The following is a 70,418-nucleotide window of genomic DNA, read 5'->3' as shown; positions in this document are numbered from 1 at the left end:
TGAATGGACTTTGGTCAGTCACTGTTTGAGACCGTCAACTGACATGTGTCTGTTTTCACTTGGTTCACCGGTGTTGTCACGCTGGCAGGAACGCCGCAGGCACACTTTCAATGGGTGACTCGTTTCACTCATGACTAAACCTCTTTCTCTACTACTACCGCATTCTCCATTCACCAAGTGAGAGTTACCAATCTACTGCCCAAACCCATGTGTTCTCACTGTCTCCATACTTCATCCACAGGGTCACATCTATTAATGGGTTCTGGAACTAGAGTAATTCATCAAGCCATTCTCAGTAGCTAAAGAGTACGAGCCAACCGCAAAGATTGATACAGCACCATGGATCAGCTGCTTGTACCAGAGTATGTTTTAAGTGTAAAGTATGCATTTACATTTACAATTAGTCATTTAGCAGACGCCCTTAACCAGAGCGACAGTAAGTACAGAAGTAGAGGGACATTCCCCCGAGGCAAGTAGGCTGAAGTCCCTAGCCCAAGGACACAACGTCATTAAGCACGTCCGGGAATCGAACCGGCAACCTTCTGATTACTAGCCCGATTCTCTAACCGCTCAGCTGTCATGCCCTGTCATGCCAGCAGGCCTTGTTCAATCACAATGCAAGTCAGGTGGCTGAGCGGTTAGGTTAAATGTAAATGTAAGTAAGGATTTGCAATGAAGGTAAGGATTTACCCTGTAGACATAGCTGAGTAGTGCCTTTGGGTTTCACATGACCTCTTGGTTATAGTTTACATTTACATTTAGTCATTTAGCAGACGCTCTTATCCAGAGCGACTTACAGTAAGTACAGGGACATTCCCCCAAGGCAAGTAGGGTGAAGTGCCTTGCCCAAGGACACAACATCAGTTTGCATGACCGGGAATCGAACTGGCAACCTTCGGATTACTAGCCCTATTCCCTCACTGCTCAGCCACCTGACTTCCCGTTTATAGTTTATATAAAGTCGACTCCATAGCTCTCTTCCTCTTCTGAAACTCCTTATGACACATCAACTGTCGTCACTGCGAGCACTGATAGCTCTGTGTGAGCTAACATATTTCCATGCGGTACGGTCTTCCAGTGTAATAATCTGCGCAGAGGATCATCAGTAACTAAGGAGACCATCGTGTTCCCCTCACAACACTTCCTCCTTGTCAGCCAATCAAAGCATGTCCATCAGTTTTCACAGCGAGTGACTGGCAGGAAGCTGACCAAACAAGGAGATAGAGGACCAGTGTTGACTAACACTGTAGGTGGAAGGAAGAGTTGATGTGGAAAGAAAGAGGTGAAGAGAGAGAGAGAGAGAACAGTGACACGAAGCAGAACGACCCATTAATCATTTATTATCTTCCCAGTACTGTTAATGAGGTGATGGCTCTTAAATAATTAGCATTGTGACTGAAGCATATTTCCATAGTCGTAGCCTCAGGATAAGGAAGACATTGGGGACGAGCAGGGAAGGCAATGTGGGGCGCATGGGGAGGAAGGGGGGAGGAAGGGGGGAGGAAGGCGGGGGTGCAAAAAAGAGCATCCCCCTCTCCAGACACAATAACCACACTTAGAACATGGCAGAGACAGAGAGAGATAACGGACTGAGATAGAGAAAGGAGAATGCAGAGATCAGGTATACATCAAAGTAGGAACGGGGAGAGAGAGAGAGAGAGAGAGAGAGAGAGAGAGAGAGAGAGAGAGAGAGAGAGAGAGAGAGAGAGAGAGAGAACAGTCGATTTGCGAGAGGTGTTTGTGTATATGGAGTGTGGGCGGTTAAGTTGTTCACCCTGCGTGTTATTCCTGTGTCTTATTTCACAGAGGCAGGCCAAGAAGGCTTTTGGAGGCTTTTTGACACAAGTCAATGGGGTGCCTGTAGTTAGCTAGCACACCAGCAGCCCAGGCCTCCATTCATCTTGCACAAAACACACAAAAGAGCAGACCATGAGCCACATTCTTGACATCCAACCTCCTCACCCTCCACCCCCACCAGCTAGCACCCCTCCCCCAACAGCTCTCACCAGGGCTGGCTGAGGCTGCTGCAGCTCGCTGAAACTGTCTGTCTGTCTGGGCCTGACTGGCTGGCTGGCTGGGGTGTGTTTGGTGGAAGGGGGCAGGGATGTTTTCTCTCCAGTCAGCTAATTGACTCACAGATGTCAGAATGAGCCAAGGGGGGGGGGGGGGGGCAAAGCACCCACCGACACCCACCCTCTCTCTCTCTCTCTCTCTCTCTCTCTCTTAATCCACCCCAACTCTTTTTTTGTTGTTTTTTGTCTCTTTCTTGAATCTCTCTCTCTCTCTCACTCACTATCCTTCTCTCGCTCACTCCCTTTCTCTCTTTCTCCCTCCTCCCTCCCCCCTCTCTCTTTTGACAGACTGTAAACAGATCTGGTGTGTCTGTGTGACGGGGGGCGACTGCTCGCGTCTCCAAAATAAATCTTGGGGTGTAAATATGACGGGGAGCCACGCAGTCTGTTAAGCAGCCTCCTGTGGAACAGGCACCCAAACCTAAACACAAACACCAACAATTCACCTCGTGGTTCTAGGCATAGAAAGATTGCCTACAAAGACAGTTTCTCTCCTTCTGACACTGCGTCGTGAGCTTGTATTTCGTACCACAGAAACAGTCTGCAGGCAATTCTGATGCTTTACAACCCAGTTTATGACCTACATTCTTTTTGTCAATTTTTTTGGGGTATCCCACGTTTTCTCTCGGAAATTCTACAATGTGACATGTACACATTGCAGGATTTCTGGGAATCCAAATATCTCCTCCAGTAGTGCTGACTGTCGTCCTCTCACAGAGTGTCTTTACTGGGCTGTTAAACAGCTGAGCCTAGCCTGTCAGGGCTATTGCCTCTTGTGCTGCCCAAATAAGAAAGAATAATTGGTCAACATTGTCTCCACATGTGAAAGGAAGATTCGAACAACGTTTGCCTTTATGCTGGAGAGCTTACAGGAAATGTAAGATTGTATAAATGTTGTGGGTTGATGTTGTTAAAAGATATTCACAAAGAAGCTAAAATGCACTGAAGATGGCAATCTGTAGCGTGGCCATTTATTCTCTTGTCTTCTCACACACACACACACACACACACACACACACACCCACACACACCCACACACACACACACACACACACACACACACACACACACACACACACACACACACACACACACACACACACACACACACCATGGTCCTCTTATGGGTGACACATAACCAGTGTCCTAAAAACTAACAAAAAAACACCCATGGAACCTGAGAAGCAGGAAACAGGCCGAACCTCCTTCCTGTCTGGGAAGTCTCTTGGCTGGTGCCACAGCCTGTCCTGATGGGATCCCTTTCTCCAGCGCAGGCTGGTGAAGCGAGAGTGGACGCCGTCAGGCGGACAGCTGCCCACCTCGTCCTAGGCTGGGTTGTCCACTTCCTGTTATTCCACCCACCCACACTCTGTTGTCGCTCTGGCCAGGAAGCAGTGGGAGAGATTCACATGGAAAAGCCGCTGTTTATTAAATTGGCAAGAGTGTCGGGGTAGTGGTGTGAGCGTGCGTGTGTGTGTGTAAGAAATACACAGGACGGCAACAGAAAGAGAGAGATAGAAGAGAGAGAGCTGTAGCATGAGGCGAAGGGCACAGGCTCATCCAAGACCACGTCACTGTTTGAAAATAAGGATGGATCAAAACGACCGATTGAAAAGAAAGGTGGTCGACTAAAGATGACAGCGGTGTTCCCGCCATCGATGGCGGTTGATGACCTCATTCCAACAAACCCATCAGCACTCTGGGTCGAGTGCTCCTCTCTAAACACAGCGTGTGTGACTGTTGGTGGATAGTGGAACACAGAAGCTGGCTAGAGTCTCAAGGAAGGGCTCAGATAAAGTTTTGTGTACGTGTGTATGTGTGTGTGTGTGTGTGTGTGTGGGGGTCAAGATAATGTGCTTAGTGGCCTGGGAGCACACAGTCTCTCTCCCTCCTCTGTTCTCCCTTTCTCCTCTCTCTCTCTCTGTCTGTTATCTACCGCCTCTGTTGTGACCTACGCCCTGCTGCACTAGTAAACCAGGGAAAGAATCGGGGGAACAAGCCCAGTCTGTCAGTCCCACTCAGATTGTTTCTGTTGTTTTCTCCAGAGATGCACCTATGAAACAAGGTTTACCAATGAAACAAGAGATGGTCAATTCATTGGAATGCGGAAACTCGTTCACCATCAACCTGCTTGAGAAATGTTCCATTTCGTATCTTTAGAGGAAGTACATTCCTTAATTACCCAAACCTTTTCTTTGAAATCCTCAGAAAGAATGACTTGAGATATCGCCTGCATTTCTCTACTCGGAGACATGAATAAAGGAACAGGGCTGTGGAGATGGCTGTTTCATATGTGCTCATATGGAACTCGGTGAGACAAAGACATCATCATTTGACTAGCGAGCTAATGGAGCGAAGCCCAGTTCCTTTCCATTCCCAACCGTGCGGACGATGATAACATTCTCATTGAGATTGGATGACACATGCACACACACAACCTGAGAGGACGCCTTTCTAGATCCAGGAGATACGATACTTCAGAATCTTGTGGTACGCAACTTCACAATCGAAATATGTCACATGCACAGTAAATCACTTTCACAGGAATCATGACCGAAGTCACACCAGAATATTCCGGGCAAGAAACCGGCCATAAACCACTTCTCCCATCATTCTCGTGTGCACCGTTTATCTGACAAGGGAATGAGATAGCCATGTCCACTTTCTGGATCTCTTTTGTGGCCTAGCAGTTTTATCTTCAGAGCAAGGAATTGATTTTCTCGCTAAAAGAGCTCCGCAACAAAAAAAAAGGCACATAATCCACCATCTGCCTCCTCCCCGGAACATTCTTCAGTGTCTAGTGATCTATGTAGTATGAGGTCCAAGAAAAAAACACACTCTCTGTATCCTCCTGAGATAAGTTGGTCTGGTACCTCGAGAAGGCGACACACGCCCGCTTTCTTCACCTTCCCTCCGTCTTTTGTCCCAGTGGAGTCGTGTGTTGATCTGTCAAGGCCTGTGCATACTCTCCACCTTGAAGGAAGAGCAATCAATAGGTTTCAAGTGCTAAATTGTCTGTTTCTATCGATCCAGCTGAATCTACATCTATGTAATTCAATATAGCTAATAACAACCAATTATGGTTTCCCCAGGTTCCAAATCCCAGAGTTGGGGTCCCTGCATGACCGGAGGAGCATTTCTCCTTAAAGATCCCCAACACAAAAATCTATATATCGAGTGTATTTTTGTGCACATGTTTTTTCTTCCTTGGTCGACCTTCACGCTGTTGTCCCCAAATGGGTTGAAGATTTAGCGGAACGCGGTCTGAACTCCACGTGAAGAGAAAAGAAAAGAAAAGAAAAAACCTGTTCCTCCATCCCAAACAAACACATGTTTGTAAACCCTCAGACAAATGGCAGTCTGTTCGTCCCGCGTGGCTCTCCTCCTCGGTCGTGTCCTGCCTTCGTCTGAAGATCGAGGGAGTCAGATGGCTGAGCGGTGAGGGAGTCGGGCTAGTAATCCGAAAGTTGCCAGTTCGATTCCCGGTCATGCCAACTGACGTTGTGTCCTTGGGCAAGGCACTTCACCCTACTTGCCTCGGGGGAATGTCCCTGTACTTACTGTAAGTCGCTCTGGATAAGAGCGTCTGCTAAATGACTAAATGTAAATGTAAATGTAAGATGTTTCTAGTCAGGTTGAATCAATATGTCGGAGCCCTGAATGCATTCCATTCAATCTAGCACAGCCTGACCTTTTCTATTCTGTTAATGCATTTGCATGTTAAGCCACGAGTACACATGCAGCTTAAAGATCCTTGTCAATGGGATCTCCAGTCAGACTTGGGTCTTAGTGCTTTTTATCCACGATAATGCCCTACCTCTACGCAACAAAGACACTTCAACTCGTATCCCGTGGCACCTGATCATATTTCACACATACAGTTTACACATCAAGGCAAAAAACATCCGTTAAGAGCCCACAGGAAAGAAGCACCATAAAAAGAGAGATTGAGACTAGGGCTCCTAAATTTATGTTCCCTGTCAGCTGACAAGATGGTGATTTCCATATCAATATTTGAGGAGTGGTGCATAATTTATGGGTTCACTGACACAATGACTGTGTGGCGGAGTGCTGGCGTGCCACTGCTCTCTCCTGTGGCTCAATGGGTTCAAGTGGGAGAGCACCTAACTAATGTTGGTGTGTGTGTGTCGGAGGGCCGGTGGGTGGGGCCGGGGTCGGCCTGTGTGTGTGTGTGTGCCCTCGTGAGTGCGTGTGCGTGCGCTCATTTGTGTGTGCTTGCGTGCGTGTAGCGTGCACTTGTTTGTGCGTGCTTGCATGTGTGTGTGTGTGTGTGTGTACGGGTGCTTTTTTGTGTGTATATGCATGTGTGTGTGTGTTTGTGTATCAGGGTGCTACACCAGCTTCTGTCCTCTGTCTTCCAATGCTCCCCCCGTCGCACAAGCCGGAGACTCCCCTGTCTTTCAGTCGGGCTTATCTCCCTGTCGCTCATTCTTCGCAGAGGGCTGTGTGCTTGGTAGGAAGAGACATCTGCTTTGTGAGAGAATGCCCTAATTATTCATGACCATTTCTCCATTCAGGATTGAGTCTGCATGGCATATGTGCCTGTTCACACAGGCGAGCTGCAGCCATACTTGTTAATGACTGTTTGATTGTTGTTTTGTACTTTGAACCCTGAATAGATCACAACAGTAGGTTGATAACATGACCTCGCGCTGGGCTCCGTTGCCCAGGTGGAGAGAGACTCGAATGCTGGAAAAATGATCTTTTTTTTATTGTCGAGGAGAAAGGGAGAGGGAAGGAAATGAAGATCAATCTCCTCGGACATCTTTTCCTCTCTCCTTTGTTCTCCATCTTTTCTGATTTGTTTACTTGCTTCATCCGGACGGTTCTCATTGTGATTTTGTGTTCTTTTTTTCATCATGGTCATCTTGACAAACCATCCTCCTCCCCTCCTCCCCCTCCTCCTCCGCGTTCCCCGGTTGCGACAACCCCGGTCACCACGGCAGCAGTCGCCACGTAAATCTGCCAGGCGCGTCACCGTCGTCTGTTCCCAGCTGTGTGCTTCCCGCCAAACAAAAGGAATCAGGCTTTTTTTGTCGTCGCCGACGCTTGTCGTCGGGCGGAGGTAGGGAGCTGTGGCGGCGGTGGACTCTGTTATCCAGCTCCATGACCACATCGGCCTTCTGAAAAGGCCAGCTCAGCACTTTGTATCGATGGGGGAGACGCTCTCTGCGAGAGGGGGGTGGGGTGTGGGGGGGGGGAGGGGAGATGTGTGTGGGGGGGGGTGCTTGGAGTCATGAGTTATCCTCTCAGAGCAGTGGAGCCAGACACAGTACACACAAAGGAGACATGTCACAGACACACACGACATGTAAAGACACACTTACCCCTTCCTCCCCCACCCCAATCCCCCACCCTCCAAGCCAGGTATACTGAGGGGGCTGTGTGTTTGTGTGCGTGCGTGTGTGTGTGTGTGAGAAGACCTTCGGAGGCTGAGCCGGCTCGCTCTCGTTTGCATCTGCAGATGAGGCTCAAGCCGACTGGCCCCTGTCACCTTGGCAACAGGCCATCGCGCTGCTGCACCACCCGACCCTAATGAATTAGTGGGAGAGTCTCTCTTCGTCTGCCTGAGAATGAGTGAGTGAGTGTGTGTGTGTTAGCCGCCTGTCTGTCTGTCTAGTTTCCTATCCTCCACTGTGCTAACAGAGTTAGGATCCGTGCCTCGCTACGCGTCGGCCTGCTTGTTTGCCAGCTTGCCTGACGAGCTCTCTTGGTTTTCTCAATGAAACTGTGTCAAAGGGGGATTTGGCAGCGGCAATGTGTGGCGCTCATGAAATATAAATGGCGGGTCCCACCCATGCCAAGTGACGACAGGATGCTGCTCCCTGGCTTGGTCCCTTTAGGCGCCTTCATAATGAGCTGTGATCAATAACGTAACAAAGAGACAAGTCTCAGGGAGAAGGAGCCACGTTAAGGAGATCTCCCGCTTTCTAACAAGTTGGGTTCAGCCGTGTTTCTTTTTCTCCTCCTCCTTTCCCTTTGTCCCACCAAATCTCTCCCCCGAGAACGGGCTGAATCTGCGGCGAATCTGCGTTCGGCGTGACGTCATCGGCTCAAAGGTGGAACTCGACGGCGAGGACGTGAATCAGCTGTTTCCGGCGCTCTCACGTTCCACGCTGTGTCGCTCCCGTTGTAACCGCGCCTTCTCTCAACAGAAACTGTAGCCTTTCGCATTTTGAGGTGTCTGTTACACGTTCTGTGGGTTTGTCTTTGAGAAGCACAAAAGAGCATGTGCTGAGTAGCATGTCTTGCGGCGATCTCTCTTTTTTCTCTTTTTTTCTCTCTCTTTTTTTCTCTCTCTCTCTCTCCAGCTCTCTCCTCCCCTTCTCTGTTGTTCTGTACTCCCCGGCTTGACTCTCCCACTCTCCCCTCCCCCTATCACAACATGCCACACATTTCCTGTTTACCCTTAAAAACAACTGGAGAAGGAGAGTGGTGGGTTGCCTGGTCTGGTCCAGCTCCTACTCTCACTCTCAGTCCAGATCGACTCCACCAAAACTGGCACCGATTCAACTCTCCTCTTAGACTGCTGTACCTCTGGACCCAGGTTGAAGCCTGATTGGCTATTAAGCTTTAATCCGATCAGTTGCCTCTGTCATAAGGGGGTGAGACAACAGGAAAATATCAATGTGACCCTCAATGGTGTTCATGTAACATGGAGCCCAGAGTACCCTTTGACCCCTGGTCATGACATTTCCCCCAACACGCACACACACACTGGCCCGGAGCTGTGTAACCCGAATCATGTTGGGTGTTAATCAGCGACGCTGATGAATGTCTACTTTGTTTGGCACGGCAGCGGCGGCCATCCAGACCCTGCAACTGAGACCAGATGTACTGAAGAAAAGGCGGGGGGGGTGGGGGGGGTGGGGGGTGAAGGTCTGTTGCTCTTGAGCCACGGCAAACATGCCCCCCCCCCCCCTTGTTTTTTCTTGATTTACTCAAAACCTGGGGGGGAATGGGCGCGTATTTTCACTTCCTGTACGCACGGCACCACATTGTCTTGTTTGCCTCTCATATGCCACCGTTTTTCTGACCTATTCGATTGAAAACGACCAAACGCTTTGTTGCCGCTTGTTTAGGCAAACAAGCCTAGAACCAATACAGACACTGGGCTGGAAGGTGAATCGTCCAAGTGTTGTTCCTGTTTCCCTTTCATGGTCACTTCCTGTCTCTCTGCCTGGCAGTGGGGGGGCTCATTTAGAACCTGCAGTCCTGTAAGTAATGAGATGAATTGATAGCGTTCGCCTCTGCAGAGGACTCTTATATCGTTTTGGGGGGCGCAGCTGCGTGTGGCATGTTCTGAATGTGTCCACTTGACAGAAAGACGGAAAAGAAGCATGGCCGATCACTCCTTTGTGCTCAAAGGCAATTATGGTGGAGTAAATTGAAGGCTTGAGTTTCATCATGATTTCATAGCATGGCCAAAGAGTCCCTGGAAATAGGGCGGGATGATCACTCTGACAAGGGCTGCGTGTGCGTGTGTGCGTTCGTATGTTGTGTTGGGAAGCGGGAGAGATGTACAACACTGAAGGTCAGTCGTCCTCACGCGTAGGGACTCCCAGAGCGCCACAATTCTGCTGACATCCGCCCTCTTTGTTCCCCGTAATTGGCTAAAAGAGCGAGCAACTATATTTACACATCCCCCAAAGAACATTAATTACAGAGGGAGAAAATGAGCGAGAGAGAGAGAGAGAGAGAGAGAGAGAGAGAGAGAGAGAGAGAAAGAGAGAGAGAGAGCGAGAGAGAGAGAGAGAGAGAGAGAGAGAGAGAGAGAGAGAGAGAGAGAGAGAGAGAGAGAGAGAGAGAGAGAGAGAGAGAGAGAGAATGTTCTCCGTCTCTTCCATACATGTTGTGTACACATATCGAGGCTTGTTAAAAAATGACGCGTCTCGTGCCATGTGTACTGTTCCGAAGGCTCGAAACCAAACATAGAATTTAATGCCACACAGAGATGTTAGGACACAAGCTTGTCTGCGGAACATGTCACATTTAGAGGAGCAGTATGCTACTGTAACAGGCACTGTGGCACAATGCATTCCTGTCCATTCGCGCAGACCCCCCCCCCCCACCCTAACACAAGGTCAAAGGTGACAGGCCCTGCCGTTGGTCAGGTGGAGAGCCTGATGGCCCCTCCCACCGGCCAGACGAACAACACGTTTGTTGTTTGTTTTCCAGTCTAGGAAGAAAGAAAAAAAATATTTTGGCCAAGAACAAGCAAAGGCTTTACCTTTTCCTGTTTCATAGACATGTATCCGTGTTGTTCTTGAACAGTGGATTTAGGAGGGGTGCCCTGAATTGTCACTCTCCCATCCTGGGTTTGAATGAGCCGTGTTGTTGGCAGGAAGTGTTCCATTTCCAGAGAAGGGAATGGCTGTCATGGACCTTGTTAATCACTTCCTGTTATTGTTCCTCACAAGAAGTGGATGGGTTCGGCTGTTGCTGGTAAGCAATGCCAAGACTTTCCATTCACCTTGGCGTTTGTGTGCACACGTGCACAAACATACATGTGCGTGAAGGCGAAACACGTTGAGCCTCACATGTGCACACGTGGCTGAAGGAAATCACGTTTGCCGCGAAGAGGCTGACGAGGAAGGTCGAGGTGGCACAAGCTCCTGGTCAGCTCCTGACCGGAGAAACACGACAGAGGCAACCGAACGAGGAAGCAAAGAGGCATGACGAAAAGCCGAGGAAGTGTGAAGAGAAACAGCTTGAATTCCCACGTGAGCGCTGAGACTGAGGGAAACCCAACACTGAACGCATCAGGCACAACACTGGAGGTCTTACAAATCAAACAGATTGGTTAGATTGATCCCTATTGATTGCCACACGCCGTAAAAAAAACCCTAGATGTGACTTGCAAGGACAAGAGGTGGGTGGGATCTATCTAGGTTTGGTGGGCACGCGTCTCAATGGGGATTGTCACTCGTGTCTGTGAACAGGATTTATGATTGTTTACAATTGGCCGGTCACTCTACCTCTCTGAGGTGAGGATCCCAGGTGTCGCCTAATGGATCTTTTGTGATCAATTGAATAGATGGAATGAATACCTGACATTTCACTCCAGGCCATCTTTTTTCTTTTCTTTTTTTTGTTGAGCAAAGCAGATTTTTTCGAGAATTTGTAGGTGTGACCTGGGGCTGAATGCATCATTCAGCTGATGAGATCCCAACTTGTGAACAGTGTCATCAGATTGTATGATTTTTTTACAAGACCTACTTAGAATCAACTTGTTTTTCTATCAGTCCCGCCCAGTTAACAAGCAACATCGCTGAGACATTTGTGACATTCCCCTCAGGTCTTACTGAGGTACTCAGTGTCACAGCCTGTTGTTGACGTTCTAGGTACATTCATAACATTCCTCTAAGGTCTTTCACAGGTACCGAATGTCGCCTTTTCCGGACATTATAGGTACATTACAGGTGCATTCATACCGTGGGAATGGGGAATGTTCAGAATTTTACCTTCTAAAAACAGGCTGTAACCGTCATCGTGGCACTTCATTTCAGGTCATCCTCATAACAGGTCATAACATTACTTAGAGTACCAACATCTGATCGTGTGTGCGTTCAGGAAACTCCTATGTTGTTACTAAGTAACATCATGAGGACATTCAGAGGCCCCCACATTCTAGGTCCTGAGGAGACTTGGGACGTAACTCTCGTCAGCTGACACCACAGGTACACAACCACGACTTTGTGGACACTAAAATAACATTGACGTCAAGCCCTGGAACAAACTACTGAGGAAGGAGTTTAACCAATTCAACTCGGTCACTCTAGCAAACCTAGTTACTGTCCTGTCAGTTCCTACAAACTGTTAGACCTAGTTTCTATCAGACCAAGTACACACAGACTGGTTAATGTCAGACCTAGTTACTAGTTACCATCAGAGATAGTTACTACTCACCCAGCACAGGGCTTCACAGTCTTAAGGTATGAGTGGAAGGAAATGTTGATGCAACTTGAAGCAACTATCACAACACACCATATTAGGACATGTTGTTTTCCTACTGATTAGGTTATCAATTGAAGCTCACAGTCTTGGATCCTATGACGTCGGCCTGCAGGATAATTGTCTGCTTCAAGCGAAGCTCTTGTTTGTTTTGTTTGATTGTTTGCTTGGGCCAATCATCAGCAGAATCATGCCAGGGACTATGAATAGATATCCATCCCACTGTTCTCACAGGTCCTATTCATTTTAATATGAAACCAGTTTTCCCTCCTAACTCAAACAAAACAGACGGAAGACTGAGGGAGGGAATTGGGAGAAGAGTGGGGGATGGTGGGGGCAGTTCCTGTTTTGGGGGCGAGGGAGGAGGAGGAGGGGGGGGGGGTTGGCAGGGATTGGCTGATGTAATTGAGATAGAATGAGATGGGTATCTGTGGCAGGGTCAAGCTGAATAAACACAGGGAGGGCATTGTGGACAGGACAGTGGAGTGTGTGAAGGAGAAAGAGGCAAGCTGTGTGTGTGTGTGTGTGTGTGCGTGCGTGCGTACATGTATAAAGAAGATAGAGGCAAGCTGTGTGCGTGCGTGTGTGCGTGTGTGTGTGTGTGTGTGCGTGCGTGTGTGTGTGTGTGAGTGAGGGTCCCTGGTTCAGGAGGGGGAGGGTGGTCGCAGCTTCAAGCTGTGTGACTGGTGGTCTCCCAGGAGCACTGGCCTGTGCTTGTCCTGTATGAAAAAGACCTCTCTTTGGCACACATCCCTGAGGGCGGCATGTGCACAAAACACCATCACACACACGCCATCTCTTTGTGCCCCCCCACATACACACATACACACACACAAACACACTATCTCCAGTGTATTTTCCGCAGTCAGTCTCAAAAATAAGTCACACTTAGTCATATATAAAGCTCCTACAAACCATTTAAAACCATCATCAAATCGTTTATTGAAAGAATGAAAGCACAATTCAAGGACCAAGCGATGGTGACTGCGGAACAATAGACACAGCTGTAGATGAAGTAACAGAGAAAGGGATTAAACATATGGGCTTGTCAGAGGGAAGGTCTGGCTGAGGATTTCTGGGTCGGCATTGTGGGGGGGACGGGGGACGGGGATGGGGGGGATGGGGGACGGGGGGGATGGGGGACGGACCAACTGCCAGAGCCTGACAGTGCAAAAAATAACATAAAACAAAACATGCACACTACGCTGAAACATGCCCGCGCACACACACACACACACATACACACTCCAGCAGTAAGATAAGAGGAACACAATGTTTAGGGAAGAGGAAATACAAACAGTGCATAGGAGGTTCTGAAGCAATTAATGTGAAGTCTTTGCAGCTGAAATGATTGTCCTTGCGAGGGCCCTGGGGACAAACGGTATTTCCGGGCTTTTGCAGACGCCTGACAAGAGGACTACTTGTGCGACGTGTGAGGAAGGAACACTGGTAGGTGATTACGTCAGGTTGTAAGGTGGTTTTCTTTCTTCCTTCTGCTTCCTTGTTTTCGGAGGACATTGCATGCATCCCGACGACACGCATCCTCCTTTCCAAAACACATACATGTGCACAGAGACACACATAAGCAAACGAACCGACACACATGCACGTCGCGCACCGACACGGACACGCGCGCACTTTTCACGAAAGGCAGAGGGGCACGTGTGCATGGCCTGCGAGCATGTCCTGGCTCGTCCTCACAGGAGCCGGCTCTGCTGAGACGCTCTGCTGAGGCAGAGGAGTGAATGAGGTCTGCTGAGGCAGAGGAGTGAATGAGGTCTGCTGAGGCAGAGGAGTGAATGAGGTCTTTTGAGGTTTGGCTGCCCAGAGGCAGGCCTCCATTGTTGAGGACAGCTGGGCCTCCTGTTCCTGCTCCGCTCTCTGGGGGCGATGGGCACCCAATACGTGGATATTGGGTTTCTACCACCCACTCCTGCACCCCCGCACCACGCACCCTACCCCCCTCCACACACACACACACACAGTACATCACAGCACTGACTGACTGAGACTACTTCTGGCTGACTTCTTCACCCAGTGCTGGCCTATTGTGTATAGTGATATATCAATGCTAATTGTTTAGCAATGTTTTCTTCAGAACACTGGGCACATAAGAATGCACGTTCACCCCAGCCAAGCTGGATGCTTCAGTGCTCTTTCTCTCACGACACAGTCGCAAGCTCATTCCGATCTCCATATCCTCTCCTTTTCCCCTGCCCTCCCCCATCACCCCTCCCTTCTCTCTTTTCCCACACTCCCCTCCCTCCCTTCCCAGCCTGCCTGCCGGCCCGACGGAGGGAGCTCTCTGATAGGTCGAGAGAGAGATAGAGAGACGTTCTCCCGAGCGCGCACAGAAAGTCTTCATGTGGCTGCAAAGTAGAATGGAACAAAGCTCACAAACTGGGGGTATTAAGAGGCTATTTCTGGCCACGCACGGCTGCTTCTCCAGGCACAGGCTCCAAATATAGATCACGGCGCAAATGACAGCAATGAAACAAGTCCCCCCCAGCCCCCCCCCCTTCCCCCCCCCCCTTCCCCCCCCCCTTCCCCCCCGTCTCTGCCTGGCTCAAATCCACTTCCATATGTAATGGCTGACATGCATCAGGAGAAGCTGCATATGCCACCTGGGGCCGATCCTCTTCTTTTTTTTTCTGCAGCGTTTCTCCACTCTCCCATCCTCTCTCCTCCTCTCCTCTTAACGCTCTCCGCCTCGCCTCGCCTCTCCTCTCCTCGGGAAGGATGACGGCTGAGGTCGTTCCCTCCTCCTCGCCGCAGCGGGTCAGGTGTGCGCTGCGCACGCGGTTCTCGCCGCCGTGCAGAGACACAGGGAGCGAGCGGAGAGGATGTGCTGTGCGTTTCCACCGGGACGTGGAACACAAATCCAGGAAAAGCGCGGTTGGGCGAGTGTGACCCCGGCCGCCACACCCCAGCTGGTATCCTGTGGTTCAGGACACAATGCAGCGAGAGGAAGTGACACATCCCTTTAGCCCGCCATGTCAGCGCCACTCAGTCACAAATAGCGAGCCGCGTGCCTGTTGACAGACACAGTAGGAGGGCATCTTGGTTCACCTCAGCTCCACCTCGTCCGGATCTCACACGCTTTGACAGTTGCGTCAGCGTAGGATTGGTACATGCACACGAACCGTGAAGATGGTTTTCGCTCTGAACTCCACAAGGACTCTTAAAGGGCGTTAATCTTGGCCTGTTTATGGAACAGCTGTGAACACCAAACGCAGAGCACCACACGACGACACGCGGGACGCTGGCAGTGACGGAAGTGGCGCCTTTGTTCCTGCACCGCACGCTGCCCGGGAGGGATCAAACGCACAATACCGCCGTGCCAAACACCTCTGTCCCTCCCTCTGTCTGTCCCTCTGTCCCTCCCTCTGTCCCTCCCTCTGTCCCTCCCTCTGTCCCTCCCTCTGTCGCTCCCTCTGTCCCTCCCTCTGTCCCTCCCTCTGTCTGTCCCTCTGTCCCTCCCTCTGTCCCTCCCTCTGTCCCTCCCTCTGTCTGTCCCTCTGTCCCTCCCTCTGTCCCTCCCTCTGTCTGTCCCTCTGTCCCTCCCTCTGTCCCTCCCTCTGTCGCTCCCTCTGTCCCTCCCTCTGTCCCTCTGTCCCTCCCTCTGTCCCTCTGTCCCTCCCTCTGTCCCTCCCTCTGTCGCTCCCTCTGTCCCTCCCTCTGTCCCTCCCTCTGTCCCTCCCTCTGTCCCTCTGTCCCTCCCTCTGTCCCTCTGTCCCTCCCTCTGTCCCTCCCTCTGTCCCTCCCTCTGTCGCTGTACCCATGTGCTTGATGGACCCCCCTCCCCTCCCCCCCCCCCCCCGCCCCAGTCCCTTCCATACACACACGTGCACACACACCTCTCTCCTGTATGGAGCTGTGAACGGGGGCACCGCTGCTGTGGGTCTGTGTGAAGCAGCTGGTCACTGGGAGGAAGAACTTAACCACCCCCCCCCCCACGTCTGCCCCCCCCCCCCCGCACTCCTTTACTCCATCGCTCCTTTTGTGGATCAGCTGTCTCCCTCTCAGCTTTGTCATTCCAAATTGGGACTCTCACGTCCCCCTGTCTCGAGACGTTTTCACATGCTAATGCTCGCGCCCCCGCGACGCTCCTCTCTGGGGGCTGTATGGGGCGCTAGGGAAGCCCCTACCCCTAAAATACCCCCCGCAACCCCCCAGGGGGCCTGAGGTTACAAAGCCGGCCCACCGCTGACTGGAGTGTGCCACACAGTCTGGAACAACAACAAAAAATCTGTCATCGTCAGAGATCAAACGAACCCCCCACGAATATGATTCTTTTCTGCCCGAATGTCAGTGTCATTGATGACGAAACAATTACAAGCCCCAAAATCCTGAATTGGAGAAACACCGCTGTCTTAGAACAGCTGAGGACAGAATGCTACAGCTCCAGATGTTCATCCATCTAGCTTCAGAAGGACCATCGGAACATTCCAGGAGATGCATGAAACCTAGGGCAGGACCAGACACCAGCGGCCCAAACAAACTGGTCTGGACCAAGTCTGTCTGCCACATGTGTCCAAGGCAGTTAAAACACTCCACAGCTCTCTGTCCTTGCACTCAACATTCCCTACGCCGCTGCTACATCACAGCACGCACACACACACACAACACACACACACACAAGTGTAAAAAGAATCCAGAAAATGTGTACTCCAAATGTCCCCCCCCCCCCCAAACAACAAACACTGCTGCTTAAACCCAAACATTCCTTTGTGTGGCTTCAAAAATGCAGGATCTCACAAAACCAACACAACAATGTGGATCATATTCTGAGGGGCGAAATACAAACCCCGGCAGTTGCGCCATTCCGTAGCACAGGAAGTGAAATCCGTTCGATATATTGTGGCCTGAGGGTGGAGGTAGATAATTGCTCCCACTCCTCGCTGGGCTCTGTCTCCAGCCTGGAACACAGCGATGGGACAGGACAGAGGGCGTGTAATCACAGGATTTAGCTGAACCTCGTCTCGTGGTCCACCGCTTACGGAGAGACCCTGGCAGAGCTTGTGCACGCAAGGGCACTCTGGGCTGCCCTACTTCTTCTGTCTTTGTTGACATGTTTTTTTTTGTTCTCATGTGTTTTTTCGATGCCGCAGAAAGTGTTGTGTAATGGCAGAGTTGATCTCGGGAAAGACTTGTGTGTGTGTGTGTGTGTGTGTGTCTACGTGATCCTTAGTGGGGTCGCGTAAACATTACTCTTGATTCCAAACCAATTAATAATGAGTTACGAGAGCGAGTGAGAGTGAGAGACCACAGAATGAAAGGGAGAGAGAAAAAGAGAGGGAATAAAGTCAATCTCAGCAGATATTGACATCAGCCGCCATCTGCGGAACACTGCAGGGTATAGACACCTTCACCCTGACGATGGTTGCAATCTGGCGCTCTGTTGTCCTGGTGACATGTGCTTCTGGGTGACTGAAAGATAAGTGCTCCCACCAACAGAATGGGCATTAGTTTTCACCAAAACATACACAAAAACACACACCCCCCCACACACACAGATGGCTACGTAAAACCTATTATCACTGTCCAACCAGTCTCAAGTTGATGTGGATTTCACAGTTAAATACTCATGATATGCAGTGTTCTGTGATTAAAACATAGATACCCAAGTTAGGATGGGTTCTCAGCCCTGTCATAGACTGAGATGTCAAAACAATATCTGTTTGCATAAGCACTGCCTGATGTGTACTTAAATACATCATCTAGAAAATCACTTTTCTATTTCTCCTACTTTCTCTAACTTTTTTTCTTATTATTTAGGACAGGGAACAGGCAGGTTTGTTCACTAGTGTGTAACTATGACAATATCATTTCAGTTGAATTGAGCCCTGCAGCCACATCTGTCGCCAATTGTTTACTGCCACCTCGGTAACCCTGGCAACGCACGTCTGTGTCGATGTGTTGTTTACTTGAGGGGGGACAAGGCAGGCAGACAAAGAGATAGACATACAGACAGACAGACAGACAGATAGAAAGACAGACAGACAGACAGACAGACAGACAGACAGACAGACAGACAGATAGATAGATAGATAAACAGACAGAGACATACAGACAGAGACAAACAAACAGACAGACAGACAGGTAAGTACTATGGTGATGACTGGGAAGGTCAAATAAATCTGCTAGAAGACCAACAGATTGAAGCTGCGTGTGTGTGAGCTGTTCATTTGAGGGAGCGATGATAGAGGGAAAGAGAGAGAGTGAGTGAGGACATGGAGAGGGAAATTCAGGTCAGTGGGGATTAGGCCTGCATACTGGGCTTGGCAGCTTGGATCCCCTGCCAGCCCCTACCAAAGGAAAGAGAAAGAGGAACATGATCAATAATCATTTTCTTTTGGAAGTTCTCTGAAAAGAAAGAGACCGAAGGTTTGGAGCGTTTTATCTCAACATAATGTGGTTGTTGCTTTTGAGGACAATACAAAGACATAAGGTTAAGGCTACAAGCAATAGAATACTTCACAGATGCATTGACAGTCAAACAAACAAGTCTGAGGTAACCTTCAGTTGCTACCTGTGCGCTCAACTGTGTTTCTTTTAGAAAACTAAACACATGGAAATGTCCCTTCCCCGAGTATGTGTGTCGTGACTGCAGAATTGACAAAGAACATAAAAATTCCACTGACAACTCCATTCCACACATATACACACACACACACACATACACACACTCACACACTCCGGCAAACCTTGCGGTGAATGTGAAATCAGAATAGCTCTCTGAAATTCCACCAACACCTCCCACCCCCTACACACTCACTCCCAAATGCATGCAATTAATGTGCAACCGCCTCAGTCTTCCCCTTCTCTCATGCCCTATCTCCCTTACAAATAGCAGAGGCTTGCATTCTCTGTTCCTGGGTTGTTGTTTGTTTGTACATGTCTGGTGTGAGCAACATGCTCCCTCATGTTAGAGACAATTACCCTACGTAAGTGCTGAGCACCAAGGACAGGTAACACTCGTGCATTCCAGGGCAGTGTAGGTGAAAGGAGAGGAGAGAGTGAGACAGAGAGAGAGCGAGGGGGGGAGAGATTTATTAAGGGAAAGAGAGAGAGAGAGAGAGAGAGAGAGGAACAAAGAAGCAGGCGTCAAAATATGAGTTAGAGTCGAGACTCCCAAGTGCTTTTGTCTTCTTCAATTATGGAATACACAGGATCTGCCCTGGTGCTGGTGTGCTCGGGATCATTGCTTCACGTTACTGTATACAAGCACAGCTTAAGATTCTTTCAGGGTGAAGACACAGGGATGTGAGATAAGTGGGCATTGTTTAAGGATGAGAGGAGAGATGAGAGAGAGAGAGAGGCAGGAGACTGGGGAGAGGGACAGGAAACTGGTCCTGCTGATCAATAGCTTTTTGTCTCTGTGCGCCATAGACAACAATTGGCATATTCAATCCTCTTTCCTGGAATGTGTCCCGAATCCTGCCTCATCTTGTCCCACGCCAGACCCCTTTTGGATCTCTGTCTCAGTAATAGCCACCGTTCCCTGTTCCATCGACCCTGTCTGGTCCAGCGTCAGACACAAGACCCAGACCGCATTGGTTCTGCTTGGCTCCCGCTCCTGCATTCCCCGGATACAGCGCATGTGACCCCCCCCCCCCCCCAAGTGTTGCATCTCTGCCGTCAAGTCTCCCATTGTCCCGCTCCCCTTCTCATGAAACACTTCTCATGGAGAGCGGAGCGGGCTTCAGAGCATGCTACGACGCTGGAGAGACAGATCCACCATTGATAAGGCCACGGAAATAGAACGTCGCCTTTGTAGCGCGACTGTAGCTCCTTTGTGGGGTGTAATTCACTGGAGGAGTGCTCATGAGGTTTCACGGTCGGGGCTGCGCGGGAGAAGCAGCATGACTGTTAGGCTGATGATGCCGGTCACAAACATGGCACACAACGAAGGTGGCGGAATTGGAGCATTGTGGGTAAATAACGCAATGAAATTGTGATTGGATTGAAATGGACGTACGGCGGGGGTGGGCATGGTGAAGGTGTTGGGGGTGGTGTGTGTGTGTATCGCCTTGACGATGTTATTATTGAGAAAGAATATCCTCAAATGGATTCAGGAGGAGAAAAAAAAAGGCCTGAAAGTAATTTCGGAGAAATGTGGTCAGCTGATATTGCAAATGGGTTCTAGAGTGTGGGGATGGACCAGTAGAACTCGATGGCCTTTCCAAGTGCTTCACCAGCAGTTCACACCTCTCTGTGTTGTTGAGGAAGTCTCCTGCCCCAATGAGCCAGCAGGAATACATTGTAAAGCTTCCTCTAGCACTCAAAGTGGACACAAGGGAAAGTGTCTGAGTACCAGTAATCTGTAAGCAAACGGTGTTCAGAAGGACATCTGACTGGAGTGACGTGTTCTATGACCATGAAAACCTTCAGCCACATGGCTCCGCTGAACAGACCTTCGCAAACATCTACATCTTTCATCCACATTGCTGTTAAAAATGATTTTGCAGGAAAAAAAACAGGGTAAATTGTCACCTGCTCGTGCAATGTTTTTCTTTTAATGAATTCCATCTGTGGGGATATGCTTGTCAATATTGGCCTTTTCATTTAATGCAAACCTGACATTAAAAATACACATGATCTGTCAAATTCAATAGAATATCAAACGATTCACCTAATATATCCCAGAAGATATGTCCTCTGTTGTTTGCACATACACACACACACCAGTAAACAAGCCACCGGCTTTGATAAATGTAACCCCGTGATCTGTCTTTCAATCCTTCCATTGAACAGTCATGTCAACCAGGAGGAGGAGCTGCTGAAAGATTGTGGGGAGCATGTGTTTTAAATTAATCAATCCTTTCTCATTTCCCCTCTCCTCTAAGCAGACAGACTCGTGGAGGGGGGTCTGCACTCTGGCAGGGAAAAAAACACACTGTCATCTGTTTTTATTGAGGTGGCAGAAGCCCAATCCTTGGCTGTCTGTGTTGGCTGGGAGGCCCACTGAGGAGAAGGAGGGGGAGGAGAAGGAGGGGGGAGGAAAAGGAGGGGGAAGGAGGGGGAGGAGAAGGGAGAGGTTACATGCTATGAGCTGAGCAAGAACAACAGCAGAGAGGAGTCTGGGATACATGGCTACCGTGTACACATGCAGTCAACAGATGACTATGCAGCAGAGGCTCTTTGGGCATTAGTCCACTATCTCTCTCTCGCTCTCTCTCTCTCTTGCACACTCACACACTCTTCCTCTCCCCCTCTCTCTGTCCTTCATTTCAGTCCCCATGTTATCTATTTATCTCTCCCCAACAGCCTCACTTGTTTTCATGGCACATTATTTTTTCTTTCCTTATTAGATCAGTTCCAAGTAGAGGGAGGACTCTTATACAATGCAGACACTCAGGCAACGCCCTCCAACTGACATTTGTTTTCCCAGTAAACTGTGGCTTGGCTTGGGAGGACACTGTGGTTGGATATTTAGACCCCCCCCCCCTCTCTCTCTCTCTCTCGCTCTCTCTCTCTCTCTCTCTGACACACACACACACACACACATCCTCTATGTAAACAAAGTGCTAACTTGGTTTTAACATGCTAATCTGGGTAGGTCTCGCGAGAAGCTGGAGTCGACTGTAGTCATTTCCAAGAGGTGGAAAGGTTTCACAATGTTTGTTTACAATTTCACCTGACCCTGTTGGTGTGTTGTATTTGTGGCATGGAAAGAATAGGTGACTGGAGTCTGTTCTCACGCTGAGCTATTAAGACTTTTTTCATCCTATGATATTGTACCACTGACATGGAACAATATCTCCAACCCTGGACCTTTTCCATGTTTATCTACTCCGCCAAGCAGAAGAGGCTAATGACATCAATTACTATGGAGCCTATGACTCTCTCTCTCTCTCTCTCTCTCTCTAAGCTAAATGGTTAAGTGCAGGATTGTTGCCTGAACAGCCATCTGTGTTCCCTTCCATCAATCTCACACATTCTTAAACTAGCCGAAGAGAGTATGGGCTAGCTAGCTATCATTCATAAATAATGTGGATGGGGACTGAGGGATCCTGGGTAATGTTTCTTTGTCTACCCATGTTCATGGTCTGATGCAGCCACTTTACTCGGTGAGATACAGACACACACACACACACGCACACACACGCACACACACACACAGTCCCCATGCATGGCTGTGAGAGGGTGAGGTGCCTGACCCTTGACCCTAAGCCTGCTGTTTGACTTTAGCGGAGACACTTTACAACCACAGGCAGCTAGAGGTCTGGAAGGTATGGAAGTACCCACTAGTATAATTTCATGAAGTAGGCTATATGGCACTGATCCTGCGTCACAAGGCCGTCTTCAATTTATTCTTAGCTTGCAATCTTGTTTCTTATAATGTTTTAAGGGCATTTTTTAATTATGCTCCTACTGGAAATTTTTGCCTGAAACTATTTGGACCAAAGTTTAATCTAGATTCTCCAAAGTTAACAAGAAGTAAATTATTAACAAAGATAGCTTGCCTTATTTGACAAAGCAATCACCATAACATGTATTAAATGTGTCTTGTAAAATGTTAAACACCTTACTGTATGTGGTTTGAAATCAATACATTTGCAGTTGAGAATAACCAATTCATATTTATTGCTGCCAAAGATATTAACTCAATTGAACAACTCTCTAGCGGAATTCAAGGTGGATAAAATATTAATAATATAAGAATATTGTCAGTACTGTGGGAAGTGTCCAAAGACATAAAGGAGAGACAGTGTTCTGCTTAATATGAGACTGTGCTCAGTTGTAGTGTGTAATTGAAGGGGGCAGCTTATGGAAAACGAGGTGGCAGGGATGAGGGCTTTATTAGATGAAGATCATGGAAGAAGAAAAAAAGAGAATTCGAATTAAAAACCGACGCAGGGAGATGAAGGTAATATGGAAAGATAAAATGGAATGAGAAAATGTGGTTGGGGAGGAGGGGCGCATCTCACAGTGATGTCGTATTAATGTCTTAATAAAGGTTGTTTACCATGTGCAGCATGAGCCCTATTGTTGGTCTGTATTGTATACCGAGGAAAAGACGTACGCGTTGAAATTGTTTACAGACAAAATGCCACAATGTTTCAGAATGAGTGATTTGTTTCTGTCTTTCAAAATCTAATGGCTTCATTGAGAATGTCAAATTAATTTGATACATGGACCATCTGGCTGTTGCTGACTTGGCAGAAACAATCAAAAGGTGAACCCATGTGCCACCTAGTGGTCCATCAAAACAATACTGAAGATTTATGTCAGACAGATGCATAAAACGATCCGTACACACTATAGTTTTCAACATCTTAATATCTTAATACTGCAAAATATTACAATCCACTTTAGCGTAATGGAATCCAAACAACCGCAGTGCCTGAATATAAAGTGAACGTCAAAGACATGTAAATAGCATAACCGCATGTAACGTCACACCCAGAACGACAACGTTGTTCACCAGCGTGACATGCGCAGTATTTTGCTCTGTAGTTTACACGTCATCTGAATAGACTACATACGCAGTTCAAAGTGGACCGCAGTCAATCTTTTTCAGTGAGGATCTACCATTTCATGCATGATGCCGTTTTGTTGCACGACCAGTAAGGTCTACCTCTAGTCAGCTTGTCCTACACGTGTTTCGGTAGCTGCCACAGTATACCACAATCATAACGTGCGCATGAGGGTATAGCTGCAATTGCATAAAGTAAGTTCTAAAGTGACGCTTTTGGATGTTGAAATAGCCATACCTATCTGAAGATTTCATTGTTTGTTTCAAACCGTGAGTTTTTGAGATAGAACTTAAGCACGCCATGATTAGCCATTCAAGCTAGCAAACTAGCTGCCCATACTCTTCTGGGAAGCTCAACTACTGCACCGTCCTAATGTTGCTTCGAAATGTAAAGAAATGTTGTGATATCAGAAATAGTTCAGGTTATGAATGCTGCTGTGACGGCTAGTTGTCAGTCTAGCAATATATCCCAAATAGAAGTTGTGCTGTGTTGCTTTTGATTGCTATCTAGCTAACGTGTTATCCATGGCATTCAGTTACTGCGTATCACAACAGCTAAGTGCCTAGCTACGTATCTGAATTTTCTCGCTTGTTTTTTTTCCGAGTTATAAGTATCTTAGTGCTAGGATACTCTTCAATTGACCTTGACGTCGCGAAGTTCAATTCGCGGTTATTAATCTGGGACAACAGTTCCCGCCATGTATGTCATTTCCGTCATTTCCGTGCAATAAAAACAAATGGTTAAAAATACCAAATTTGTGTTATTTAGGCCACTACATTAGCTTCTGCAGCGCCTACGATACTTATCTAAATATATGGCAATAGTAATAGATTAATTATACAATAACTGATACTAAAATGGATTTCCTATTGCAGCAGTCTAGACTGTAGAATACGGTCTTCAAATCGAGTCAGAGGTAGAACGATGTGCCAGATAAAAATGCAACACCTGTTACTGAACCAGCATAACATGTTTTGTGCTACTTCACCCCCAACCCCATCCTCCGTCTAGGACTCATATCAAGTATGAAGTACATCTTGGTCACTGGAGGTGTCATATCCGGCATCGGAAAGGGTATTATTGCCAGCAGTGTGGGTACAATCCTGAAGTCGTGTGGCTTGCATGTTACAGCCATAAAGATCGATCCTTACATCAACATAGATGCAGGGACCTTCTCTCCTTATGAACACGGTAAGGGATTTAAACTTTGCGTGAAGCACAATATTTTCACAACATCCCAAAACAACATACAAACAGCACAACGTACAATTGCACCCAAATGTAGCTAATATATCTGTTCTGTAAGATGTGACCAACTGTCTCCGTTTTAGGGGAGGTATTTGTGCTTGACGATGGAGGGGAGGTTGACCTGGATCTGGGGAACTATGAGCGGTTCTTGGACATCCGGCTGACTAAGGACAACAACCTGACCACTGGGAAGATCTACCAGTCTGTCATCAACAAGGAGAGACGGGGGGATTACCTGGGCAAGACTGTGCAGGGTGAGAGAGGGGGTTCTGTCGGACTTGACCCCACTAGGGGGACGGTGGAAGCAAGCAATACATTGGAAAGTATTCGTTTCGGTCTTTTTGTTGTTGTTTACATTTGTACTGTCCGACCCCCTTCTCTTCCAGTGGTGCCTCACATCACAGATGCCATCCAGGAGTGGGTGATGAAACAGGCCACAGTGTCCGTCGATGACGACGGGGTGGAGCCACAAGTCTGCGTCATAGAGGTAGGAGTCGCCACGGTTACCTGGCTCTCTGTTTCAAAACGTACCACAAGAACCGGAGACTTTTCATTCACTTCACGGTCATGCCTTTGTATTTTTTGGGGTCTGGTGTCGGCAGCTTGGGGGTACGGTGGGGGACATCGAGAGCATGCCCTTCATCGAGGCTTTCAGACAGTTCCAGTTCAAGGTCAAGAAGGAGAACTTCTGTAACATCCACGTCAGTCTGGTTCCACAGGTAGGTGTCATCTCTCACACGCGTATTAGTTTGTTTTTCTATACGAACACTTGATTCAAACGAATGGGTCGTTATCAAGCTCAGCAGAAGCCTGATGACAACTCATTCATTTGAATCAGGTGTGTTGGAAGAAAGAAGCATCTAAAACAGCCATCTCAAACTGCCAGCCCGCGGGCCACTTCCGGCCCCCCTCCCTACGGCATGCTACACGAGGCCGAAAATATAATAGAAAACTATAATATAATTTAAAATTCTATTTCATTTGTACTAATAGTTTTATATGCGACGTATACTACTAGTAAAAATAATTATATTTTGCGGGCCTTCAGTTTGAGATCCCTGATCTAAACCGTGCTGGGCAGGGGGTCCCTGAGGACGAGGGTTGAGAAAGGTTGTCGTGTAGCAATCAACACTTTGTTACAGTGGTACACATCTGCACCTTAACTTTGGATATTCAACTTACGAGTCTGTGCTCTGGTGTGTGTTGGTGCGGCCCCTGCAGCCCTGTGCCACAGGGGAGCAGAAGACCAAGCCCACTCAGAACAGCGTGCGGGAGCTGAGAGGCCTGGGCCTGTCTCCCGACCTGGTGAGGCTCACCACCAACATTCACATGATTAACTCCTCCTTTTGTTTAATAGTCCACCCGGTTGATGGTGTATTCCTCGAATGGCTTTTCGAGGGATGCAGAGTCACCCTGGTGTTTCCTCCTGAGGCAGTTGTGTGTTCTCATCTCCATCTTGACGTGTATTCAGATCATGTGTCGCTGTGCCACACCACTGGACAACGCCGTCAAAGAGAAAATCTCCATGTTCTGTCACGTGGAGCCGACCCAGGTAAAAACGCGACCTCCGTGTAACAAAATACCCTTCTCTCTCGACGGCTGGCCTGTACGAACCTGACCTGTGCCTCCTGCCCCCCGAGTGAAAGTATATTCCAGAACGAAACGTTTCCCCATCTTCTCCCCCAGGTCATCTGTGTCCATGACGTGTCGTCCATCTACAGAGTGCCCCTGCTGCTGGAGGACCAGGGCGTGGTGGGCTTCTTCTACAAGCGTCTGGACCTGCCCATCGAGATGAGGGCTCGGAAGATGCTGACCAAGTGGAAGGAGATGTCTGACAGGTGAGCCTCTGTTTCACCACCCCATGGAATCCTGGGAGTTGCATGTTGTCGGTTTTCATCATATGGGAGTCAGGTGGCTGAGCGGTTAGGGAGTCAGGCTACTTATCAGAAAGTTGCCGGTTCGATTTCCGGCTGTGAAAAAATGACGTTGCGTCCTTGGGCAAGGCACTTCACCCTACTTGCCTCAGGGGAATGTCCCTGTACATACTGTAAGTCGCTCTGGATAAGAACGTCTGCTAAATGTATATCGCTACTCTTAAATCAGTACCGCTTGTGGTATTGCCTCCCAAACCAAAGATTTTAAACCAGTGCACCGAGGACACCTATAGGGACCCATGTTGGAATGCCAACAATGTTGCCAGAGCGTTGTACTTAACATGTCAGACTCTTTTCTCAAGACTTTGTTTTGGATCCAGATCTGACAGGCTCCTGGAGCACGTGTCCATAGCACTGGTGGGGAAGTACACCAAGTTTACAGACTCCTACGCCTCCGTGATCAAAGCCCTGGAGCACTCTGCCCTCGCCATCAATCACAAGCTGGAGGTCAAGGTATGGAGTCCTGCCACACTGTAATTCATGACCTTTCTTTTGGGTTACGGATGTTTGTTTTTAGATCCGTCCAGGAAAGAGTATGCCAAACTAGATACTCGGTTTTGAAATCTTGTTAGTCCCAGAATAGGATGAATCTGTGTCAAGAACATTGACATGTTCATAAGACACATTGCATCTTATCCTGATTCTCCTCCTTCCTCTCCTCCCTCTGTCTGCAGTACATCGACTCTGCAGACCTGGAGGCCAACAGCTTGCAGGAGGAGCCAGTCAAGTACCACGAGGCATGGCAGAAACTCTGCAGCGCAGAGTGAGTGGCGGCCATGTTGTTACGGATCTGCAGCAGATGTCTTGTCCACTTCCTAATGGCCCTTTTGTATTGAGCCTTTTGCCTGTGGTGTTAAGCACCAGCTGTAACTTATGGAAGCAGATCTTTTCGATAAGCAGCGATTTGACTGTGTGTGTGTGTGTGTGTGTTCTGATGGCAGCGGTGTGTTGGTACCTGGCGGTTTTGGTGTCCGTGGGACGGAGGGCAAGATCCAGGCGATCAGCTGGGCCAGGAAGCAGAAGAAGCCCTTTCTAGGTATGAGAGAGCGCTGACTAAACGCTGAGGTGAAGGAAGTCATTAGTTGTACGCATCCAGTATCATCCACCTTGTGGAATCACTTTTACAATTACAAAAGCGGAAATCATCATGGAAGAACATGCAGCACAAGGGAGAAATGTGATGTGGCTTTTACAGGAAAAGTATTGACTGGCCGGACAGCTTGAGGCTTGCACAGTTCTGGGAATTATTTTAAGTATTTATTCATTACTTCATTCCAAAAGGAACCAACAATGAATTGCCAGTCCTCAAAGTGAACCAAGCAGAGCCGTGTCACTCTCCCCACTCTTTTGGTTTTTACACTAATGTGTGTGTGTGTGTGTGATAGTGTTTGGCTCGCAAAGCGAATTTGAAAGCCTCAAAGTAAAATCGTGTCTGTTTCCTTCTCTCAGGAGTGTGTCTGGGCATGCAGCTGGCTGTGTGCGAGTTCGCCCGGAACGTTCTTGATTGGCCGGGTAAGTTCCCCTCCCAGCCAGACACTGTGGGTTTGCCCTTTAACATGTTTCACAACTTTTGAATGAGGTTTGCGTCATTCACTAAATGTCACTAGATATTGTCATTGGCCAAAACGGTTGGTTGCAAAACTGGTTAAAGATCTTGGCCATTTTTACCTGCAACGGTTGTTTGCAAAAAAGTAAACGGTGGCAACTGTAACGATTGTTTGCAGATGCCAACTCTACAGAATTTGACCCAGAATCTAAACACCCGGTGGTAAGTACACCATACTACACCCAGGTTATATGCATCTTCAGTGCGTTCTACAGTATATCAAGGGAGTATTGACTTAAGCATCCTCTCGTGACAGGTTATTGACATGCCTGAACACAACCCCGGTCAGATGGGCGGGACCATGAGGTTGGGAAAGAGGCGAACCATCTTCAAATCCAACACAAGTGTTTTGAGTGAGTGGTGTCCTTTCGCAGCCTGCAGAGAAATCATTATAAATTAATGTCCTCGTTTTCTTAAGAGGATCATCGCAGGTTGTATCTGGCCCAATAAAAATCGGTTTTCTTATTGAAGGAAAGCTCTATGGAGATGTAGAATACGTGGACGAGAGGCACAGACACCGCTTTGAGGTACGTGACAGGAGGAGCTAACACTTGTCTGCGAAATGTTTTTTTGAAAATGAAGTACTTTTGGTTTGGAACCTACGGCGAACAATGCGATTGAGAATGAGCCCTTTCCCTGCCAGGTGAACCCTGACCTCAAGCACCACTTTGAGGAGCGGGGCTTCCACTTTGTGGGTCAGGACGTGGAGGGAGAGCGAATGGAGATCATCGAGCTGGAGGGTAGGCTTTCCTTCACGTCTCCCCGCACCCTTTTTCTATTCAGTTCCAAGGGTCTTGATGGTTAACCATGAAAAACGTTGAAGCTAACGGTCCACCTGCCTGCTTGTTCCAGATCATTGTTACTTTGTCGGGGTTCAGTACCATCCAGAGTTTCTCTCCAGACCCATCAAGCCCTCCCCTCCATACTTTGGCCTCCTGCTGGCTGCAGCAGGGAAGCTACAGAGCTACCTCCTGAAGGGATGCCGGCTGTCGCCAAGGTAACCATCCCATTCCAGTTTCCGTGGTTGTAGTTTAACCGCTTTTGAGCCGTTTGCAAGCTCCGTTGGAAGCCATTGTTTGTCGTTCGTCAGTGTGTTATGTAATGACGGGTCAGCACGCGTAGGCGTCGTGGAGCAACTTTCCTTGTGTTGCGTTGCAGAGACACCTACAGTGACCGCAGCGGCAGCAGCTCTCCAGACTCTGAGATCTCGGAGCTGAAGTTTCCCTCTCTCTCCTAGAATGAACACTTAACAGAACAAGAGACTGGCCTGGATGTGCCTCTTCACCCCGTCACCCATGCAAACTCAAACAGTCCTCATGACCTCAGCCCTAACCCCCGTATCTAAGCCCCCAAGACTCGTTCGTTTATCATACCACCGGTGTCCCGTCTCAATCTGGATGAAATGCTAGCCTGCCCAATTGTGAACAGTAATTGAATGGACTCCTTTTACATTTATTTATTTCTATCTCTCGCTAAAATCTATTTCAGTGAGTTGCAGCTCTTCTTCATTTTTTAATGCCTTGATATCATGATTTTATAGGACAAACTCTTGGACAAAAATACTCATGTGATCTCGGGGACCGTTCCAACATACAGTGAAATCTGTGGCGATCTATTTATAATTCATGTCATAAATATCGCATATTCTGTTGGGTTCCTCAGAGAAAGCCAAGTAGGTGTTGCTCAATAATCCCAACTGTTTATCTGATGAGGGTTGGGTTTTATAATACGGATATGCAGAGGTGAGCCATTAAACAACCAAGATGACATTTTGCTGCTCTGATTGGTTGTATCTGTCAAATTCTATATAGTTGCGTCTGGAAGCATTTTGGTCTGCCAGTTCATTACATCCATTGAAAATGAAGTCATGGGTTCTAAACTAATATGCATTTGTGATTGTCTGGTGTGGCCAGGCTTGGTGAAAAAGGCAATATGAAGGGAATTATTTTAATGTTTAATATTCTACTGCATTATAATGTGTGAGATGCAGTACCTGTATTTTTTGCAGTGCTTTCAGATGGTTCACTGGTGTGTATGTAAATATAAATACATTTGTTTTAGATTAGCTTTCATGTCTGTTACAACCTGCATCATATGTATGAATATGCTACCTATTTTATTAATGTTGCATGGTGTGTACACAAGCTTATTTAATGTTTGAATTGATAAATGTAATAAACCCCAATACACTACATCAAATGGGCCTTTTACATGCAGTGTTATTCACGAGAGGGGAGAGGTATCGAAAGAGACTAAACCAGACATTTGTCATCGAGGTCAGGTTTTTCTTTTGTAGAATGGTTAAAACAGTGGGGGTGGGGAAATCCTCATTACATGTACCCATTTCAAAATAGTGAAGCCTGTGTTGAAAAAGACAAAACAAACATTGTTTCTAAAGCCTTTTTTTTGCGTTGGAACAGTGAAACTGTAAATTAGTGGCCTATTCGACAGTATATAGCATCCTTAGTTTTTTGGTTTGTCATTTACTTACTCCTGTCCTCAACAAACACGGTCAGATTGTAACTGTGTCTGGTAACTAATTTACAACCGTTGATAAATGTTTGGGGTTTAAAGTCCACAAGCATTAAAATCCCCTGACCCAGAATTAACAAAGCTACATTGTCAGTATTCATGACACAGGTTCCTGTTGAACATGGATACCTGCAGCCATCTATGTGCCCGTCTTTGCCCCTTCCCTGGGTGGATTTGTGAATACTAGTGAGGCCTGGCTGGATAACAATCATAGAATATGTTTCAGCAGTGTCAAGGGAGTCAGGTGGCTGAGTGGTGAGGGAATCGGGCTAGTAATCCAAAGGTTGCCAGTTCGATTCCCGGTCATGCCAACTGACGTTGTGTCCTTGGGCAAGGTACTTCACCCTACTTGCCTCGGGGGAATGTCCCTGTACTTACTGTAAGTCGCTCTGGATAAGAGCGTCTGCTAAATGACTAAATGTAAATGTACACAAAAAAATACACAAAGACACTGGCTCATTAATCAGCATCACTATTACCAAGCAAATATCAGAATATGCTCCTGACCTCCTTGTTAAATATAGACACGGACCCCTGTAAACAGACACGCCTTCAGAAAGAAACAGCTTGAATCCTGCCGTTATGTTAAGACTGCATTGTTGTCAATTTCCTCTTCAGTTGAGCTGATTAGGACAATAAACAATAAGCAAAGCTATGGGGGATACCTTAAAAGGGGATTTCAGAGAGACCGCTATGTGACCCTACTGGAATGGGAGCAATACAGTTTATACTTCCATCCTGCCTTGCTTTTTATGTGTGCTTGATGATGACACATCATCCCAGATGGTGACAACAGGATACACAAGACTCGCCTTGATAATGTGCTTCCCTTTCCATGCTCGAGCTCCCCCCCCCTTTCCCTCCCTGCCGGGCTTTCATGCACCCCTCCCTTTGTCATGTATCGACAGGCAGAGCTAATCTTTGCAGAGTCTCCACCCCTCTTCTGAGAACACATACTGTACACTCACACTTGGGAGTTTCGTTCAGGACCAGCTGCACAGATGAGAAACAGAAACGGCTACTTCTGGAACTTTCTATGGAATGGACATAGTTCTACAAGTGATGCCTCTGACAACCTGAGGAAGTACCTTACACTGTAGAAGTAGACTCAAGCAGCAGGTAACCAACGATGAAAGGGTGTTTGTTTTTGTGTAGTCTGCCTGTGTTAACTACTTGCTAGAGCATTAGGAGCGCTAGGAGCGGTTTCCCTGCCATTTCCTCACAGTGGGAGGGTCCCTCTTGCTCCACTCTACCTGACGCTATTTCTCTTAGGGGACTGTCTTCTTTCTTGAAGACAGTTCATCCCTCCACCTTCGGATCACAGGATCCATTCATCTTAAACATTGTATCTCTCAACAGTCTCTATTCCTGTCTTTATCTCTCCAGACCTCTAGCTCACATCCTCAGTACCTCTCTGGCAGTTCCTCATCACCTTCCCCTCTCCACACCTCCTCCTCCTCCCTCCATCTTTCCAGCCCCCCCCCCCAGCCCCCCCAGCCACCCAGAAGCAGCAGTCATGGATCTGTCTCTGTGGCAGTACCAGTTCCGGATCATCATGCTAGGGGACTCGACAGTGGGCAAGTCGTCCCTGGTGAAGCGCTACACGGAAGACATGTTCCTGGAGTACATCAATGAGACGGTGGGCGTGGACTTCTACGTTCACTTCCTGGAGGTGGAGCCTGGTGTCAGAGTCAAGCTGCAGTTCTGGGACACCGCTGGCCAGGAGAGGTTCAGGTGCATGTTTATGTTCAAACCTTTTGCCGTTCAGTGTGTCTATCACAACCTTCAAACATAATTCAGTCTATAACTGTAGAGTCATGTACAATGTATAGAATGACATTAAGCCTAGTGAAAAAGACCATTGCCAGTACAGACTGTACAAGCTGGGGGATCTGAACTTCCCTGTTGGGTTGAATCCTCACAATGAGACAACCAGGATATATAAGATCAATGCAAACATTGTACTTTATTTGAATAAACTGAGAATACATAAGAATGTTACCGTTTGAACACAAACGATACTGACAAAATAATTAAATCTACCTCAGAAGGTGTAATGTACTGGCTGTACAAAGCAACATGAAACATATTTGGATTTATAAATGATCTATGGCTCTCCCTTTACAGTGAAGTAACGAGACAGCCTCTTGTTGTTTTGATGTATTTATAACACGGTTAACCACCCCCTCCCTTCTTTCTCTCAGGTCAGTGACCCGCTCCTACTATCGTAACTCAGTGGGCGGCCTGCTGGTGTTTGACCTGACCAACCGGGCGTCCTTCGAGCATGTGCTCCAGTGGCACGCTGAGGTGTGCGAGCGGGTCAAGCCCCACGGCGTGGTGTTCGTCCTGGTGGGCCACAAGAACGACTGTGACCACGACCAGGAGAAGCGGGTGGTGGGCCGCCCGGAGGCCGAGAAGCTGGCCGAGAAGCTGGGCGTGCCGTACGTCGAGGCGTCGGCGAAGAGCGGAGAGTGTGTGGCGGAGGCCTTTGAGCTGCTGACGCGCAGAGTATACCGGGGGATGCTGAGCGGAGAGGTGCAGCTGAGGGAGGGCTGGGACGGGGTCAAGAGCTCCTCTCCGCAGAAGCTCAGCCGTCAAAGCTATCAGCCGGACAAAAGCAGCAAGAAGTGCTGTTGAACCTAACTGGCTTCCTCATTGAGATGCAAACTTCTGGATCGAGGTTGGTTAGAGGCATGATATGGACTGCCTTTATGACTGTGATATGAGTGCTTCCCTCTCAGATATGACAAACCCAGTGTTCCCCATCGCACATCACAATGACCTGACGTGAGGCATTCAACAGGCAAGTCAGATTACGCGTGCAGAACGTGTTGTGTCTTCATTGCATAATAGTTGCTGTACAGTTTAAAGAAAACGTGCAGATGTGGTAATTTGGTTCATGTTCATATCAAAGCCAAATTGTATTCTTACAATATTCTATTAGATGCATCTGCACTGGCTATGATTTCCAAAGGCCATTGTATATTTTGTATGTTCTGTATGGGCTCTCGACTTATCCCTCCTGCTTCAATTTGTAACTCACAGAATTGAGTTAACAAAGGTGAACTGAGTGTTGCAATGACTGAATAGAGGACAAAAGCATCACGACAGCCAAGTGAATACAATAAAGGCTCAGCCAAAGGGAAATATGAATCTTGTTTTATTTATTTGATGGAATAAAAAGAAAACGGTTAAACTAGAACACTGCCATCCAAAGTCAATGGTGTTTCCTCCATCCCCACAAATACCCATTAAGCACACCCTTAACCCCATTTCACCAGTCTGGCAATACAAGCCAGACTATACACTTTCACTATTCATTTCGAATAATATCAAGTCGTTTTAGTGACGTATGAAAAGACAAGTTCAACTCAACGGTGAAGGTGTCAGCTGACGAAAAGCACGCTGATATCAGGTTACCGTGGAAACATACCAAAGCCAGTGCACCTTTCTGATGTTACATCAAGTGGGAACAGCTCGCGTACGTAGCAGGAAAGATCCTGACTACGTTCATCAAACACAACAGCGAACGCATGCCATACAGAATAAGATGAGACAATGAAAACGGACAACAGTTGCATTTGGTGGTAGCCTAGCGACCTAGATTTCAAAAAGGTTGATTAAAATTAATACTCTAGGTTGATTTATTATTTACAGAGGTGTGACTATCCACAACCTTTCTTACAGTTTTTCAAAATGACTGTTCTAAAGTATCTACCAAGTGGACGAAGACATATCAACAAAGACATGTGAGTAGACAACACAGTCAATAACATGGACAACACTTTACTAAAAGTATATCAAAAAGGCATGATGGATGCACTAACAGAGCCCCAATCCCAACAACAGGCTTCTGCGACTGCGTGAATGGTACACACATGATGAAGGAGGAGTGCATCTTTGTGTGGCCAGCATGTTGTGAACAGCACTTCAAAAAGGATCAACAAGTTCTTTATGCTTTTCTGTGGGGATGGTTGGTGGTAAAGAAAACATCTATGGGTAGGGGGGTATGAGAAGACAATAACAATATGAGGTGAAACGACAGAGGCATTTCCCCACAGCACCAGACGTTTACAGTTCACCTCTCTCCAATCCACACATTCTTCATAATATAATCACCCCCCTACTAAAAAACAAAACAAAGACCTTTTCGAAAGATAAACTAAAAAGCGCAGAGTAGTTGGTGTGGCTCACAGCTTCCATCCAGGGTCTTGCTACTTTTTGGTTGTTTTGCGGATCAGTGCCATTCTCTGTAAATGAGAAGCATTCAAACATTTAGACAAGAACTCCCTTCGGTAGCCACCGAAGGAAACCACAACTGAATTCCCACGTAGAAAAACCCATGTGCCGACGGGATCCACGGCTGTGACAGCGTGAGGTCAGAGAGAGAGAGAAGTGGATCAACATACCTGTTTGTGGGCCTCTGTGGTACATGCCTTCTTGTACGGCCGAATCTCATCTGAGCCATAGCCAGGAATCCACATGTTCCACTGGCGTTCTGAGAGGAGGAAAAAGGCGAGAAAGAGAGAGGGAGATATAAAGGCACAGTGTTTACATTTACATTTAGCAGACACTCTTATCCAGAGCGACTTACAGTAAGTAAGGGACATTCCCCGAAGGCAATAAGGGTGAAGTGCCTTGCCCAAGGACACGTCAATTGGCACGGCCGGGAATCGAACTGGCAACCTTCAGATTACTAGTCCGATTCCCTAACTGCTCAGCCATCTGACTCCCCAGGTGTTGATACGAGTAGAGTCACCCTCAAGTCAGACACGAAGGCTGATGGCGCCTCTAGCGACGCAGACGCAGTCGTCTAGTCAGAGGCTCACCTAGATGTAGCTGGACGTCCTTCACCTCCAGGGTGTTGGACTTGCGGTGGCGGGCCAGCTGGCAGGCAGCCGTGACAACGCTCTCGATGAAGTCATCTGCGATCTGCAGCAGCATCTGAGAGGGAGAGACGGGGTGGGATCGTGTCAAAAGAGGGCCGTCTAGGTAATCCAACGATATCGGATTGAGTTTGGGTGGGAGTTTAAATGTGAGCCCGACCTCTTCCACATCTTCATCCAGCTGCTCGTTGGGGTCGATCTCTCTCACCAGGTCCTGCAACTTCTTTTTGCTGAGCACCTGGGCAGAGGGTAAAGGTGTATTTGAAGTACAAAGTTGACTAGAGAAGTGTCGTGATATGCATACAATTCAAACTTCAGTACTTAAGTTATAAGAGCTAATAAGGTTTGAGGTCAAATAACCCTCCTGACTAAACGCACCTGAGTTCCCTCTGGACTAATTCTGCCAGCAGGGCCCGATGTACCCAGAGCTTTCCCTGGTGCAGCGGTGCTGTTGGCCATACTGGTGGCGAGAGGCGGCGTGGAGGAAACCTCGGATTTCACGGTGAAGAAGTTTGCGCGGCTACTTTGTGGTTGATACTGTGTCATAGTCTGCCTCACACTCTGGAGTGCAGTGAGGACCACTCTTTTCCGGTCCAGATGTTACACGGTCTTAACGGACCAGGTCTGTGGTTCTAGAAAAGAGCAAGAGATTGGTGACTGACATTGAGTAGACCCTTCCCTGAAAGTTCTTAACCAGCTATGTTAGACATGTCAAACAACTTTGCTAGCTAGCTCACTTTCTTACACTCGCTAAATTCCTTGCTAACTACATAAGATAGCTAACGTTTGATAGCTTGGTCGAGTTACACGATGGTGTTGCATTTAAATATTCCGATCGCCACCAAAATAGTATTTTGGTATGTATTTAATTTGTTAAGTTGCAAGATAAAGTGACAATTGGGCAAATTCACAAGCTGGCTCGCAAGATGATTGACGTGCTACAGCTAGTCCTACGGTACTGTAGCTAACGTTGCATTGCAAAACGAAAACACAAGACTTGATTCTTCTGTGTCCCAGCATCTGCACGTTTTATTTGAACCATACCTGCTCAAACAAATACTATCTCTCCATGTCTAACTTTTTTGACGATATATCATTCAAATTTGAGCTATTTCGAGCAAATAATCCGTTCGTAGACGACTGCTGCTGACAACACAAGTGATCGCTTCTTCTGTTGCAAAATAGACTAGTACTTGGAACTTCCGTTTTCTCTGGTTAGGTTTCCGGTTAACACATTTAGCGTACTCATGCCCTCTAGTGGCTGATAAAATGTAACGGGCATGTTACCTTATAATTTTCAAGAAGACTGTCACATAGTTTTTTGTTGTTGCTGTAACTGTAAATTACCTTTCAACTGCCACCTGGAAACTCAGTTATACGATCAATTGAATTGTCATCTGTCTTTTCGTGAGAAAACCACAAATACCCTCGGGCTACTGTATTCATGTATCAAACATGAGTTGTTTCGGGTATAATATGACAAATCAAAGTAGAAGTCAGTGCAGATAAATTGCTACCATAGCATTCTGAGACCATTTTCAAAATAGGCCTACTGACTCAACAAAAAGACATCAGAACAGGCTATTCAAAACTGTGTAACCGAAAGCAACATATTGCTGAAGTAGGAAGTTCGATCCAATTACTAAAACGAAAACGAATAGCCTAGTCAACCGAAATTACAATGAGGCTCAAGTGCCACGAAAACCATACGGACGCGGTAGCAGGCTCAGCGTATAAACACGCCGAAACATGATCGTTTCAGCACTTTTTATTTTCATGCTAGTCCGGTAAATACTGGGGTCACTGAACTTTGCGATACAAGTTGACAGTTAAGCGCCTCCTTGGTAACTCTCCTCTTGGACACTGCTTGGAAACAAATGACGCACTTATAGTAGGCATTGTTTTATCTGCGTAGCGGAGTTCACAATTATCCTCCAAACAGAAAGTTGGACACTAAAGTTTAATATAGCTTGACATTGTAATAAACATTGAGGCTAGTAGCCAACTGATGTATCACACATATTGTAAGTCATAGATATTGTTGGACCAAAAACGAGATGTCCACAGCCACGCCCCCTCAAAGGTTGTATAAATAGATACAACCAAACTTTCATTTTAGACGTTCAGAAACTTTCTGGTGAAGACGAATAGGCAATTCAACCATTGACTTTCACTAGTGTCAAAAGACATGAAGGCATTTCTGCTTCTCACAATTGTGGCGACTGTACACATTCTTGGCTGCTATGGTAAATATAACCACTCAACTTCCCTTTGCCTATTTGTACGTATTTCCATTGTTTGTATAAAACAACATTTAAAGTGATTCAGAAACACAATAGTGTATAATGTATGTATGTAGGCCCTATGTAGGTTATGTAATAATGTAATTGTATGTATGTAGCCTATGTTTTTACAGTAATACTGTACAATCTGTTATGTCTGTAAAATTTGTGTACAGGACTAAAATAAGTGTGTGTATGATTGCTAATTGAAGTCAAACATTATTGTAGGGGAAGTGGAATTCCCCTGAATATTCATTTGAATGTGAAATAGAAAGTAGTCAACCTTGGTCAGACACCAAGGTTTAGAGCTGTATGCATTACATGTAGTTTAATAAAGACATCATTTTAGACTATAATTTTTTCATTCTTTACTGTCGTCTCATGGAATAGCTCAGAAATTCAATTCAGTGTAACACTTTAATTTGTTGCACAGAGAGGAAAAACAGAGCTCGACCACTATTAAAAGTGCGTGTTGTGATGCATTTCCTCAAACTTCTGAGGCCAGTAGGGGGCATCTTGCTATCACGATCATCTCTGAAACAACAGAACCTGTTCTTCGTGTAGTTCCTCTATTTGGCTTGTTGGCTAGACGCCAACCCTGCCTGTGCAGACAAAGATCCGGAAAGAGAAGGCGTTGTTTAAAAAAAAAAATTGCACTGCACCAAAAACTGCAGCCCAAAGTAAAAAGTTAGCACTAGAAACTGTTTCTGTGTCACTTCTCTTTTCTCGTTTCTTTGGCAACATAAGTCAACTGACACAATTTTCATGTTTGTTGTTCTTCCTTTGTTTCTGTAGCTGCCTTGATGATCCAGGGGCCAGCCCAGCCGGTCCTGGAAGGGGAGCAGGTCACCTTGGAGTGTCTGATCTCAGAGTCGGACCTCAACATCAGTCAGGTCCACTTTGAGCGCTATGCTAAGGTGAACTGCCACAGCCTTCAACAACAGCAGCAACATAACGGTGGTGCATTAGGTTCATGAGAGATACTAAGTTACTCAGCCAGATTCAAATCTCACATGAGTGCCATCCAGTTACATGCCAAGGTTACGTTTATTTGAGACTATTGTGTTTAATGTCGCACAGTTTGATATTATACTGTACTGTTACTAGGCCACAGTTTGTTCTGCATGTTTGCTCACGGTAGACAAATCACATGGCTTATTATCGGCTTTTTGATTGGCTGTTCTTTGAAGTGAATCAACATTCCTTCTAACAAATGACAATTCCTTCTTTCCAATCCCTGAACCCGCATGACAGTGCAAGTTTTTGTTGTTTGTAGATTAGGTAAATGGCATTCTTTTAAAATCTCTCTCTCGCTCTCCCTCCCTCCCTCTCTCTTCCTTTGTCTGTTCCTCTCTCCCTCTCTCCCTCAGTACATGAGTAAGTGGTACAACCTGGAGCCAGAGGGCTACTTTTACCGTCGTTGCTGGCAGTATGACGTTGACGTCAGTCGCGAGGACGGCCGGCTTCTCCTCTACATCTCTCAGATCTACAGCTACTCCCAGGGCCCCTACCGCTGCGTGGCAGAAAATGCCACCGCTTCAGACAACTCCTCCGAGCCACTGTCCATCACTGTGAATTGTAAGTATGGGCTGGCGGCTGGGGTACATGGGACCTTAGTCAGTGATCGGATTATATCAGAGATCTTTTTTTCTGTAGTGACTGGCTTATCAAAATACTCAAGAAACTCAGAAAACAAGCATTTGATTCATGGATTATCAAATTTACTAACTTCAAGTTCCTTTTAGATGACCCCTAATGGGGAGACAGCCCATAATAACCCTAAATACATAGTTCAGGTGTGTCCAAAGTTCGGAGTTCACGTACATTCATACGCACCCTAGGCTTCCAAAAGTTTGTAGCCTTCGACCGCTAACTGAGACACCAGCAACAATGATGTAGGAAATGAGGGAGGCAGGGGGAGATGGATGGTGTGCCGGCTTAGTTCCCTTTACCTCCTCAGTGGTGACCGAATTGACCGTAATGTCCTTTGATAGGCTCTGCTACCGCTGGCCGATCAATAGGGAGGAATGATTAGAAGCGACAGTGATGGGAGGAGAACACGAGCTCGATGGGAGGAAGGCTTCTTCCATTGACGTACACACAGGAGAAAAATGAACCATTATACACAACAGCAAGCCATTGTTGAGACCGGCTGAGGAAGGGGGCCAATTATCATAACTATTGATAGTCCTGGCCCCCCGGGGTGGGGAGGGCTATCAAAAAGAGAGGGAAACAGACTCGAGGAACTGAATCTGTTTACCTCGGAAACTCTGTGTACAGACTTGCTCACAACCAAACACCCTCATCCTCGCTCTTACCGCGGACGATGCATCCAATTCATGCTCAAATGTCTCCCTTCCTGCGTCCTCCTTCTCCCTCTCAGACATGCGGGACATATCCGTGCACAGAACGGGCTTCACTCGCTACTTCAGCAGCAGCATGCAGGACCTGCGTGTGCCTCTAGGGGACGATGTGGAGGTGGAGTGCACCGCCACAGCCTCTGAGACTCCAGACTACTACTGGCAGAAGGAGGTGAGAGTCAGGGTTTTTCTTGGTTCGGAAAGTTCCGGGTTTCTTTTTCTTCATGCGGTTAGTTCTCTATCGAGTACAGTCTCTCCTACTTCCTTCTGAGTACCCTGAAACATGAATTGATCAAAACCATGCACACGCAACACATATACACACACACACACTTTACTATCACTTTCTCCCTCTCTCTCTCTCTCTCTCTCTCTCTCTCTCTCTCTCTCTCTCTCTCTCTCTCTCTCTCTCTCTCTCTCTCTCTCTCTCCCCTCTATCTCTCTCTCTTTCTTTCTATCCTCAAGAAGTGGTCCTCCTGTAGTCACTGAATCACTAAAGGATTCTTGGGCTGGCCCTTCTCACTTGTGGATGCAGCTAGCCCACTTACAGAGGATTAATAGAGTAATGAGGGATACCCAAGAGGCAGTCAACCTGAAAACAATTAGGTGGATAGATTCTTAATGATTTTTTCCTCCGTGTTTGCTTAACCGTAGCTGAATTGTTTGACTGGCCGTTGCCATAGCTACAACACCCTTACCCACGGTCATGACAACATCTCAAGATTGAATGTCAAAGTTGTAACAGTCTTGTGCAATGACAATGACTAATAATGTATTTGCTTCCCCCTAGGGGTGGGTTAGAGCAGTAGCACTTCTCAGTTCCACCTAAGCATTTAGACATAGCGACGCATGCAGTCGTGATTGATGACTTGCCCTTTAGTTATTTGATTTGATCTGAAGGATTAGGTTAATGTCCCTATTTATCAATCCTCCCTAATCTATTTTCACTGACATTCGATCCAAGTTCCAATTAAACATCTTGCTTTTTTGCCTATTGTAGGTAACTTTTTCAAGAGTTTATATTTTTTTCACTGACCAGTGTGTGAAGGGAAACATCTGTCTTCACGAGTCGTTATCGCTCTGTTCTCCAAGCTCCACCCTCTCTCTACCTGTCCATTCAAACACTGCTGAATTTGCATAAACATTTAAACATTGGCGCAGAGTACAATAACTTCTGACTGGAAAGTGCGCAATCAGTGTTTGCGTCTGTGTTTGTGTGTGTATGTGTACATATAAATATGTGTGTGTTAATATGTTGGTCTGTGTGAGTGTACAAGTGTGTGTTTGGCGGGAGGGAGGGCAAGGGGTCTGAAGAGCCGCACAGTCCAGGCTAGATGACAGACAGCAGCTGGAAGCAGCAGACAGGAAAACTGGCTCTGGAGAAAGGCTTCCGGATGGAGACAGGATGGAGTCCGATTGGAGCGCACTGGGAGCCAATGGATTTGCATACAGAATGCAATTTTGGCCAAACCTGGCCTTTACTGGAAATCCTCTTAATTCAGCTCCCATTCAATTCGAAATGGACTTTCTTGGCAAGGGCAGGGACTTCCAGGAGCCAATTCATTTGCATGGTGTAATAAAAAAAGAGATTCTGTGGGTTTGTTACAGTCCTCGTCGTGTTGTTCTCCCTCGTTATTTCTATACTTCCCTTGTCTGGTGTTCTCTCTTTCTCAGTAATGGTTTTGCTATTTTGGTGTCAACAATTCCCCCCCCCCCCCCCCTCGTGGGTTCATTATGTGTAGAATTTACAGTGTGCTGCCGTGCAGCGGTTCTTCGTTCTTACTTGAATCTGGGTCATTGATAGGCGTCTATTTTATAAATAGTTTATTCAGGAGAGTTAGTGCCCAGGTAAACGCATGTTCAGGGGTTTATTGTGTCCTCTGTGAATGCAACCAACACAATAACAATCACCTCTTTTGGTTGTTATTTCTTTGTCTCTATTTTACTTCTTCCCTCTCTATCGTCTCTACCTCTCTCTCTCTCTCTCTCTCTCTCTCTCTCTCTCTCTCTCTCTCGTCTCTACCTCTCTCTCTCTCCCTTTTCTCCCATCCTCCATCTTACCTTTTCTCCTTCACCCCTCTTTGAAACCCCCCCCCCACCCCTCTCCCTTCTTCCCCCTCGCTCCCTCTCTGTCTACTTTGCCCCCTTCCCAGGGTGAGGACTGGATCTTGCCCTCTTCAAAGCTGTTCCTGAGGAAGATGCGGGTGGAGGACGGGGGGGCGTACACCTGCGTGGCCTCCCACCCGACCGTGCCCTCCCTGAAGAAGAGCCGCACCATCAGCATCACCGTGCTTCCTGGTGAGGTGTAGGGGTGTTGAGAGGATTGGAGTGCCCAGACTGGAGTGCCCGGGTGGGGAAGGCTCGTCAGATGGAAAGGCTAGTAAGGGCTGGGCTAGCTGTTGTGTTTGGGTATTAGAGTACCATGAGAAAAGGATGAAACACTTTAAAACCTTGTAGACTTTAGTTCTAGTTTCACATTGTTAATTTGGCCATGGGCATAGAGTGTATATATACACATATTTTCATACGAAATGTGCACCCTTTCAGTAGCTAAAAGAATCCCTGTCAATGGCTTATTGCATTACTCACTAAATTCCAATGGGGTGCCATTCCTGAAAATGAAAGCATTCTTTTGGAATCGATGCTAAAATAAAAGCCATCGCTTGAACCCATAATTTATAATAATCTGATATAAAGGAGACAAGTTAGTGAAAAGGCTTAATTGCACCATGGAAGTTAAGGGCAATTAGACATCAAAGATGAATGTGTGTGCAGCAGACCTAAATCAAATGCAGAGATCATTTACATGAAAGTACTTTAACTTTTGGACCGATCCATCGATTTAATCATAGTTGGCACCAAATTGGTGTCACTGCTGAGGTTGACCAATCTAGCGCCTCCCAAGTATCTGACACGGTTTCCAAATCGCCTGTCTCCAAAACACTACCAACCCAGCTGTCTACAGGCTGCTCCTGACCCTGTGCAGAGATGATCTCTGACTAACGGGCAGACAGTCTTATTAAGGTGTGCTGGACCCAGATGAAGCACCTCTCCCTGGAGAGCAAAGATGCGTTGGAAGAGAATAATTACATTACTACTTCATCGCTAATCCAATTTACAAAACTCATCATTCTCCGTCTTTATCAGCAAGCAGTGAGATGATTATTCTGCACAAGGTTTTACACACCATCTTATCACCCAATATAATTTATAATCCTTGTGATTGCAATCGTCTCAATTATGCAATTTAGGCAATCAAATGGGATGTATGTCATTCATGATCGCAAAGACGTTTTATTAGCGCCAGAATTGAATCATCAATCACGCTATGTTTTTCTGTCCACTTTTAAGTAGTTGCACAGGCAGGGACTACGAAAATAACATATTAATTACCTATTAATTAACAAAGAATAATTGTAATAACCTTTTTATTCATGAGAATTAGGTCTGATTATTACGTCGAGTGATCTTGTTTGGAAGAATAATGAAACTTTGTCTTTCAGAGGACGCCCCCTGGTACGAGTCCACCAACGGCCGTCTCATGTTGATGACATCAGCGGCAGGCGTGGCCATGCTGGCTCTGATCCTGTCCATGTCTGTGTTCCTGTGCCGCAGAACCAAGCAGAACACCACCAGGTCCAGCAAGGGACCCATGTAAGTAGAGGGCCTTTAAGTCCTCTTTACCACCTCTGACCTCCTGTGTGAGTGACTGTGTGTGTGTGTGTGTTTTGTTTTTTTATCTCCCCTCCCTCTGGCCCCCTTTCACTTCTGTCCATCCCTCTTTCATGCCAACACATTATACAGATATTGACTTCATATTTCACTCTGACTCTTACGACAGTTCCAAGGCTGTCTGCGTCTGCGTGTGTGTAGATGCATTCGTTTGTGTCTGTGTGTGTGTGTGTGTGTGTGTGTGAGAGAGGGAGAGAGGGAGGGAGGGAGGGAGGGTGAGAGAGGGAGAGAGAGAGGGAGAGAGAGAGAGAGAGGGTGAGAGAGGGAGAGAGGGAGAGAGAGAGAGAGAGCAGAACACTGGGTCTCTGTGGAGCTGACAGACTTGCTCATGTCTGACCTCATCCATGACTCTCTCCCCGTCTGTGTTTACACATTCGCTGGCAGATCAGAGGCACACGGGCAGCGCTGGCATTCCATTCATAGAGTCTTTTTAAAATGGGTCTGCGTTATTGTTTCAGAAGTGAGGCGAGCTGTTGCTTGAATTAGAATAACAACCTTTCAAAGCTGAACTCTCTTTCACACACAGCATAGCAAATCGTTGTGACCCAAAATGCTGTCAGGTTTACTAACCCCACAACAGTGGCCAAGATAATTATGTAAATACACATAAATAAATAAAAACATTCATTTTTCATGCAGTGTTTGTTTTGTTTTTCTTCTTGGGGATACTTAGGTTTAAGTAAAGACTGTTCACAACAGCTAAGGAGCAAGTATTGGTATTAAGCTCTGTAATTATTTGTGTTTGCCCTTGTTTGAGAGAGAGTTAGCAGAGATAAAGGAGAGAAGGAAGGAAGAAAGTATGATATGCAGGCATACACAGACACAAGTAGACACAGTCTATTATTTGACCTGCGTCTCCAGAACCTATATACTGTTTTGATTTATACCAAATTGCTGGACCTTCACCTCCTCCTTGCTCTCATCCCCCCTCTCCAGTGATGACCACTCCCAGAAGAAGCCCATCTACAAGGCCAGCTCTGAGTCCCTGCCATCCACCAGCGGAGACAAGCAGCCGCTGGTCTGAGCGCATGGAGAGATGGAGGGGAGACGGGAAGAGAAAGGAGGGAAATGGTCGAAGGAAGATGGGAAGGTTTGAGAGTGAGGAAGTGGAAAGAGGGAGCATGCCAGTGGGAGGAAAGATGGCAAGGCTGGGCAGCGACACCAAGCTGAGGTCTTGTGGAAGAATGGGGCATAAAAGAAGAGAATGGGGGGCGGCAAACGAATGTTTTACTGTCACATGGTCCCTGCAGGGGATGTTTCAGTGTATTTCTTGAAAAAAAAAAAGGTTTGCTATTGATCTGCTATTGATTTTGCAAGCTTACAAAATGGAGATTCCAATTTCTATGTGTACTGAGGTATATGGGTTCTGATCATGTAGAAGCAGCAGGTTTCTGCAAACTGTTAATTTTTTATCTTCTGAGGTAACCTGAGAAGCACAGCTCTCTGTCTCCGGCACCGGCACTTTGACAGCCTCGGACATTTTGAGAATGTCCTTTCTTTCGCAAGTTGCATATTATTGTAGGTATCACAAATGAGTATTTGTTTTTCGCTGTAATAACTTGATTATGGTACCAGATTAAGAATATTGATTATTTCTGAAAATGAAATTGAATTAATCTGTGAACCTTTTCAAAGTAGGGTCGCTAAATGTTGTTAATCCATCGCTGTGATCCAGTGCTGTGAAACTTTGCACTTAACCATTTATTCCCTTTGTTTTTTATTTCAGTGTCATTAAACAGCTTTGAAAAATATGAATTGCCTATCGTTATTGTTTAAATAATCCAGACACAGAAAATATGGAGCACGGGACAGTATCGAGGAAAAGCTGGATGCTAGTCCGGGGTCAGAAGGCTGAGCGGTTAAGGAGTCGGGCTATTAATCAGAAGGTTGTTGGTTCGATTCCCGGCTGTGCCAAATGACATTGTGTCCTTGGGCAAGGCACTTCACGCTACTTGCCTCAGGGAGAATGTCCCTGTACTTACTGTAAGTTGCTCTGGATAAGAGCGTCTGCTAAATGTAAATGTAGTCCACGCTTGTCTGAACATCCACTCGATGGTTCGATTCCTGGCTGTGCCAAATGACATTGTGTCCTTGGGCAAGGCACTTCACCCTACTTGCCTCGGGGAGAATGTCCCTGTACTTACTGTAAGTCGCTCTGGATAAGAGCGTCTGCTAAATGTAAATGTAGTCCACGCTTGTCTGAACATCCACTCGATCCAATGCCATCTTGGTTTTGTATCCTCTATGCAAGGTTGTTCACTGTATTCTCCTGTAGACCACAGTCCTACAGTACAACTGACCTTTACGGAACAAAGCCTCTTTCCAACAACCCCCACAAACACACCTAAAGGTTTTTTCAAAAGGTTCATACAGAGAGACTAAAGACAAAGAGAGAGAGACAACAGCAGTATGAATGATGAAAAGACAACCTTGAAACTTCGCTCAACCCTAGTATCTGCAAGGCCATTATAACCCTATTTGTTGGCCAACACTAGTAATAATAATAAAAAAAACATCACTGGGCGACATCATCTTTTTAATTTTCTCCTCTGCTGCATTGTAACCCTTAACACAGCTTCACAGCACAATGCTTTTTACCATAACGGCGCTCACAATATATGCGTTTCACTGCAGCTGTCTGGTGAAGTTATGTCGGGTTTTATGTGACTTTATCATTAGTATTTGGTTGACCGTACACCGCCATTAATAACGGAAGCCGCGGCGGTTTAACAATGACACTCCATTAACGGTGGCACTTGCGACGAAGCACGACCGAGGGTAATGTTATTAAAATGATTATTCTAGAACACACAAAGGGTTGCCACGTCCACTGTTGTTTGTTCGGCCCTATGAATGTCCTCAAAGTTTAAAGGGCCTCATCGATATTTTCCACCGTTTTAAAGAAAACTGTAGCCTACCTAAATGTGTTTGGGTCTGTCTAGGGTGCTATTCTAAGGCATTATCAGCAAATGGCCGACGCTGTTACTGTCATATGACATTGTGATTATGATGGCATTTAAACATGAAGATGAAGAGACGTCAATAAATGCCCTTTTACTGCACTATAGTTGCATACAGTGTAGCCTACGTGTGGTGGCTTATAGGTGTAAACATAGATACAGTCTGTGGTTAAAAGTCATTAAAAAAACAGTCATGCTTCAGTGGAAAATTCCATTCGGAAATTCAAAATGCACTTGAAATGCCACTGAACACCGTTTTATCTTGGCCTTTGAGCCACTCGTGGGTGAAAAGCACACACCTTGATGGACGTGGCAGCTCAACAGGTTGATGTGACTCTAAGGTCTGTTGTTTTGCATAGGCCTGTGGTGGTTGCGGACACGTAAAGCTTCGGTTGGCTGAGGTAGGTCGATTGACCTGTGACATTGATGCCTATAGGGTTCAGTTCTGCTCTTGTCTTCACTGTAGAACTTGTTACAATGAAATACTGGAAATTATGACATTTACATTTAGCAGATGCTCTTATCCAGAGCGACTTACAGTAAGTACAGGGACATTCCCCCCGAGGCAAGTAGGGTGAAGTGCCTTGCCCAAGGACACAACGTCAGTTGGCATGACCGGGAATCGAACTGGCAACCTTGGGATTACTAGCCCGACTCCCTCACCGCTCAGCCACCTGACTCCAATTAATGCCCGAATAGGAAACAATGAAGACATTCAATCATACAGAAAGATTCTTACAGGTACTTGCTCTATTTACATATAGGATTGTGGGTGATTATGTGACTTCATGCTCTTATGTATGAAAGCATGTAACTCATGGCTATGCGTCTGACTATTGATTCTCCACAGGCACTTATACTGCAAGGTCAAAATGTCAAGAAGCTCCTAGTCAAAGAAACAAAAGACAGAAATGGCATTTCGACACAGATACTATTAAGGCAATGAGCAGATCGGATATTCTGTCAGGCCTATACTACTTTTACAACGTTTGATTCAAAGTAGGCTATATATTGCAATCTGTATCACATCAGTGCCAAGCGTGTAAAACGGTGCACGCTGTTCATGTCATGGTCACTTGGTTTTGCATGTTCATCTCGCATATGTTGTGTAGCTGTGCTAAAACGACGAGGAAAAGCTAGGCGGGAGAGGCAGGTGTTCGCCCCTCATTACTCGCCGTCAAAACCCCATCTGGAGAGGGGTGCTGCCGCTGACTACCCGCCAACTGGGGAACAAACACTCGGAGAGAGACTGACAGAGCAAAATGAAATAGGATGCGGGGTGCGGGGGCGGATATCATTCCAGCCAATGCAACATGATGAAAGCCAGCTTTCCTTAGACAAGTGGAAATCAAAAGATGGAAGGAGCGGAAACGCGGCAGGGGTAACATAGCCTAAGTTTCGGAAATTATAACAAAAGGGCTGCGCTTTGGTTTGTTGGATATTTAGGGATTCCGTTTTAATGAAATGGATGAAGCCATCAGTGAATGCTCAATTTATTAAATATGTCATTCGTTTTAGACACAATTTACTACAATGAAATGTTATTCCTCATTCTTGTCCGAGGGGGTCGCTAAATACAAAACAATAGCCTAAAACAGATCTGTTTTTGGTTTTCGTGATTCCTTGAGACTACATGTGGAGAAAATAAAAACAATTTTCATAATGGGCCCGTTTATGCGTTACGCAGTGACTGGAAATAGCAATTTAGGGTACACTGTGACCAGAGCATGATAGTAAACCGGGTCTCAGGACAGAGCTCTTAATGGTCTATTTGTGTGCGCCGGAGCACCGTGAACCGCACGAGAAGTTGTGGTTCCACTCCATTAGAACTGCTTTTGTGAACAGTGGGCCTAATTTACCCTAATGGTATTAGGAAGCCTGGTATCTGTACCTTGATGAGAAGGCATATGCTTGCTTTCGAGGCACGATGTTTTTATAAAAAAGCTACATTATTTTAGATTTTATTTTATCCTTTTGTTTTGTCCCATTATGTTTCACCATGATGTATCCTTTATTTCTCCATGATGAAATATAGGCTGCTAAATAAATTAAGCTATAATTTGTATTAATGCCGGTTATCAATCAAACTTAGAGCAAACTTATATCAATTAGCTCGAGGAAGGAAACATGCGCCCCTCTCTCCCGCCCTTGTCATTATTTGGGAACTCCGCCCTCAGATTCTTTTAAACACGCCTCCACTTTGCTTTCTCTTCGCGCAATTGGCTGAAGAAGCTTGAGATCCCGCCCCCTTCACATACTTTTTGAATATATTTACATTTCAGAATCGCCAAGAAAACCAGCTGAACCACCACCACCTTCCCCTCAACCACTTTAAAGGGAAAGTGGGTGTGAATGTGTGTATCATAGTTTGGTATGTAATAAGCGACACCACCGAGAACACACTGCTAAGACTGGTTGCCTGTGGACCTGCGGGTTCATGTCAGTTTGAAATCTTCAAGCAAGAGGAATACCAAGGAACAAGTCAGAGGGAGTAAACGATGGCATTTGTGACTGTTTGGAGCTGCGTGTCCCTGTCCATAATACTCACATTCCTCGTGCGCTCGGGTAAGGATACCTTTATTAATGACTTTGGTAATGTAGCATCCGCGGGTTGTTCTGTGAGGTCACGGCAGACCTATTCGCTTGTCTACGATTTCTTTCTATTGTTATGCTTGACGTTTCAAGTTTGAAGGTGTGTGTGTGTCTGAGTGAAGACCAAATATTCACCCGAGAGCATTTTGTTCTGTCAGTTTTTAAAATAGGCTAATTTCGAAGCAGAGCGCTGGGACAGTTGACTGCACGTTCTACGCGCACTCTGCAGATCTTAGTCAATGCCAATATGGGTTGTGTTAAGAGTAGCCTGCCAGCGTTAAAGTGACATGAGAAATCCGTACGTTGACAATGCATAAAAGAACAATTGAAATTGTGGGAGGACTAGCAGGACTCGACCATCGATCATCGACGCGTCCGGATTCCACGAGACCCTCTAAAACGAAAACAAAAGTAAAAGTCGCCCACATGTCTTACACCTTTTTAAAACCGTAAAACATGCATGCCGGAGTGCATTTTAAATGCAATTATTATCTAAGTAATACAATAGGCCACAACTAATTATGCACCGCTGCTTAACAGAACACGTTAGGGTGTCTGTAGCCAGACGTAGCCTTGATACATGCATGGCGGTGAGTCCGCACGTAGCATTAATATCACAGGATAATGGCTATTTTCAATAACACCCGCAGGAGATGGGAAGGCTACGCACTTGCCCGTGTCCAGAGACAGTCGCATTGCTGCTCTGCATAATGTCATAGGCTATCATATGTCACAACCTCGCACTGACTGTTCCCTATGAGTCGTCAATGGACTATCAGAGTAAACCTGATACAGCCTATAGACTATCAATAAAATCGTTAGCGTGCCAAATCATCAGACCAACCCCGACGCCATTGTCTCTTGTCCCCTGTGTCTGCTTGGGATAGTCCTGTTCCCATGGGGACAGCCTATTTCATGCTTGCCATCCCATGGTAAGTGCATCTGCTGCCGATCGGGGATTGGGATTAATATGAAGTCTCTGAGACAACTTGCTCTTTTCCTGAACAGCTTTGGGTAAAACGCCATCTGTTTAAGGGAATAGAGACTCTGTAACAATGCCTATTAGTCACAAACAATTTTGGATGACATCAACTGAAATAATGATTCAAATCCTCTAGATGGTAAAAGTGTTTGATTGCTTTAAGAGGCAGCTCAGGAAATAACTTAACTGCCTACCTATGTATCTGCTGATATCGGGTATTGTATGAAGTGGCATATATTGTTTACGTCGAACAGAGCAGTGAAGGGGTTAAAGTCAGACCTGCGCGGTGCCGATGACGTCTCCTGTTGGGAGAACGGTACAGCGCTCCCTCCTTGCTAGTCTCCCTGTGACTGCACTCTGATAGCCTTCCTTACTCTCGCCCTGGCATTGATTCCTCCGAGTATGTGTGTGTTATAAAGGGAGATGGGGGATTTAGTGCAAATGATTCATATGCATGTAGGCGTTTGCATTTATGCATGTTTGTCTAACTGGAGAGCTGTGTGTATGTATGCGTGTGTGTGTGTTGCTGCTTACAGTGCAGGGTTTTTCCTGAGCTGCAGGCTGCCTCTGTTGGGGGCTGGTTGGTGATCACTGTCATTAATCTAACTGCTGACAGGGCCCAGGGAGTGGGGGTGGAGTGGGGGGAGGATGGAGAGAGGGGGGCCGAACGGCTGGGAGAGGAGGAGGAGGAGGAGGAGGAGGGGAGAGTCTGTCGGAAGGTGGGGGAACAGAGAAAAGGAGGAGAAACAAAGCTGGAGGAGAGATGGAGATGGAGGTGGAGATGGAGGTGGAGATGGAGATGGAGGTGGAGGTGGAGAGAGAGAGAGAGAGAGAGAGAGAGAGAGAGAGAGAGAGAGAGAGAGAGAGAGAGAGAGAGAGAGAGAGAGAGAGAGAGAGAGAGAGAGAGAGAGAGAGAGAGAGAGAGAGAGAGAGAGAGAGAGAGAGAGAGAGAGAGAGAGAGAGAGAGAGAGAGAGAGAGAGAGAGAGATGGCTAGAGTCACTGCACGGATGGATAGACTTGAGAGACAGAAGGTCAAAGTTAGCTAACCGTGGAGTAAATTAGAGGGAGAGAACGGGAAGGAAAGGAGGATGGAGAGAAGAAGGGGTGGATGGGGGGGCGGGTGGAGGAGGTGCACAAGAAGGGCAAAGACTTAACAGCACGTGTCTGCTGGGCAGGCCTGAGGCACACACGCACGCACACACACGCACACACACAGTCAGCGCTCTGTATAGACGGTTTGGCAGTGAGAGGTGGCCGATCTCGGACAGCTGCAGGCCAAACCGGCATCCTCTGAGTTGCTAATGCAACCAGCCCCACCTCCGCCGCGGGCGGGTGGGCGCCACCGCTGCATCCGCCGCCGAGCTGCTTCCGCCGGGCCGGCTGAGCTAGCCCCCCCTCCCGCTTAAATCACTTCCATGTTTGTTTCTCTGACTGCGGGCCAATGGCAGCCCTCCGTTTTAGCCTGTTCTCATTATGTTTATAGGCCTCACCTCTGCTGGGACCATACTGCTGAAAACTGACAGCAGTTGTATGCCGTTAAAGAAAAAAGTTTTGAATTTATCGCCGGGGCAAACACACACACACCTCGAAATGCAGAGTATAAATCAATGTTGTAGTAAGCCACAGACTCACCAATAAGGGAATCATATGCACACACACACACACCCTCAGATGGCTGACACAGTACACTACAGTTTCCTTTTGAATGCAGCGGGAATTAGATTGCATACGCAAGAGTGCTAGACTAAGCCCAATTTGTTTTTTTGATGCTTGTCAGGTGGAGATTGCATCATGTCAGAGTAGGATTGCCTTCTTACTTTCTTCCACATTACACTGGAATCACTGCTTCCGCCTGGCGCTTTGTTCTTTAATGCTCTGAAGAAGCCTTCACCATAAGCCAAGGTTTATCCTTTGATCCGAACCTCCAGGAGGATAATTCTCTACCCAAATAAAATAAAGTTGTCGACAATTTAATTAAAACGCGAGACCTCCGCCCGCGCTCCCACTCCCGTTCTCTCCAGTTCTACTGGAACAGAGTGCATCAGTCCCCGGATAAACCCGAGCCAGCATGGAATGGTATTGCATCCTTATTTCGTGATTTTCTCTCTTGTAGGGCGACATGATTGGAAAATCAAAACTTGGCAGCCGCTATCGGCATGCTCGTCAACATGGGAAGGGCTGAGGAGGCCTGTTGGTACACGGCCCACCCGTGTTGGATCGAGGAGCATTTGATCTGCCAATTCAGTTAAAGGGGCTTTCAGAGAGGCCTCTGTCTCCCAGTACACAACCACCAGGAAATATTCAAACATAAACAAATGTATCACCTTTTGAAAGTTACAACTGATAGAGGGAGAGAGTTGAGTGTGGTGGGTTGATTTTATCCTTCCCAGAGTTTTATGATTCGATTACTCAAGTGGAATGGTTCTTAAGCTGCTTGTTTAGTGCTGGTGACAAGCCGTGTCATCTGTTGTATAATTCTCCACCGTTGTCTTGTCTCCCTGTGGCTGTCTACTGCTTTTAATGCTTTCTGTTCTACAAATCCAGTTCCTACTGAACCTTCCCAGGCTGTCAGTCCTTTTATATCAGGGTGGAGAGGAGAAGATCAGATGTGGAAGTATCGAGTCTCCCCGCAAGCGTCACATGCCACCGCATGTTTCCTTTGACAGGAAACTTGATCTGTCCTCAAGAGAGTTCAGATATGAAAATGGGCTGACCCAAACACGCAAGACGACCCATGACAGTGTTGATGACTTGTTAGTCAGGAGTGTTATTTTGAAACGGTAATACTGGTTCCAGAAGTGCAGACATCACCTTGGGTATAATTATCTCCTTAGCTTCTCCCTAGACCAAGCTGTCCAACCTTGCTACTGGAGATCTAACTACCTGTTGATTTTCACTCCAGGCCCAGTTGTAACAAACAAGATTCAACTTGTTGACCAGGCTTTTCTTAGAATCAGATGTGTGGGATTAGGGTTGGAATGGTAATAAAAGGAACATTTTAGAAGATGGTAGCCTTCCAGGAACAGGGTTGGGCAGTGCTTCACTAGAGATTGATCATCATAACAGTGGTGCCTACTGTCCTTGAGTGTAAAAAACAATTGGAAAACAGTTTTAGCAAACTTTGTTTCATGTTTGAAGGAAACATGGACTTGGGAAAGCCACATCAGCTCCTGCCAAACCTTCAGCCTGTCAATCATTCTGGTCCTGGTTCTCTTCCTCTGCTGGTTGGTCCGTGCGAGGTATCCCCTCCCCCTTCCTGTTCCCTTACAGTGACCTCGCAGTCCCCTGATACAGCAGCTTTCATGGCAGAAACCCATGGCTCTGTCTGTTTGCCCTCGCTGTTGAGACGGTGAAATCAGTAAACATCGATTCGCACTTCAGCCGTTGCCGGGTGCCGCGCATGGGGCGCTGCGGCAATGTGTTCTTTGAACGTGGGGCTCTCATGTGAAGCACTTCCAAAATTGAATTCAGCAATGGGGAGCGTAAAATAAGAGGGTGAGAGACAGAGAAAGGCTGAAAGAGAAAGAGAGAGGGAGGGAGACAGAGAGACACTGAGTGAAGGAGACAGAGAGACAAGAGGATCCTGAGATTGAAAAGTGATAGAGAGCCAAAGAGGTGAACATTCCCTTCCAAAGGGAAACACAGTTGCCATGGTGTAGAGTAAACCCCCCCATTCCCCGCCGCCGGCCCCTGTGCTTGTTTAACACCCCCTCCGGCTGCCGTGACACCTGTCTCCGTGACTCCCGCTGGGCCGCGACGCTAACACAGCGAGACGGCGGGCCCCGGTAATTCCGGTAGCGCCGGTGATTATCCCCGTACTCAGGCGCCGGTTCTAGACCTCGCTCTCCTTGATTGGAAGAGAGGAGCTGATTGAGCCCAAAGGCCAAGCGTCTCAAATGGAAGGGATGGATCCAGTGTGTCTCTCCGGAGCCGGGGCTAATACACACTCCCGTCCAGAAAGCCGGAGAACGACCAGAGTGAATTGGCCGTGATGAGGTTTTCCTCTGGAGAGATAAAGGGAGTGGAGAGAGGTAGATTAGCCCAGGTGAGACAGCCTCGGCTGGGTGGAGACACAGTCCACCGGGCATCGCTACAGGAAGCGTCTGAGGAGAGGCGCTGGGGGGTAAGCGGCTGCAGGGAGGGGAGGTCGCGTCATGTGCTCGCGTCGTCTGAAATGCAGTTGGAAGACACACTTGGTCCCATGTATGTCTGTCACCACGCATCAGGCGCTTGCTGTGTAACTGTATAGATCTCTTTTCCACACTGCACAAAAAAAATTTGCAGTTTAGAAGATTGACAGCACTTCCAAAGTCCAACAATTGCTACAACTGGCTGAAAAGATATAGAGAGAGTAAGAGAGTGAGAGAGAGGGAGAGAAGGGCGTATAATTCTGCTGAGTGTGTCCGTAGTGAGCAGAGGAAGGAGAGGAGCGCTTTGAAGAGGTCACAGACCAGTGAAGCAGCCAGGAGGAGTCAGAAAGAGAGAGGGAGAGAGACTCCAACAAACGAGTGACTGATGGAGGGTCTGGGAGTTGAGAGCGGAGGGGTGGAGGAAGACGAGGGAGAGGGAGCGGCCTGCAGCTCAACCAAGCCAGTCGGAGAGCCCGGAGGAAGGGAAGAAAGAGAGGGGAGCAAGAAAGGAGAGATCAGGGAGGGGGGGTCAAGGGTAGACCACAGGCAACGCACTGTGAATAAGAGAATGTTGGTGGGGAAAATAAGAGTGAGATAGGGGCAGGTGGATGAAAAATCAAATTTATTTGTATACCCCTTTTTACACGCAAGCATGTCACAGAGGGCTTCACATACGCCAATAGAACTGCCCATCAACCAACCTAAACCCTCAAGGACCTCAAGATGACCACAAACTATACGGCTCAGACTAGAACAGATAAGATGGTGATGGATGGAAGTTGTTCTACACACACACACACACACACACACCAACACGCGTTCACACACACACACACACACACACACACACACACACACACACACAGGCAAACATATCCATCAGTATTGTATACCTGTTATGCAGGTCATGGACAGTGCTTTTACTCACAGAGAGAGTTCCGTGTTCATTTCGTCAAATAAAATGAGCGGCCATCACATCACCTGTTATCCCACACACCCCCGCACACTTTCTGTCTCTCTCCTTTTCGTTCTTTCTTTCTTTCTCTCGCTCATACACAATCGATCGCATGCTAGCACTGGGCTTGCATGCTAACGCAACGAAGATCCTTTTGGTGACATCAAGGTAATATTTTCAGAAGAGAACATACTGCATTGAAGCTTTGTTGAGCCTAGCTTTTCTTAATACCTCCAAATTTCAGCTTTGCTGCAGACTCTCATTCAGAATGATATGATGTGTGTATGCCTGCTGGATGGACAGCAATGGTTCTCCCAAGGCAGTCTGCTCTTTTGAACAAAGATGAAAGTAAGCTGATATAAAACAGTTTTTAATCACGTAGCAGAAATGTGATAATAGTTTTAATAACATGCCAGTGAATTTAGTCTTTCAATGTTTTGAAGTCAGTCAGAGAGGGAAAAGGTGGGTAAAAGTTTATGAAATGCTAATTGTTTTTAGCTATGAGCGATTTGGTTACATAATACCAATTATTTGTTTATCTGAACAGTTCTATACAGCCTTTGAGGAATGAGCAAATCAGATGAATGCCAGATTTACTGATAAGGACCAACACCGACAGATCAAACAGACTAGATTGGCCAATACCACCTTGGAAAGATGCCAGTGAAATGTTTACGCAATGCAAAAATCGTCTTCAGTCTCCAACCCTTTTTAACCATTATTCCTTTACATAATATACACCCTCCTTCTCTCTCTCTCTCTCTCTCTCTCTCTCTCTCTCTCTCTCTCTCTCTCTCTCTCTCTCGCTCGCTCGCTCGCTCGCTCTCTGACAGCATCAGTGGTGAGCTTTGATCTGCTTCATTAGTCAACTGTAAACAACTATTAATTAGAGGCAATTAATTAACAACGCATGAAAACAATCTTGGGAAAGTTAGCCACTCTTAAGACTGCCAAGTGTTCAAGGAGGAAGAGAGAGGGAGGGAGGGAGAGAAGGTTTGAGGGAGTTGTCGAGTGGGTCTTAGCATGGAAGTAGAGACAGAATGAGGTGTGAGGGTGTTTGGGTGGATGGGGGATTTACTGAGATGATTCGCTGGGCTCCCTTTGAGTTTCACAAGGTCATAAAATTCTTGCGAGCCCTTTTCAGTGGGCAAAACCAAAGTAAGTAAGTAAGTACGTAAGTACGTAAGTAAGTAAGACTTTATTTATATAGCACATTTCATACATGAATTGTAGCTCAAGGTGCTTTACATAAAATCAATAAAAACAATAATACAAGTGATAAATATTTCAAACAAAAATAAAAATCCCAATAAGATCTCTGTTCAAGAGAGAAAACAACTTTAAAAAGTAGGAAAACCCTTTTGAGATAAAATTACTTAAATGCTTCGGTAAAAAGGTAGGTTTTAAGCTATCTTTTAAAAATGTCTAGAGTGTTTGCTTCCCTAATATTTATGGGTAATTTGTTCCATAGTTTTGGGGCGTAATTGACAAAGGCCGAATCACCAGTCTTCTTATGACTGCTTCTGGTGACCTCTAATAGGCCTGCATTTGATGATCGCAGTGTTCTAGCTGGTGTGTAGTTTATAAAGGAGTTAGCAATGTAGCTAGGTCCTTGTAGAGCTTTGTATGTGAGGAAAAGGACCTTAAAGTCAATTCTGAAGGTAACAGGGAGCCAGTGTAAAGTAGCTAGGAAAGGACTAATGTGTTCTCTCCTTTTAGTTTTGGTTAATAATCTAGCTGCAGAATTTTGAATGAGCTGTAGTCTTTCAGTGGTTTTCTTGGGAAGACCAGTGAAAAGTGCGTTACAGTAGTCCAGCCGGCTGGATATAAAAGCATGAATTAACTTCTCTGCATCATTTTGGTTTATGAATGGTCGTACCTTTGCTATATTCCTCAGGTGAAAGAAAGCTGTTTTGGTCACTTTATTAATGTGAGAGTTGAAATTCAAATCTGAGTCCAGGATTACACCGAGACTCGTCACCTCTGGTTTAAGACGGGGTTAAGCCTCCAAGATTCTTAATAAGCATCTCTCTTTTGGATTTGGGGCCACATAGTAGGACTTCGGTTTTGTCTTCATTTAATTAGTTAGCAGGGGTTGCATTTCGTGGCAAGAAGGTTGTTCACAATGTGTGCTTCATGTTTTGGCTACTCGCGATGTTTTTTTGGCTATCTTGTTGTTATGATCAGTGACCTATGCACTTTGTAAAGCTCTCTCTTGGAAGTCGCTTTGGATAAAAGCGTCTGCTAAATGAATAAATGTAAATGTAAATGTAATTAAGAAAGTTATCATTCATCCATTTGTTTATTGCCAACAGGCAGTTGGTAATGGAATTGATGGCCGTTGCATCGTTGGGTTCAGTGGATATATATAGTTGTGTGTCATCCGCATAGCTATGGAAATCTATGTTATGTTCTCTGATTATGTCGCCGAGTGGTAACATATAAAGAGAAAAAAGTAATGGACCTAAGCAGCTTCCTTGAGCAACCCCGTAGCAGTTCTCATGTTTCTTGGACCTATGGTCACCTAAACTAACATAAAACTTCCTTCCTGTGTTGCAGAACACTTTTTTGTTGGTTTTCAGTGGTGCAACAGAGTCTAACACAGATAATAGTGCATCATTGAGGTTCTCTACCATTTCATTCAGAGAGCAATCATGGTAAGTCGGCTCATATAGAGCAAATTGTTCAGAAAATGTCATCATAGCTGTATCGTCTAAATATCTTCTATGGACTAAGAATTCTTTTTTGTTTTTTGTTAGGATAATTTCCACATTAAAAAGTATATAATGATGGTCTGAGAGGGGTAGATCAGTTATTGAAATATTATTGATATTTAGTCCAGTTGTTATCACTAGATCTAGTGTGTTTTCGTGCCGGTGTGTTGGGTCTGTTATGTGTTGAGTTAGATTGAAACTGTCAAGGAGATTTAAGAGCTCAATAGTTCTTGGGTCTGCTTTTTTATTTACTTGGATATTTAAGTCTCCGTTTAAAACTACTTTGTCATATCTAGTGACACATAGTGATAATAGTTCAGAGAATTCTTGTATGAATATTGGCGAGTGCTTGGGTGGCCGATATATAATAACAAAAAGTATAGATTCGGTTTTGAGCTCTATAGCAAGATATTCATATGATGTGAATTCACCTAGCTCAGTGATTTTGAACAACAGTTTAGAGGAGAAAATAGCTGCGACTCCTCCACCTTTTTTTGATGTCCTTGAAACTTGGTGAAAGCTGTAATCAGGCGGACACGCTTCTATAAAAGTTGCTGTTGCCGTGTCATTGTTTAGCCAGGTTTCTGTTAGACAGATGCAGTCTAAGTTGTTTTCTTTGACCAGATCATTAACTAGAAATGTTTTGTTATTTAGTGATCTAACATTTAGAAGGGCCAGTTTCATCTGTGGGGTATTAACAGATAAAACAGGGGTAGATAAATCTGTTGGAAGAATATGTATAGTTATGTGACTTCTAACACTAGTTTCAGGTTTGTAACCATGCATTTTACCATGCCATTTTCTGTTTGTGATGATGACCGGTATGTCCAATGAAATAGCATGGTGGCTGTCCTAGCGTAGCTTTTCTTTGGGAAAGTCACTGAGCTGTTCCATCACAAGGGAATTCATCCGGGGGTTGCAGATCTGTGCAGGGCCCATGTCCTTGCAGGAGGCTGTTTGAATGTTCTGTTCTGTTCCATGGGAGGTTGTTTGGGATGCGTCAGTCAGCTTAGACACAACAGGGATAGGGAGAGAAGCTTGATTTGTGGTCAGGAGCACGTGATTGATGTTTGCTGTTAGTAGTCGAGATCCTCTACGGTTTGGGTGGAGTCCGTCAGCTTGAAAACGGTCTGCACAGTTCCAGAACACATTGAAGTTATCGATAAATCTCAGTTTGTGTATCAGACAGACAGATGCCAACCATGTGTTGAAAGATAGTAGTCGACTGAAGGCTTCTTTTCCTCTGCGAAAGCATGCAATCGGTCCACTGATGAATACATCTTGATATCTGTTAAGTGTGTTCAGTAGTTGGGTGAAATGTTTTTTAAGTATCTCAGTGCCAGTTTTCTTGTGTAGGATATCAAACGAGCCAGTGTGGATGATAATCTTAGGGTTGTTTGGTTTATTGTTGAGGATTGTTTGTACCTCTGAGGACAGTTCCTCGACAGATGTGTTGCTAAGACAAATATTTTCTGTCTTTGCCAGTTTAACATGTGCTGTCATGGCATCTCCAATCAAGATAGTGGCCATATGTGGTGTTGTGTATGCATTTCTAACGTTTGCCTTATCAGTAGCTGCGGGGCCAGTTCTTATCTTATTTGGGTTAGCAATGATAGGACCTTGTGCTAGACCAAGGTTAGACACTGCGTCAGTGCTAGCAGTAGATTCTATAGTGCTAGCAGTGTTAGCTCCTCTAAGTGTTGATGGGCTGTGGGTAGTCTTAGCATACCTTGGATCTTGATAATCCTGTGATATTGTTGTCTGATAAGCGGGTGTGGGCGGCCAGTGGTGGGCGAAGGAGGACCGGTCCAAGAGGATCGACGGCACAGATGGGAAGCCATGACTGCACTTCACAAGACCCTCTTCCCTTTCGCCCCAACCCCTCTCCCCCCCAGTGCCAGTACGATTGTCACGCTCAGCGCGGCGTAAACCGTCCCGAAAACCTTGATGGGTGAAGTGGATCACGCTGGAGTCGGCCAAAAGGGGAAACCGGCGATGGAAGAGGTGGTGACGGCATCCTGGCGTGTCGCTGCTCCTTCCTCTTGTACGCCAGTAGACCGAAGCGCGGCCCATCCCCGGTGGATGCAGCCTTGCTCGACTGCAGCCTCTCACGGCTGCAGTCGCGGGTGTCCGCAAACGATAGGCTGATATTGCCATGTCCATCTGCAGGGGAGAATAATGTTATCATGGGCCGCAGATGGGGCATGTCCATACCATCTCTCCCTGGCTTGGCTGGAAAGGGAGGAGCAGGAGGAGGTGAGGAACGCCAGCCAGACAGCTCCTCTGTCAGTCAACCACCCTGACTGCCAACTAGCCAGCCAGCCACTCAGCTAGCTAGTCAGCCAGTAAAACCATTCAGTCCTTCAGCCGGCCTGCTTGCCAGCTGGCCATTCAGCCAGCCAACGACACTGACTGTGTTTGACGTTCAGGCCTAAGGCTAGGCTGTAAGGTAGGCTTGGCAGCGAGGGCAACTGAGACATTGCTTTCCTACGTCAGGGGAGGGGGGTTCAGCTTGGGGAAAACAGAAAAGGAACAGTGGGAGCAGAAATGGGTCGATGGACGCTTAGGTTCAAACCCTGTGTTGTTTGTCTTTGTTGGTTTCTCCTGTGGTCAGCTGGTAAGGTGTAGCGATCTCTGGTCCTTATGACGCCATTTAGAATGCCCCCCCTCCTCCTCCACACACACACACACGCTGAAGTTGATCAATGCAGCCCCTGGTGTTCATCCAGCAGAGTTTGACAGACACAGTTTTTTGTCCGTGTTTGTGTGGAATGTCAGTGGTTGAAATCCTATCTGACCAGCTTGAACGACTTCAGCCTGACTTAATCATTGGAACAAATGATCCAAATGACCTCACAACCCCATCTAATCTACTGTCTCTGCAGACCCTTGCTATTACACCATAGTGACAAATACTTATTCTTCCACTGCCTGTGGAACTTTGGTTTGTAATCCTACTTTTGACGCAAAACATATGTTGGTTTTGATTTGGTGTTTAACATAGAAAATGGCAGGCCCCTTTCAACTTGAAAATAGCTTAGTGTAACCTCAACGTCCTTCCTACGAATTCTCCCTACTTGTTTATGCAATTAAAACATTTGCCGTGGCAATAGATTGCAATGTTGCTGTGGGGAAAGAGATTTATGGGCTTACACGGAAAATTAAAAACAAACATAAAACACAGGTAATTAAAAAGCAGGTTGATCCCAAAAGGGATGGGGGGTATATAAATATAAATTATTCCTTGCTTTATTGACGCACATACAATGGGGTGCGCACACACACACACACACACACACACACAGCACACATATACAGGACAGACGTGTGTGTACTGGATGGGCTGATTCTTCTCCCAGCATCTCTCACATGTCAGGTTCTATAGAAGCTTCCAGACCCGTTCCAGCGACACAGAAGATGTATGATGAACACACCTGGTGCACTTACACACACACACACACCCATACACACATACACCCATACACACACGCACCCATACACGCATGCATACTGTGTACAAACACACACACAGTACACACCCCCACACATCTGTCTGTTGTGTTCACGCTTCTCTTCTCCCAGATGGTTGTGTTTGTAGTTTGGCTTCCCTCTAAGTCCCCTTTGTCCTCACTCAGAACCTGATCTTTCTCTTTTGATGTCTGTGACTCTGTGCCTTTTAAACGACCAGTCTATCCTTTGTGATCCCTTTCTCTTTTTCCCCTCTTGTCATTCTTCCACTCCTCCTGTTTAAACTCTCCCTTTCATCCCCTCCTCACATCCCTCCCTCTTGCCCTCAGCGGGAATCTGGTACGAGGACCAGGTAGTGATTAATTGGTGTTGTGTGTGTACTCACCATGGACCCTGGAAGGGTTTATTGCCATCCCTCCGCCCCTCCGCCCCCACTGTCAGCCTATCTCCCTCCTAGCCGTGCTCTTAAACGACAGTAGCCATGCTCACACACACTCCACTTCTCCCTGCATCTGGGGCGACGTGTGGATTGAGCGCGCACAATGGCCACCTCGGAGCCAGGCGAGAGGGGGAGAGAGAGAGCGAGAGGGAGGGAGGGAGGGAGAGAAACCGACAGAGACCAGGGAGGGAGGGATGGAGGTAGAGAAAGAGAGGGGTACCGATTTTCGTGGGAGGGGACGTCTAGATCCTTAAAGGCTTGCTGCCTGGTGATGGATCTCTTGGCGAGCAGCTGCAGCCCTCCCTCCCGGCCCCCCAGCACCCCCCCCCCCCAGCCCCAGCCTCCCTCCCAGCCCCCCGGCCCCAGCCTCCCTCCCAAACTTTTGCCCCAGGCTGTGGAGATGTGCGTCAGGCCCAGGTGTGGAGAGGGAGGGAGGGGGATAGGGACAGTGAGAGGGAGAAGGGGGAGAGAGAGAGAGAGACAGAGAGGCAGACATTAGACTAGGCCCAGTTGGCCAGCTGGAACGCCAGTGCTATTGCTTTTTCAATGCATTTGCATAGACAAAATGTGTGTTTTTTTTTTTTCTCTCGCTCTTTCTCTTTGTCTCTCCATTTATCTACCTGCTGTCCCTTCCATTCCATTCCACCATTATTGTTTTATTCAATCTCCTCCTACGCTCTCTCCTTTGGGCTAGCTATCTCCTCATCTTTCCTTCTTTCCTCACCTTGCTCTCTGTTGGTTACCGTCCCCCCGCCCCCTCTCTCTCTCCCTCCCTCTCGCTCTCTCTCCGCTCTGTAATGCTAGCTTTCCTCCCCCATCTCTCTGGCTCTCGCTCTGGGCTTGCTGAAGTGTGCACTTTGCTTATGTGCTGTGCTGCACTTCTGGAGATGGACGTTTTCCTTCTCCTCCACGTTCATATTTTAGACCCCCTCTGAATTCCTCCATCCCTTTTCTCCTTTCATCTCCTCCTGTGGTTCCATTTCCCCACCCGCAGGCGTCAAACAACATCCCTACTGTCGACCTCACCCCCCCCCCCCCTTCTGGCCTCTGCATCTCTCTCCCTGGCTTCTCTCTCTCTCCCTTTTCTGTCTCTCTATTTTTGTCTTTCTCACTCTCCCCAGCCGTTCTAACTCCCCTCCCTTCTATGTTCCTCTCCTTACAGCTCTTGCCCCCCCCCACCCCCCCTCTCAACAGCCCCATCTCCCCCAAAGTCTCGGTGAAAGTGGGTGCAAAGCTTCACTTTTTTCTTCTTCTTGAGCCTTGAGAAGTTTAGCCTCGTTTATAAAAAATCATTTTTAATTTGCTCATTTTTCTCTGCAGGCCAAACCGAGATGATGTCGAATGAGTTGGGATGGGGGTGGGAGTGGGGGGGGGGTAGGTAGCTGTAGGATCTTATTAACCCACTCCCCGTATTCTGCTCTTTCTGCCGTTTCATCTCTTCTCTACTTGCTCTCCTCTCCTCTCTTCCTTCCATTTCCATTTAACCGTGTTTATCTTTTTATCTATTATATATCGGCGTCCGTCTATTCCTCTCCTGACTCATCACGTGGGCTTGGGTACACTGTGTGTGTGTGTGTGTGTGTGTGTGTGTGTGTCAGGGAGTCAGGTGGCTGAGCGGTGTGGGAATCGGGTTAGTAATCTGAAGGTTGCTAGTTCGATTCCCGGTCATGCCAACTGACGTTGTGTCCTTGGGCAAGGCACTTCACCCTACTTGCCTCGGGGGAATGTCCCTGTACTTACTGTAAGTCGCTCTGGATAAGAGTGTCTGCTAAATGACTAAATGTAAATGTGTGTGTGTGTTCCTTAAGGACTTCAGAGATATGATTCTTGGCTCGTCTGTTATTCCCCTCACACGTGCTGGCGCACACACACACACACGCACATCATTGTGCCACTGCTGTTATCATGCTGAACACATACCGTGTGTGTGTGTACAAAGCTGCAGTCCAGGGCTATCCAGAAGGTGTCACTGGTGTTGGGAACACACTGTCCATGCCAGACACTGGATCTAGCAGACTTTCACACTTTGAGAGAGCGCTAATGTTCCATAGCGCACCCACACACGGACAACACACACACACGGGCAACACACACACACACACGGACCAAACACACACACACGCTCACACATACTCCTTAGTCCATGTTCTTGTTTCGCTCCACTCCTACACATAACACACACACATACATAGGGCTCTTCAATGATGACGTTCAGTTCAGACCTCCACTCCCAGCCTCCCACTCACAAGCACACACACACACATGCATGCAGGGGGCCAGTTTAGTGGATGGATAAACAGCTTGGAGATGAGCTCTCCCAGAGGACAGGCTGAGGGATAGGAGACAGAACGATTTAGTGCTACCTCCTTTCCCCTCTACTCTCCCCTACAAAGTCTGCTCTCCTTCTCATTTGCTCCCCCCCCCCCCCTATCTTTCATTTATCTCTCTTTCCTTCAGCACATCCATATTTCTGGCTTTCTAGCCCCCAGCCTCAGAAATGTACCACCAGAAGGAGACGCTTCCTGTTGGCAGCGTCTTACCCCCTCTATCTCCCCTCTTTCCCCATCTCCTTGCTGTCACACCAACAAATCCCATCTCTTCCTGTACGGCTCCCGCTCCCCCCCGCTCTCCATCCCCTCTCTTGCTCTCTCTCTCTTACTCTCTCTCTCTTGCTCTCTCTCTCTCTCTCTCTCTCTCTCTCTCTCTCTCTCTCTCTCTCTCTCTCTCTCTCTCTCTCTCTCTCTCTCTCTCTCTCTCTCTCTCTCTCTCTCTCTCTCGCCCTCTCCCTCTCTGGTCCAGGTTCACCTACTCTAAACACTTTCAGGGGTTGGGAGGGGGCAGCCTACGAGGAAGGGTAGATGGAGAGAAAGAAAGAAAGAGAGGCGGGGGGGGGGGGCTGCAGTAGGGGCGGAACAGGGCCTGGGAGGGGGGGTGGGCGAGCGCGGCGGCCCAGCATGGCCAGGGAGAACCCAAGCCACAGTCAGGAATCGGAAACACGTCGGGCAGCTTTAGATTAATCTCCTTAATTGTGCTTGTGAAAATTTGGGTTGTGACACACTTGTTATTGCTTTGTGTTATTAATAAAAGAGCAAAAGAAACGAGAGATGGAGGGAGGGAGGTGAGGGACGGGAAGGGGATAGAATCAATATGGGAAGCTTAGAAGGAAATTAAAACTGGCGAAGGGACAGTGGAGGACAGGGTTTGGAAGCTGTTATTAGCTGCTCGATTTAATGACTGGTATTTTACTGGTTGGAACAGGCCGACACAATGGGCAGTAATTGGTTCTGCGATTGGACCCTGGTTGCAGCTTCCTTATTTAAAACAAAGCTGTTTCGGATCCCAGCACAATGGTGAAGAAAGATGAGAAATCAAGGCATTGAAAGGACAGATTTTTTTTGTTCTTTTTTTCTCTGTGTTACCTCTAGCTCTCCCTCTCTTTCTTTATATATATATATATTAGTATCGTTATCTCTCTGAATGACTTCATTCATAAAAGGACAAAGGACAGTTGATTAAAAGAGAAAACCCAGGTACATTTGAATGAGTGTGTGTGTGCACGTGTGTGTGCACGTGTTTCCATCCAGGTAGCAGATCAGCTTGTTGATACACCTCTGATTTGCATATCACAACTGCTACATAATGTAAATGGTAAGTAATAAATAAGGGAAGGTGGAATCAAATCAGCAGAGTGACACACACTCACACACACCAGTCACCCCCAGCCCCACCATCGCTGTTTGATAGATTGATAGATTCGAATTTTATAAATGTATTTATTTTTGCTTCGATTATTCAATATTTACATTTACCACACAAATCAACCGCCAGTGAAACTCTTTCAATTACATTGCACATCTCCTTGTGTAAACATTGCGTGTTGAGGAAATGTGATTCTGTAATAACTGCGTCTCCAGGACTGATGACAGGAGTGCGAAGCGGGAGGAGCAGAAATGAGGGTTTCAGCGGCAGCCTGCATCACGTAGCCTACCTTACGTTTGATCACGTCTCCCCAACTTGGTCCCCTCCACCCCCCACCCCCCACCAACCCTCATTAAAACCATGACGAACAAGGCTCCAAAAATGATTACGATGACTTCATGCTATTCTGGGATGGACCTGAAGCAAAGCACGACCATTCTTACGTTGGAGCACGTAACTGTCTTGTCATTCTGTCTCGCATACAAAACTGCAGACACACAAACACATACACACATACACACACACACACACACACACACACACACACCGATGGTTGTTAAAAGGGACATGATAATGAGTATGGATCTGGAGTGGTGGCTGCTGTGGAAGTGACCCACTTTATTTGAAGTGGAGAAACATCAGTTATTATCCATATTTATCACCATTAGGCCCTAAGACTCTGCTGTTGAACACACACCCCGATCCAAGCCTGGGGACCACACACACGCACACACACCCTTAGGGTAGGGGGGGGGGGAGAACTACACATGTGTGCCAGGGGCCGTCTGATGAAGATAAGAAAGGAGGAAGATGGAGAAGACTGAGTGTTGACGAAGAACTTCCTGAGAAAGGAGAGAATGGTGTATATTAGAGCCAAAAATGGAAGAGAAAAAAGACCCCAAAAAAAGAGAAAATTAAGAGATTGCAGTTGAGCCACGGGGCAGGACGATTAGAATTTCCAGATCATAATTACTCAGAGAGAGCGAGGGAGGGAGAGAGAGTGTCAGAGGCCGTGCATTCTGGGAAATAACAGCCTTAACCTGAGTAGGCGGGTTCAACTGAGGAACATCGAGAGACAGTGAGGAGGGTGAGAGAATGAGGAAAAGTGGAGGATGGAGGGTGAGAGCGGGATGAGACGGGGGGGTGGGGGTGGGGGGGCGGGGCAGAGGGGTTGGGGGGGGGGATAAAGGGATTAATCTAATCAGATGTAATCCTAGCGGTGATATTAGTGTGAGTTATTTTGGGGGGCCAGAGAGGGAAAAGGGAAATGGATTATATCTCTAAATCATTTTAATGATGATTCCCCCTCACTATTAAACCTCAGCCAACAGGCCAAACAAACAGTGTAATTAGAGAAGATGAGGAAATGGGAGTTGGTCTCGTTGAAGCTCATCTACTGAGTGGAGAAACAGGAAGACCTTCAGACACAACGGAGATGGCCTTTATTAGCCCAAAAATTCATCACATCGGGAGAACAAAGTTTCCTCGCTTCTCGCTTCCAACCTAATTGAAACGAGGCAGGAAATGAGAAGCTGAACATAGGGACAGGTGTGACCCGGAGGAGGGCGGCGGTGATGGCAATGATGATGATGATGATTATGTTGGCGATGAAGACAAGGACGAGGAGGTGCAGGAACTAGAAATGTCAAAACCGGCAACAGTCAGGCTTCAAATTCTCGCTCTGACCTCCCCTCCAAGGACAACGCTCTGTAGATAAAGTGGGCGTGGCCTCTTCACATGCAATACTGTGAGTCAGGTGGCTGAGCGGTGAGGGAATTGGGCCAGTAATCATAAGGTTGCCAGTTCGATTCCCGGCTGTGCCAAATGACGTTGTCTCCTTGGTCAAGGCACTTCACCCTACTTGCCTCGGGGGGAATATCCCTGTACTTACTGTAAGTCGCTCTGGATAAGAGCGTCTGCTAAATGACTAAAGGTAAATGTAAACTGTTATGTAGGGAGTCAGATGGCTGAGCGGACTGAGTCGGGCTATTAATTAGAAGGTTGTTGGTTCGATTCCCGGCCATGCAAAAATGACGTTGTGTCCTTGGGCAAGGCACTTCACCCTACCTGCCTTGGGGAGAATGTCCCTGTACTTACTGTAAGTCGCTCTGGATTCTCCAGTATATGGCCGAGTGACTCAATGTACATGGATATACACAGCAGATGCTGTATAAGCATTTATCTCTGACCGGAAGTCGAACTGAGTGGGAGAGCGAAGGGGTGTCTGGTGTGTGTGTGTGTGTGTTTGCGTTGGATGAACAGAAGGAATCGGTAGGTGAGTGCAGATATGTTGATCCCAATGGAGCTGGGAAACCTTCTGTGAAGAGACGGTACAATAGAGATAGTACAGAGAGAGAGAGAGAGAGGGAGAGGAGGTGAAAGGGGAACAGGTGTATGTGTGTGTGTGTGGCTGCAGCAGAGTGCTGGATAACAGCCGTGACCTGCTGCCCTTAGAAGTGTTTCGACACCGACCCCTTGGCTGTCTCATCAGCGGTGCTACCACACATGGATACACACACACACACACGCACGTTAAACAAGACACCAACAGTCTTTCTTTCGCTCTCTCTCGCTCTCTCTCTCTCTCCCTTGCTCTCTCTCTCGCCCTCTCTCTCTCTCTCTCTGTCTCACTCACACACACACACACACACTCAGGAGTAATCCAACCATGACCCAGAGGATATGCAGGTAATGCACCTCAGACACCCTTCTCTTTTCTGTCTTTCACTCTCTTCTCTCTCTCATGTATTTGTCTATCACTCTCTATCCATCTTTCTCTCTTTCACTCTCTTCTCTCTCTCTCATGTATCTGTCTATCTGTCCCCATCTTTCTCTCCTTCACACTGTCTGTCTCCCTCTTGAGTTTATTCCTCTCTACTCCAAATCCTCATCTCCATATTCATCACAAGTCATCTAAGACTGCAATGTGGCTGGCTGGCTGACAGGCCTGCTGGCTGATTGGACGGCTGGATGATTGGGTGGCTGGATGATTGGGTGGCTGGTTGTATGTTTGGGAAAGAAAGCTATCAGAAATAAACCTGCAGCAGCAACGACTTGCAGAACGGAGAAAAGCCATTTGAGTTTCCAATGTAGCGTGCAGTCACAAAAGTGTGTGTGTGTGTTTGTTTGTGTGTGTGTGTGTGTGTGTGTGTGGAAAGTTTAAAATGGGGTTTGGAGGGCCGATTCAGGTCACATAGTAGTTTGAATGCAGGCCAACTGTTGGAACACCATTAGCATGGGGATTCTAGGGGGTTTTATAGTGTCAATCTCTTTCACTTTCAGACTGACGCTGTAAATACGTTTTTCCTGGTACAACAGCAAGAATGAGAACTAAAAACTGAAAGTCTGAAAATATACAATGAAATAAGGGAACAAATTAGAGAAGGGAGATGTGAATGGGGGTGAGAGTAAGAATGAAAAGGAGTCATAGAAAGAGTGCTTTAAATCCTTTCATTCTTAGTTTGAGCCGTACCCATGATGCAATGGAAGGCAATGTGTTTTGGCGGGGGCGTTTTAAAGAGTGGTTTAGAAGTAGTTCTCTCTCTCTCTCCCTTTTCTTTTTGAAACTGGTGCCACCCGCATAGCTGAAAGGCATCTACAGTCCAGCCCTTGATCAAAGAAACAATGTCACACTAAGGTGGTATATGAACACACACACACACACACACCAAGGTTAGGGCAAGTCTGATGTCAGTGAATGACTTGTTGAAGCCTGAAGTATAACAAATTCCTCATCAAACCTGTTGAACCAGTTCTGTTCATCACTCACCAGGAACTGCTACGCACACACACACACACACACACAGCGTTCACACACACACAGCGTTCACACACAGCCCACACACGGCACACAGTCAAGAATGGAGTTATTAAGTGTATGTTACTCGTATGTACACTGTATGTACAGTATATTATGTATATTATTTTTTCTCTTACTGAGTCAAATAGCCCAAAACGTCCGAAACAGCTGTCCCCTGTCCCATTTTCACCCCTCCCTTCCACCCAACCTCCCCGTCTTCTCTCCATATTTGTTCTCTTCTCACCTGTTCTCTCTGGTCTTTCACTCACTGTATCCATCTCTCATGGTATCTGAAGACAGGCGCATGTAGCCAATTATGCTCCCTGTTAACGAGGCAGATAAATCTAATTGCTCTCTGGGCTCACAACGGCTGCTTCCTCTCGGCCCACTGGAAGGGCATCACTCCTTCGCTCCCTCCCTCCATCTGTCTAAGCCTCTCTCTGTCTCTCTCTGTCTCTCTCTGTCTCTCTCTCTCTCTCTCTCTCCCCCCGAATCTCCCTTTTCAGCTCTCAGCATGTCTGTCATTTCAACCCCTCTCTTTATCTTTGTGTCCACTCCTACCTCTCCAG

General features: G+C 46.9%; 4 protein-coding genes across 6 annotated transcripts; 3 read left to right on the top strand and 1 right to left on the bottom strand.

Moving 5' to 3' along the window:
• Positions 1-23,620: 23,620 nt before the first annotated feature.
• ctps1b (CTP synthase 1b) lies at positions 23,621-30,511 on the top strand. Of its 3 annotated transcripts, none has more exons than XM_067238610.1 (18): positions 23,621-23,724; positions 24,542-24,721; positions 24,862-25,032; positions 25,165-25,265; positions 25,381-25,497; positions 26,000-26,083; positions 26,250-26,330; positions 26,465-26,616; positions 27,033-27,165; positions 27,387-27,475; positions 27,654-27,748; positions 28,162-28,224; positions 28,437-28,480; positions 28,575-28,671; positions 28,790-28,845; positions 28,962-29,058; positions 29,171-29,315; positions 29,477-30,511. In XM_067238610.1, the coding sequence occupies exons 2-18, from the start codon at positions 24,556-24,558 to the stop codon at positions 29,553-29,555; spliced, it is 1,770 nt and encodes a 589-aa protein (XP_067094711.1). In that variant the 5' UTR covers positions 23,621-23,724; positions 24,542-24,555; the 3' UTR covers positions 29,556-30,511. The 3 variants fall into 3 exon arrangements, with proteins under 3 accessions (XP_067094711.1, XP_067094710.1, XP_067094709.1); XM_067238609.1 differs by having other exon boundaries at positions 29,441-30,511; XM_067238608.1 differs by having other exon boundaries at positions 29,409-30,511.
• A 1,315-nt stretch (positions 30,512-31,826) lies between these two features.
• On the top strand, positions 31,827-33,610 carry rab42b (RAB42, member RAS oncogene family). The gene is made up of 3 exons (XM_067237199.1): positions 31,827-31,969; positions 32,237-32,584; positions 33,055-33,610. Exons 2-3 carry the CDS (start codon positions 32,367-32,369, stop codon positions 33,485-33,487), a joined length of 651 nt encoding a protein of 216 aa, XP_067093300.1. The 5' UTR covers positions 31,827-31,969; positions 32,237-32,366; the 3' UTR covers positions 33,488-33,610.
• Positions 33,611-33,989: 379 nt separating this feature from the next.
• taf12 (TAF12 RNA polymerase II, TATA box binding protein (TBP)-associated factor) lies at positions 33,990-36,924 on the bottom strand. The gene is made up of 6 exons (XM_067237200.1): positions 36,781-36,924; positions 36,115-36,368; positions 35,897-35,974; positions 35,680-35,794; positions 35,260-35,348; positions 33,990-35,100 (listed from the first exon to the last, which is right to left on the bottom strand). The coding sequence occupies exons 2-6, from the start codon at positions 36,280-36,282 to the stop codon at positions 35,065-35,067; spliced, it is 486 nt and encodes a 161-aa protein (XP_067093301.1). The 5' UTR covers positions 36,283-36,368; positions 36,781-36,924; the 3' UTR covers positions 33,990-35,064.
• A 918-nt stretch (positions 36,925-37,842) lies between these two features.
• On the top strand, positions 37,843-45,865 carry si:ch211-79k12.1 (uncharacterized protein LOC568891 homolog). The gene is made up of 7 exons (XM_067237198.1): positions 37,843-37,982; positions 38,814-38,935; positions 39,389-39,596; positions 40,402-40,550; positions 42,532-42,676; positions 43,882-44,032; positions 45,047-45,865. Exons 1-7 carry the CDS (start codon positions 37,925-37,927, stop codon positions 45,132-45,134), a joined length of 921 nt encoding a protein of 306 aa, XP_067093299.1. The 5' UTR covers positions 37,843-37,924; the 3' UTR covers positions 45,135-45,865.
• The last annotated feature ends 24,553 nt before the right edge of the window (positions 45,866-70,418 follow it).

The sequence above is a fragment of the Osmerus mordax genome, chromosome 6 (assembly GCF_038355195.1).
Source record: "Osmerus mordax isolate fOsmMor3 chromosome 6, fOsmMor3.pri, whole genome shotgun sequence".
Lineage (NCBI taxonomy): Eukaryota > Metazoa > Chordata > Actinopteri > Osmeriformes > Osmeridae > Osmerus > Osmerus mordax.
Note: the sequence above shows the minus strand (reverse complement) of the source record. Positions and strands in the feature narration are given on the sequence as shown.

Coding starts and splice junctions, on each gene's coding strand:
- ctps1b (XM_067238608.1), top strand. CDS start 24,556: ATGAAGTACATCTTGGTCACTGGAGGTGTCATATCCGGCATCGGAAAG. Junction 24,722..24,861: donor CTTCTCTCCTTATGAACACG/GTAAGGGATTTA, acceptor TCTCCGTTTTAG/GGGAGGTATTTGTGCTTGAC. Junction 29,316..29,408: donor GGATGCCGGCTGTCGCCAAG/GTAACCATCCCA, acceptor GTCGTTCGTCAG/TGTGTTATGTAATGACGGGT.
- rab42b (XM_067237199.1), top strand. CDS start 32,367: ATGGATCTGTCTCTGTGGCAGTACCAGTTCCGGATCATCATGCTAGGG. Junction 32,585..33,054: donor GCTGGCCAGGAGAGGTTCAG/GTGCATGTTTAT, acceptor TCTTTCTCTCAG/GTCAGTGACCCGCTCCTACT.
- taf12 (XM_067237200.1), bottom strand. CDS start 36,282: ATGACACAGTATCAACCACAAAGTAGCCGCGCAAACTTCTTCACCGTG. Junction 35,349..35,679: donor GGACGTCCAGCTACATCTAG/GTGAGCCTCTGA, acceptor TCCTCCTCTCAG/AACGCCAGTGGAACATGTGG. Junction 35,101..35,259: donor CCACAGAGGCCCACAAACAG/GTATGTTGATCC, acceptor TCTCATTTACAG/AGAATGGCACTGATCCGCAA.
- si:ch211-79k12.1 (XM_067237198.1), top strand. CDS start 37,925: ATGAAGGCATTTCTGCTTCTCACAATTGTGGCGACTGTACACATTCTT. Junction 40,551..42,531: donor ACTACTACTGGCAGAAGGAG/GTGAGAGTCAGG, acceptor CCCCCTTCCCAG/GGTGAGGACTGGATCTTGCC. Junction 42,677..43,881: donor CAGCATCACCGTGCTTCCTG/GTGAGGTGTAGG, acceptor TTTGTCTTTCAG/AGGACGCCCCCTGGTACGAG.